Raw genomic sequence first — 68,639 nt, 5'->3', positions numbered from 1 at the left:
CAAAACTTTTTCCCCAAAAAAGGAACATTGTCTCTCTTCTCTGTCTGAACAAAGTATTAAAGGTTTTTCGTGAGAGAAAAATCGAAAATTAAAGGTTTTGCGAAAGTTACAGTTGTGTGAAAACAGTTTCAAAGTGTCCATTGATAGTTTCTATCTTAACAAAAAAAAAAAGTTAGATACCCACTTTTTATGGGCTTTAAAAGCATGTTAGAGGGAAGACACATAGTATTGAATAACCTGAGAGCCCTAACGATGTCAGTCTTCTCTCCCACTCAGTGTTTTTGAATTATAGGGGAGAGGAATTGCGTTCAAGCTTCGTGAGCCACCTGATTGATGCATTTGAAAGGAATGCGGTAAACTTCTTCGTAGACAGACACGAGCAAAGAGGCAAAGACATCAAAAATCTCGTTATACGGATCAGAGAATCGAGGATCGCGCTGGCAATCTTCTCTCCCAGGTTTGTAGTTTCTTTTCACGTCCTATGAGCCTTACAATTCAAGAATTGTCATCATTCATTCTCGTGTTAACGTTACATGTTTAAGGTATGCGGAGTCGCCGTGGTGTATGGATGAATTGGTGACAATGAAGAAACTTGCAGATCAAGGAAAGCTTCTTGTCATTCCAATCTTTTACAATGTGGAGCCAGAAGACATAAGAAATCAAACAGGTGAGTTTGGTGACAACTTCTGGACCCTCGCCAAGTGTTCGACTGGAGATCAGATCAAGAATTGGAAAGAAGCTTTCCAATGTATCTCTGAGAAGATGGGTTTGTCACTGAGAGCCAAAAGGTGCTTTTCCACTCACACTCACTACAGCTTCTTCTTCTTCTTTTATATTGTCTCTTCTTTTAACTTGCTTCGAAATATGAAGGATATTTGATGGACTAATTAAAGTGTACATTTTTCTTTAAATTTTTTTGTTGACAGCTCTGAAGCCGATTTTGTTAAGAAAATTGTTACGGAGGTTCACAAAGCTACAGAAGCAATTGGAAAGGAAGAAGAAAATCAGTTTAGAAAAGAAAAAGAGAAAGGTCGGGAAATGCAATTAATGCCAATACGATCACGAATTTGAGAAGAGCAAAACCAAAAAGTAGAATAGGGCTGGGCAAAATAACCGATAACCAAATAACCGACCGAAACCGAACTGAAAAAAACCAAACCGAACCGAACCGAAATTCTTCAAATACCCGAATGGTTAGTAAAAATCTATATCCAAACTAACTGAAACCGAACCGAACCGAACCGACAATTAAATGGTTAACCGAAATATCCGAAAACCTAGAAGATATCAAATATTATATACTTAATATTATGCAAAACTATAAAATAAACTTAAAATATAAATTATTTCTAGATTCAAAACAATTAAATATTTTAAATAATCAATATATGTAAATGTTATTATTTTGAATTTACAAAGTTAAATACTATTTTGTAAAATTGAATCCATATTTTTCCCTTTTTTGTATTTTTGTTATTGTATATTTGGTTAATTTTGGTTATATTCGGTTAGTTTTGGTTATATTTGGTTTATTTGGTTAATGTTAATATAATTTATGTTAGTTATGGTTATTTATTTAAATAACCAAACCGAAACCGAACCGAAAGAAACCGAACCGAAATTTCAAAAATATCCAAATGATTACTATATTACTATATCCAAAATAACCGAAACCGAATACAATCGAACCGAAACCGAATGGTTAACCGAATGCCCAGGCCTAAAGTAGAACATAAACGTTACTATCTGGATATATAGTTGTACTTTGTTTCCTAGATATATTGGCTCGATTGGTTAGGGACTTCTAAGTGTAAGTTTTTCGTTTGTAGATTTATTTTCTAGCTCTACAATTTTGGTTGTGAATTCTCTGAAAAAAAAAGTCATTTAGAAAAACTATTGAGAAAATAACGAGAGATGGAACACACGAAATATATATCTGTACAAAAAATATTATTGAGTATCATAGTTAATACAATGTACATTTCCTCTTATAGAAGTAGAAGCAGACTTTTGACAAAAAAAAAAAAAAAAAAAAAAAAAGAAGTAGAAGCAGACCTAGTTTTTTAAGTAACAAAAACATTTTTTTTTTGGGTAAGGAACAAAAAAGATAAATGTGCTACTCTAAAAGTACTCTATAGTACTACTCTATAATATTGACAAATACTCCCTCCTGTTTTGTTTAGTTGTCGTTATTGAGTAAAAATTTTGTTTTATAATAGTTGTTGTCTTAAATTTTTAATGCATACATATAATAAAATATGATAAAAATATAAATTTTATCTCAATTAATTTAATATATTAACTAATAAAAATTTTAAAATATATATTTAAAAAGAGTTTAATAAAAAATTTAGTTCTTTTATTAATTTGTGTGAAAAAAAAATTTAAACAACAAGTAATTTAATGGAATAAGTATATATGTAGATATAATGCTAAAAAGAATAAAATAGATACATTAATGGATAAATATAGAAAAAGAAAATAATGGTGAAAGCAAAAATGAATAGATTCTACACGTGTGTAATTGTATGTGATAAAAAAGTACCGAAAGAAGTATTATGAATGATTCTTTTGTTCGTATCTGCTTCCTTTTGTTAATTTAGTTTTTCATCTTTTTTTTTTTCACAAATGATATATATTGATTAAGGAAAATCATTACAGAGAGTTTGAAACAGCCAATTTGGCACAAAAACAGAATCAGAGTAATATTGTTTATCAGTACAGCCAAATTTAGCTAAGACATGTGCCACTTTATTACTTTCTCTCCTAGTGAATTCAAAGGAAATTTGATGGAATTTAGAAGACCAAGTTCTTATGTCATTGAGGAGATTTAATAGAGAAATGTTCAGGGTTTGTCCGTTAACCAATTTGATCAAGACTTCACAATCTCCTTCAAATATCACTGATTGATATCCCTTAATCCAGGCTTGCTGCATAGCAATGAGAAGACTTTTTGTTTCAGCTTCTAAATGTGATCCAGCATGACTTAATCTTGTTGCCCCCCATGCCTTTGCTTCCCCTTGAGGGTTCCTAAACATCCAGCCGCTTGTTGCCTGATGAGTATGTAAATCATAACTAGCATCGAAATTGCATTTAAGATACGGTTGCAGTGGAGGTGACCAACGATTGTTGTTTGTTACATCAGTGGTCTGTCTTATCGCCGAAGGTTTTAAGTGTGTGATCCATTCCTTTGTATCCGACCTTGATAGTAACACAGTTTTTGATGGGCTCTCACCGTAGTAATTAAAAACCTGGTTGTTCCTTGCTTTCCAGATCCGCCAGAGTAGAAGAAACGGCAGAATAGAGTCAAATATATTGACATTCTGTGAAGAGTGGGAAACAAGTTGATTGATGATGTCCTCTATAGATACTGGTAAATCATTGATGTTTAGAGCATTGGTGTTTGAGAATCTCCAGGCCAATTTTGCGAAAGGACATGAGAATAGTGCATGGTGGATAGTTTCCTCTGTTTGATGACATCATGAACACACCGGATCAATATTCATACCCCTTGTCCGCAGTCTTGTTTTTGTTGGTATAGCTTGTGAAATAATGCGCCAGAGAAAGTGTTTTATTTTGGGAAGAAGTTTGAGTTTCCAAATTTTGTTTTTTAGTTCTACCGAGCCATGTGGTATGTTGGGTATGACTCCTGGATCGAAAGGATAGTGTGTAATAAACCAGTAGCCGATTTTGACTGTATATTCTCCCGAACGCGTATAGTTCCAAATAAGTTTGTCAGGATGTTCTCCTTGAGAAAGATAAATGTTTTTGATTAGAACTTCCTCTGTCTGATCGACCAAAGATGATAATTGGTATGTGTCCCATGATCTAAACCCTCTATCATTGGAAATTACATTCTCTAGTAGCATATCTGGTTGTGGTGATCTTGTTTGAACTGTTCTTGGGGGATGAGTGTCAAGAAAGTTATCTACTCCTAGACGTATTGTTTTACCATCACCTACAATATACCGTGATCCCTTTTTTAGTAGCTCCAGACCAATTAGAATGGAAGAACAACCATATGACTGATTCTTTCTTTCTTTCGCATCCAGAATGGACTCGTCCCTATAGTATCGATGCTTCATAATTCGTGCAAAGAGAGAGTTAGGATATTGGATTAAACGCCATGCCTCCTTGGCCAAGAGAGCATCATTAAATTTTGCTAAATCCCTGAAACCCAAACCCCCTTCCTTCTTTGGTGTTTGTAATTTTTTCCAGGCAATCCAGGGAATACTTCGTTGATTTGAGTTCTTTTCCCACCAAAATTGCATTAGAAGAGATTCAATTTCTGCAGTTATTCCTACTGGCAACTTGAAACAACTCATAGCGTAGACCGACATAGAGAGAGCCACTGAGTTTAACATGATTTCCTTACCTGCAGGAGATAGTTTTTTTGCTGTCCATCCCGAAGTGCGTTGTTGAACTCTGTTTACTATATATTCAAACATTTCTTTCTTTTTGCGGCCAAATTTTTCCGGGAGACCTAGGTATTTGCCACCTCCACCATGATTGGGGATATCTAAGATTGACTTCAGTCTAGTTTGAGTGTTTGCAAAGACACGACTACCAAAAGTGATCATTGATTTGGAGGTGTTAATCTTTTGGCCCGAGTAGTATTCGTAAATGTCAAAAACATCTTTCAAAGCTTGGCTGTTTTTGTTATTTGCACGACAGAAGAATAAGCAGTCGTCTTCAAACTGTAAATGCGTGATACCTGCAGCACCATTTCATCATCTATATTAACATTTTTGAAGTACATTTTGTGTTATGCCCTTTAGGTATTACTTATTTAATTTTTTTTTACAACATTAACCCCTAAACAATTTCCAAAAATAACATTGCACAGAAACTCATTTCCTAAAACATTTAAATCGAACTAATTTTGTTACATTTATTCGCATAAAATCTAGACAACATCTATACATTTTGATTTTTCCAAAAACTACTCTACCCATTAAAATTTTATTCCCATAAAATATTTAGAGATAATATAATCTCTCAAATTTAAAGGATATAATCGATTTTTCATAACAAAAAATTTACCAGTCCCATAATTATTTTGACATTAATAAAGTTCCTAAAAATGACAACCCAAATTTCTAATTATTAGAAAACCAGTATTCCCAAATACATTTAATTCAGTATATATACATTTTTGAAGTACATTTTGGGTTCTACTCACCAAATTTTTATATACTGACTATAAATATGGTCATCGGTGAATTGGTGATCTATATCATTATTCTCAATGCTTTAGTTTTTTTGGGTATTTTTTTCAAAACGGATAGATATTTGCAAAACGAAGGTTTATGTGAATTTCTTTTCGTTTTCGTGTATTTTTTTGTTTGTCGTTTGTTGTTAATCCTCTTTTTTTTCCTTCTTTGGCTTGGTCTTCTTTAGAACCCAAGATAGATCTCTATATTTACATTAAAAAAAAAATTATATACAAAAAAAAAGAGGTCTTCTTTGGCTTGGTTTTTATATATGTATTTACATAAAAAAAATTTACTTCTGACATATCGCTATATTGTTCTACATAAAAAAAACACAATTATGCAGTGTACCATGAGTCAAAACCTAAATAATATTTTAACATCTATATTACAAATAAAAAAACCTTATCATTTTATTTAAAAAACATAAAGTTATATATAATAAATTAAAATCGTCTCAGTAAATCAAATAAATATTGATAACTTGGAAAAAACTAAAAATTAATAAAACAATAACAAAATAACAAACAAATACAATATAAATTTCAATTTTATAAATTATAGTCCTGCGGTATACCGCGGGTTAAATCCTAGTTAGATAATAAAAAAGGAGAAAACATCTCAAAACTCCCTATTGGAGTAAAACAAATCCCTTATCTCCTTTCTGAATTTATATACCCCTTACAAGTTTAATGAAATGTGATCTGACGATTTTTCCCTTTTTAATTTTTAGATTTAATTTTAAAAAAAAAAAAAAAAAAAAAAAAAAAAAAAAAAAACAACATTCGCGCATTCTCCGTCACCGTCAAAATTTCTCCGCCACCGTCAAGCTATTCATCACTGGCGAAACAGAACTTGTTGTTATTTTGTCTCATCTTCACCTCGTCGCAATATCACCTGCTCTAAACTTCAAGTTCTTTACCTCCAAACTTTGGTTTTAGATTTGCAAATTGAAGATTTGATTATGCACATTATTTTAGGTATTTGGTCATGGTTTATGGGTCGTTTAGGACTTTTAATTGCTAACAAATAGATTTTAGTAGTTGAATCGTACAATAGATTAGCACCCAAAACCATCCAATCTAAGATCTTGCGATAGGAGAACTAGGTAAAACTAGTATAACTAGTAAAACTGGTAGAATTGGTATAACTCTTATAATAAAGTTGAATATCCATAAAATGATTTTTAAAGAAAACCTAAGAATGTGTGTACTAGTAAACGTCAGAAAATAATGTTTAAATGTTTAAATGTTTACTAGCAATTATTTTTTTTTTAAATATAAATTTTGGGTTGTTATGAAAGTACCTAAACAAGTTGTTCCTTATATTTTAAGGTTACTTTGTAAATAATAACCAAATTAGGATGACAAAGTTATAGAATTGTAGGTTTTAAACATATGATTGCATAAAAAACTCATATGTTAATAGACTTCAATCAACGGTGAAACTGAAAAATATAATTTTAAGAGTGGGTAAAACTAATTAAATGAAAAAACCCCCAAAGTACAACTATTTGCAATTTTGGTAAAACTATTATACTTAGTATAACTATATGTAAACACTAAGTGTGAACACACACGTGGCAATACGATTAGATTTTTTTTTTTACTTTTTTTTTTCAGATGCGCAGGTTTTTTTTTCTCTACAACAAACAGTTAATTACAAATAAAATCCAACTAGTTTCATCTAGTTTTACCATTATTACTTAAAACCCAGAAATTCAATTCTGAATGAAATCCAGAACAAACAAATCATGATTCTCTTTGTAACCAAAATAAATGAATTTTATCTAGTTTTACTTGTTCAATCAAATTCAACTACTTATCGTTTATGGAGTCACTTACGGTTGGCTTGTACTTTTTCCCGACTTGGTTCCCGAGTTTGAACTTACCGTAACATTATTTCCTTCTCTTTCTTCTTATTGAGGTGGTTTCAGAGATCGTTCATCGTCGCCATTTCTCAAGTGCTGTTCATCACCGCAGTTGTTTCTACTTACATTGAGTTGTTCATCGCCACTGTATTTCAGAGTTTTTTCACGCCATTGTTGAGTTGTTCATCGCCACCGTTGTTTCTACATACCATTTGAGTTGTTGGCTCGTCGTTGATTAGTTCACCGCGAATGCTGTTGAAATCATTTCATCTCTACACTAATCAATGATTTAAATTATCTGATTTACCGAATCTAATTTCAAATACAAACATAAACCCAAAAGTCACAAACCATTTCCTCTCAGCACTAGTGAGCGGAGGATTCAAATTCTCAAGTGCTTTTCATCGTCGTCGATGAGTTGTTAATCGTCTTAGTTGAGTCGTTCATTGCCGACATTGTTTCTACTTACCATTGAGTCGTTCTATGATATGATCATGAGACCATCCAAGACGACCCTTGAGTCTTTTTCAACACTAACGAAGTCAAAGATCAACTTTTCCAGCCAAACTACTATTTGGTATACATTCTTACCTCATCTAGAGCATATCTCAGAGTGGAATCAGTCTAATCAGAGTTCGGATGAAGGAGATATTCATTTTACAAATCAGGTGAACGCATGGCTAGGCGACATCGACCTACGAGCAATCAAAGGAGGATTCCGATCAATCCAGACGTATTCAAGGTATGAACCAATCTGTTATGGAATCTTGATTCATCATGGAATCACTGAGAATTGGAATCACATCAAAAGCAGTTCATACTTGAAAGATATGGATATTTCAAGTCAGTGGATCTGTCCTAGTCCCAGTTTCGCGTCCGAGTCAAAGATTATGTTACACAGACCAACTCAGCCACAATTTCGACACGAAATCAGTTGTAGGATGTCAATGGATCTCTTGTGTTTCCAACAAACCCAGGAACACAATATTTGGCCAACAAACCACAAGGTTATGCCCCATTTGCCAAAGGAGGTCAATCTAGTTCTACACTTGAAGAGTTTTAGGTCCAATTGGTTTAGGACCTTCCAGAATTATGTATGGCACCCAGGAGTGATTTCTACTAAGCCCAAGGTGAAGAAATGATACAGCCTATGTTGTTTCTCATCAGCAAACTGGACCAAGGAGTCAAAACAAAGAGAAGATCAAGGAGACACTTAATGGGCTAATACAAGAGCTTATGGCCAAAGAGAGCATGAAAAATTATATGGGGATGATGTCTATCAATTTCAGCTCAGTTTGAGTCTTATTCAAGTCCAGGAAAGCCCAAAATAATCACTCTATTTTGTGGTCAAAGAGAAGTGACGAAAATTAAAGTTCAACTCACCTTGGGAAGGACACCTTGGGAAGACAAAATTCAAGAGTCGAATCTTCATTCAACCATCTATCTTTATTGTTTTTAGTTCCAAGAATAATATTTGGCTTTGTTACCAAGTTTTTTTATCCTATATAAACTCATGTAAGAGTAAAGAAATAATCAACAAACCAACTTTTTATAAAACCTTTTTTTTTCTTTGAGAGTGATCTCTTCTGTTCTTTATGAACAAAACTGATTGCTTGGTGTGATTCCAACAATCAAAACCGATTACTTGGTGCGATTCCAATAGTCAAAACTCGATCTCCTTGGTGCGAGGCTGAGAGATCCGATCTTTTTGGTGTGAGGCTGAAAGATCAAACCGGTATATCAAGAGTCTTTCTGAAACTCTTGTGCGACCATTCATTCCATCATCCTTATTCTGGAGGCTTCATCGTCTTTAGAGTCAAGGTGTATCTATCTACCAACTCGAAGGTGCCGATTCCTTGGGAGGTTCATATCATTCTGGAGTTTCTATCGCTGAGTCTTTCGCCGCCGGTTTTTCTTCCGGGATTGGTTAAAGAGATCGCTCGTCGTTGAGTTGTTCATCGCGGCCGTTGTTTCCACATACCATTGAGTTTTTCACTGCGAATGTTGTTAAATCCATTTCATCTCAACACTACTATAGGATCCTAATTCCATAATTTAACGACTAGTTTTACCGAGTTATATTAGTTTTATATATAAAATTTTACTAGTTTTATCTAGTTCTACTAATATTTCAAAATCACACTAGTTTTACCTAGTTATACTAGTATTACTATTCAGAAATTCAAATACGAACATAAATCAAGAATTGAAAAATTCACAATTTTGCTATAAAAAACAATAGAAAGGAGAGAGAAGGAGGATCTCTCAAGAGAGGAGTGAGAAAGGAGGAATATAGTTTTGATTTTAGTTTTAGGGGATTGCTCAATAAAAAAGGCTTTTCCAATTAAAAGAACACGATCAATTGAATCTCTTTTTGAAATATCTTAACATGGCTGTGGACTTACGAATTTTAATTAGATTAATATGGCTGTAGAAAAACTAGGGCGTATACTGCTTATAAATGATAATGTGTAATATCGGCGATAGTATATCGTAGACTCGAGATAGAAAATAATCAACTAAATTTCAGAATAATATGTATTATGTTTTGAATACGTGAAAATAAATCTTACAAATCTAGAACTTTTTAACCTTAATATAATATGACTAATTGTGGTATTTTTAAATTACGTTTCAAAGATATAATTAAATATGTTATTTGAAGTATATATTACTTCTTGGATTTTTATGGTTATTTCATTAAAAAAAAATTGTAGGATCGTTAATAAAAAAAATTATTGTGGTTTAAGGCCGTATGTTAGAAATCAAAAACATGTAATTTTAAAACTGAAGCGCTTGTTGTAAAAAAAAAAATTGTATGAATAAAATTTTACATTTATTTAAAAAAAAACTGATCATATAGAAACAGAAAAACATATCTTTATTTCATTTTGAGGAGAATGTAGTAATATACGAAGAAATCAAATTCTTTTGACTTTCTACAACTTTAAAGTTTTTTCAATATTTATTTGCATTGTTAGTTTATTATCATATCAAGAGGTAGGGGTCCCTCCTACGGGAAAAATATTATGGTTTCACACCTACGTAAAAAGTGGTTTCCACACCACACAAAAAAATATCTTCTTCTTACTTTTAAACGTTCTAAATGTTTTTAAACTATTAATTATCCTATATATGATCTTCATCTTTTTTTTTTTTTTTTTTGATCAACTGATGTTATATTAGAGCATGAAGTTTTGTTTGTTACGATTACAATTAGCGAAAGGGATCTAAATCTGATAACTTACATCCCCACATCACTTTCGACTTCCTTAGAACCACTCTACCTACTTAGAGGGGGTATGTACTGGCTTTGGCACTACTACTTGGTCGGATCAATCTCACTCTCGAAATTGGAAAGAATCAACGCTTTACAGAAAAAGGTATAGTTAAACTACAACCAAAAAAACTCAAGATCAAACAGGGAGAGAATTCCTTTCTTCCATAAAGACGTGATGCAGCCAAACCGGGTGATCCGTAGCAACATACGAGTTCAGCCTGCCATCCGTTGTAACACTTTTTGCGATTAGAAGAGTTCTTCTGTTTGAAATTAAGTTTTTCAGAAGAATTTTCCAGTCTTTGATAGGAACCAAAGCTGCTTTTACCTCTCCTGCTTGATATCTAAAGGAAGGCCACACAGCAGCCGATCTTCATCTTAATTTAGTTCCGTCACCTAACTATATATCTTAAAAGCAAAATTTTGACAGGAAGACATGAACCAGATAATTGGGGGCTTATGCACTTCGTACCAACACGAATCTCAAAAATGATCACAAAATGTTGTTTTCTTTGCCTTAAAAATGAATCCTTAATTAATTTAAATTAAATCTCTAATGGTCGTTTAGTTTGACTACAGTGCAATCATAGACATGAGCAAATGAGTATGTATGTGCATGTCTACCACTCAGATGAGTTTCTTTTTCTCGAAGAAAGTTTTCAAGTGCCATAATTGTAGACCAGCCACCGATAAACAAACCCCAAACGACAAGACACTTAACCACGCCATCTTCGAGTTTGTGGATCTATTTAGCTCTTGCATTTCTTCTTCCCTGGTACCATACCACCAAACCAAAACACAGTAACAAGTATATGAAGCTCATCATCTCTCTCTCTTAAGACCCAACAAAAAAACAAAGGCCAAAAATGTGTGTCCTTTCATTTGCCTAGTTTACCTTTCCCGAAGATAATACATCTCCTCATGGATGGAATTAACAGTGTCCATTAATTTCTTAACCTCATAATCCATCATCTACAGAAACAACATCAAATTAAAGATTGAACAACAACCAGGTCAACAAAGCAACCTTAAAAAACTACAAGCATTCTACAAGATCTTCTTTCATTACTAGACAGTTAGTTGTAGCTTTTGGATCATAAGCATGAAAAATGGCATAAATGCGCTCAAATTTCAATTTCAATAAGCCAGACCCACACTAAAAGAACCTTTAAAAACCAAAAGTATAAAGGCCACTTACTAAAACTTGGCTCTTCTTAGCCACATTGGTCCACTCCTTAGAGTGAACACCAGACTTCCAATCAAAATCAATGGTCAACGTCGTCTCCGGCTTGTGATCAACGGCTGTGATACACGTAATGTAATCCCCAGTCTCAGACGCTGTAAACGAAAACTGACCAGCCTCTACATGATCGGCTTCGTGCAATATCGTCCCTTTTGGCGGCAGCACCTACAATATAGAATAAAAAAAAATCGATGCTAAAAAATAATTAAGGTTGAGATTGATGTGAAATTTATATATACCTTGACGATGATCTTGTGAGAAGAAGGAAGAGGATGATCTTTGTTAGGGTTTACGATGGCGTATTTGCCAATGGACATGGCGTTTTCGTGAATTTCCTCTCCAGTACATTTGGTTCTCCCAGAATTTAACTCGAAATACATTGATAGTGCCCTGGGAGATAACAACGCAATGATCAAAAACAAAATCGAGCTTCGACGAAGATCCATGGCGGCACCACAGAGAGAGAGAAGAGAGAAAGAAAGAAAAAATATGTGCAGTATATGCAAGTTTTTGCCGTTTTCGGTAAGTGCAGATAGGGTCAAAGGTTCTTTGCATACGTGTGACTACTTTATTGGTTAAGACACGTGAAACAAGTCATGGAGACAAGACAATGTTCTCATTCTCGTATGGTCGTACATTAGGTTTCTTTCTTTTTGGACATGTCTCTTGAGCATTTAATGGGCTTTTTATATGGACTAACACTAATAGTATTGGGCTTCGTTTTATAGTGTTAAACTTTGACTTCTCCCCAAATTTTGAATAAACAGACAATTAAAATGAGATAAATGAAAATGATGATTAGCTTGGTGACTAAACTAGTTTGGTTCACACTCGATTAGTTATAATAATTAATAATTTATACTATTAACTGGAGAGCACATTTAAAGATTAAAAAAAATCAAAACATATTTCATTGAGTAACCATTCTAACCAAGAGAAGGTAATATTCTCTGTATTTTTCATATTATTTACTTTGTTACTCCTGCTGCATGATCAACAGTTGCCTATCCTCTATCTCTCTCTTACAAGCCAAAGAAGGAGAGAGAGTTCTTTCTGAGTTGTAGAAAGATTCGCCAGCGATTGACAGAGAGAGATTCGGCGTGGACTGTGACTGGATCGGAGGGAACGACGGCTAGACGACTAGGAGAGACTGGGAATCGATTCAGCAAACAAGGATTTCGATTTCTCTTTTTTTCTCTCTCTAATCACAGAACGTAAATTAAATTTTTTTTTGTTTTTCGGGGTCATCTTCTCTGGCGAGAGAGAAAGAGCAATGGACTCTCCGTTATCAAAAACCGATGCGTCGAAAGAGAAATTTGTGGGTTCACCACGGCCATATACAACGACGGCTGATTCAAATGCGATGAGAGGTTGTGGACTCGCTAATCTTACATGGGTTGGTGTTGATAAAGTGGAGCTTCGTCAAAAGCTAATGATGCGTGAGTATTTCCGTCTAACTATGCGTGACTGTATCAAACTAAAGGATTCAACCAGATTTATGTGTTCAGGCCTGTCCCTATTAATGGTTGTTTTCATTAACCCCAAATCTGGTGGTCATCATGGTCTTATGTTTAAAGAGAAGCTTCAACTGTTGATGAGCGACATTCAGGTTCTGCTCTCACTACTCCAGATCATGTGTTATTCTTGTATCAACTTAATAGCTAATGTGTTAGATCTAGTGCTTTGTTTTCAATTTGGAAGGATGAGTTAAGTTCAAAGATTGAGTATTTTTGGAAATTATTGAGTTGATTGTTGTGGAAGTGATTTGGAGTTGTTGATATTGGAACTTCGTGATGATTCTTTATGGCTGTTGTGATGATTCTTTACAGGTGTTTTACCTTACGGAAGTGAAGCCTCATGAGTTTGTAAGATACGGGTTGGCGTGTTTGGAGATAGTGGCAGCGAAAGGAGATGAATGTGCTAAATAATGCAAAGCAAGGTTGAAGATTATGGTGAGTACACACAACAATATATTTTTAATCTCATGATCTTTACGTTTTTTTAGCAATTAGAAATGTTGACAATGGAATTGGTTCGTTAGAAATGTTGACAAGGCCCTGTTTCAAATAAGGTTGTATGATTTTCGAGTAATGAGACAGAGGTCCATCGACGAGGCTTTCGATTGTGGCTGCGTCAAGCAGGCTGTCGATCCCACATTTGGTTTACCATTCTATTCTATTTTCTAAATTTACGGTTTAACATTCTATTCCATTTTCTGGTCTTGCAAACAATTATTCTATATCATGTTCCTTGGAATGCTATTACCCAATTTGGGTTATGAAGGTAGTATCCTGTAGGGTTTAGTGAACCTTCTTTTTATGTGTTAAATTCAAAATTGTTCTAATATATGTGTAATTCTTCAAACTTCCGAGTCATGCCATTTACATCTATAAAATTATTAATGTTTGTATCTATATACATAACTTTTAAATTTTAAAAATAAAAGTGCAAATTTATTTTTATTCGTATTGTCCTCTGCAATGCAATTTCAGACTTAAATATGGGTTTTATACTATATCGCAGATATTTCTGTTTCATACACACATAGCATCTTAATTACTAATAATACCTACAAAACTAAACTAGACCGACACGTCATCTGTACCCATTGCCACCACAACAGCGCGTGTATACCGTCCGGGCGTAGTTTGGTAAATTCATATTGCCCTTTGGTCAGTTACTTAATTTCCCCAATTAATCTGCTATATTCTTCATTTTAATAGTGATTTTGGCTATCTACCTAATTCACCCTAGATCCAATTGCCTGCATAACAAAAAAAAAAAAAAAAAAAAAAACAAAAATCAAAATTCCGATTAACCAAAAACCAAAAGTTCAAATCTTAAAAATACAGTATATAATCCCGAAATTATTTCCATATAACCTCCCAAATCTCAATAATAACTATATCTAACAACATACTGAATATAACAAAAAATTAATCTTCTTAAAATAAAGCTAACTATCTTCACTAATATCTACCTAATTAAAACCGCAATAAATATTTCTAAATTTAAGCCAATAAATTAATTAGGTTGTTCAATATGAAAAAATATAATACGTTATTTAAAGAAATCTAACTAATCCCCTATATAATAAAACGGAAGTACACAATATTTTTTTGTAGACTATATAATAGATGTATTTATGATTTTTTGGTTATAAACTTGTGACATAGGTGTAGGTCTACATAGGTGTATCATAATATACGGGTTAATCTGATTTTTGGTAAGTAAGGATAGTATGAATTTAGTTAATTATAGTAATATAAAAATCAATTATAGGTAACATTTAAAAGATAAGGAAATCTCTCTACCTAATTAAAAAATATATATATATTTAATTCTTCTTTCACATTTATTTTATTTTATTTTTAAATTATTTTAATTTTTATCTAATATATTTAGTTAACAAAATTTATGATTTTTTCTGCATATGATGTAATTTAATTTTTTTTAAACAGACATATATTGCTCAACTGATGAATAAAAAATATATACAAAATGCCCTACATCACCTAAGAAAACTAGGCAAAGATTCAAAGTCATGTTACTAAAAAGAGACCAAAATGATTCTGAATACAAATGAGCATAACTTTTAGGCATTGAAATTAAAAAATTTATGCATTTTATTATGGTTCTTTATTTTAAAGAATTTTAACTTTTTATAACTTTAAAAATTCAAATGTATAACTTTTTAAAAATTTTAAAGATTATCAATATTTCAATTATTAAAACATTTATCTTTTTATAAAATGTTTAAACTATGAATAATATTTGAACTTTATAAGAAGTTCAAATATTAGAAGTATTTCAATTTCTAAAATAATAAAATTATTCAAACATTTTAAATTTTAATAATATATACGAATTAAAATATCAGGGTTATATGGCAGGACATGTTTGAGTTGATATTAATAGAAAATTAAAATGTCATTAATTCGGTGCTACACGGGTAAAATATCATCTCATTATTTTGTGAACTTTTTAAAAACTTTAAAGATTATTAATATTTCAATTACTAAAACATTTAATTTTTATACTGTTTAAGATATTAATAATATTTAAACTTTAAAAGAAGTTCAAATATTATAAGTAGTTCAATTTCTAAAAAAAAGAAACTTTATTAAAACATTTTAAATTTTAAAAATATTTTTAGATTTTTATGAAGTTTGTTCTGCTGTGTACAACGAATTAAAATATCACACGATGGATTATATGGCTAGACATGTTTGAGTAGATATTAATAGAAACTTAAAATATCATTAATTCGGTGCTACATGGATAAAATATCATCTCATTATTTTGTTACCAATATGAATATTAGATTAATAGACGTATCTAATTAAATCGATTAATTAATATTGTAACAAAATAATTAATATGCGGTATAGTGTAGGTTAAGTCATATAATTAATAATCAAAATACTATATATAATTTTAAAAACTAAACAAATAAAAAAAAATAACAAACATAAATTAATATTTTTATCAAATAACTTAAATTGCAGTGTACCGCAGGTCAAAATCTAAATCTACTAGAATAGATCTTACAAAATAGATGTTATTTTCACAAGTTAATATTCAACATATGATTTCATGGCATAGTGTTTGAGCAAAAAAAAAAATTAAACAAATAAAACAATCTTATATATAACACTTTAAATAAATATTAGAAAATAAATAAAATAAATGTTAACCCGTGCTCTAGCACGGTCCAATTCTAGTTCATGGATTAAACCTGTAACTAATCTTATTATGATCGTCCAAAATTTTAGCATATTCCACAAATTTTGGGTTTAAACTTTATCCTGAAAAAATATTCTTTAAGATTTCATCATATATTCAAACCTAAAATAACAACCGACTCAGTTGTGCTAATAATTAAAAAAAAAACCTAGAGAGAGTCGTCGCGAGAGAGAGAGAAAGCCGCCGCCAGTTTTTCGATCTGCCTCTTCGGTTGCCCTTCCGGCGCCGGAGAGGGCTTCGCCCTTCTTAGTTTTTCTTCCTCTTTGTAGTTCCATTTCCGTCTTTCCGCTCCTTGTTTTATTCTCGCCGTCGTTTGGGTGATTCCGGTGATTCCTCGGCGCGTGAAGCGAAGATCCATCGGGTGGAGGTTGTTGGTGAAGGCCCTGGTGTAGACGGTGGAGGACAGGATCGATTCTGGGCCAGATCTGGTGGTTTTGGGGTGGCGACTTCATTTGCCGTTTTGTCACTGGCGGTTTGTGAGCATCGGAAAGCAGTGAGGGCTGAAGCTTTTCTTCGACGAGCTTCAGTGGTCGGGTCTGGGTTAGTCTATGCTCCATTACAGCCACGGCGGTGTCCGGCAGCAAGGAGTGGTGTTGTTTTTGTTTTTCAGTCCGACCAAGGTGATGTATGCCTCTTTGAACTTGCACTGTGAGGTGATGGTAATGCTAATTTGTGCTCCAATTTCTAATCTTTAGATGATTAGCATTCTGGTTTGTATAGTTAGTTCGGAGAACCATCTATTTCGTCGGTTATTAAAGCTTCATGACTCTTGGTCGGGTCAGTCGGATGTATTGTCCGTTTTAGGTTTAGAACCGGAACAGTGAAAGCTGGAGAAACCAAACTTTTCTGATAATGCGCCTTTTGGCTGTTGAAGTTATTGAGACAAGCTCTTCATGTCGATCACGAAGTTCTCATAGCTGGGATTTGATCTGATTTCAGTATTAGTTTAGGCCTTCTCTGTGTTAGTATTTGTTTTCGTGTCATTGAGTCAATTTAGGTGGTTTAAGAGATGATTTCACTCCTAGTCGTGGTGTGTTATCTATCTCACTGTGGTTAAAAAATGCAATGGTTCTCGATTAGGTAGCGTTGGATCCGCCTAGTATTCCAGAGTTGTACTTGATCAACCATTGCATTTGTTTTGTGATCCAAGTCTATTGGAGCGAATGTAATGTACCTATGATTTGGTTGTATCATTTTGGTTAATGGAAAGTTGATGTTGAGCCAAAAAATAAAAATAAATAAATAAATAACAACTGACTCTCTTAGCCTATCAATACATCAAGGGAAGTTTAGTCTAATAGTACATATAAGTTGTGTTATTACTCGTTTGGTGGAAGATAGGGTATGGTTTTTAATGGCGTAATTGCCCTTCGCCGGACGTAGGTGTAGAAAAGAAATAACTAAGGATGCCATTTTCATTAAATGCCACGTAAGGAAGAATATGTTAGTTTTGGAGGGAAAATTTCCCGCGTCTGCAAAACTCTATCGAGATAGTGACGGTAGACTTATAGTAGAGTAGTAGAGTTATGTGACAGAGAAAAGGAGAAATGGTAATCTTACGTAGTAGATTTTATCGTAGTGGTGGTAGACTAATTAGGTGATAGATTAACATGGGAGATTTACAAATTCGGGGACACTTACGTGATAGATATAAAGGTTATTATGGCAGACATGTGGATGGCGTAGATTTGAGCAATAGATTTAGCGTACCGTAATTGTAGACTTGTAGTGTATAGTAGATATGAACGATAGATTTACCATCAGTGTAATAGAGTTACCATAGTTATAATAGACTTACCAACATTTTAATAGGTTGACCTGATAATGGTAGACTTAGGCGATAGATTGTGTGTAGGTTATGGTAGAGTTATTAGCTGATGATAGATTTAAGGGAGGTGTAGTGGTGGTAGAGTTATTGTAGTTGTGGTAGAGTTAGTAAATTTATGAGTGTTTTATACATTGTGGTGGTAGATTTATGTATGACTAGAATAGTAAAAGATTGGTAGGTTAAAGGTTGATAGCATGGTAGATATTTTACAAAAAAAATGATAGACTTTCATTGTTTTTAGGTTTTATTAATAAAAGCTTAACTATCTTTGTTAGGGCGGATCCGGGGTGAAAAGACAAACCCGTCCTTGGAGTTAAATCGCAGGGAGGATTGAAAGAAGTTTCAACCCGATATGTTTCTACCAGTATGTAGTTGATCGAAAAAAGGGTTTTAGTGATTGAAAGCGAAGAGCGAGTTTAGATAATGGTAGAGATCGCTCTAGTATGTGGGGAGTGGAAATTGTGGAAGAAACGGTGGTTTTTTTTTGGTTGATGCGAAAAGAGGAAGTAGGGTTCTATGTGCGAAACGACATATGGCATACGATGATTTTCTTGGAATGGTGTATGAGGATTTTGGTTTGGAAAGAAAGAGTGTTGAATTGCAACTATCAGACAAACTTTCAAGGAAGAAGGCGCCAGAGTCGTTGCCGGAAGACACTCCACCAGTCTTTGTTTGTAATGGGCGATAGTTGGAAGGATTTATACGACAGTGCAAAGCAGAAGCTGTGCGACGGATGTGTGTTCAGATCGAAGGAAAAGGGGAAATAGAAGGAATACGTCAAATAGAAGTCAAGGGAGTGGGAATTGAAGATCTCAAGGAAGCAAATGAAGACAAATTCAGTGGAGTATTACAAGCTGAAGGCGGCAGGGAAAAAACGAGTTAGTGGTTGTGAGAGAGACGAAGTCGATGTTGCAGACTCAAAAGAGCATAAGCAATTGAATATACAAACAGAGGAGTACTACGCATTGAAGGCGGCTGGTAAAAGGAAAGCTACAGATTATAGGAGAGAGGAAGGAGAGTTAATTGGGTCTGAAAATGGTGATGAGGAAGACGAGCAATACAGGTTTGATTGTTGCGATGACAGTGATGGAGCAAGTTCAGGTGATGAAGAATGTGGTTTAGCATATAAGTTGCTAGCAGAGGGAGTTGGAGAGGGAAAAGATGATGGGGAGGACATGGAAGAAGAGGCAATTCAGGGAAGTAGTGAAGATAGGAATGGTAAAGTGGGGAAGCAAACACATGTGAAGATATAGGAACGGGTTCTTTTGATTTAGCGGTTGGGCAAAAATTCTATTCAAAAAAAGCATTGGAGCGTACATTGAAGATCTTAACAGTGATTCAAAAGTTTGATTTCATCGTTAAGGAATCAAGACCTAATTTGTATGTTGTGAATTGTTGGGTTCCCGGTTGTTAATGGAGGATGCGAGCTTCAACCATTGGTATGTGTCCCCCATTCCATGTACGAATTTATCACAATAGGCATACATGTTCGGTAACTGAACGTTCTGCAAGTGAAAGAAAAGCAACTCCAAAAGTACTGGGAGAACTTTACAAGGATTTCGTGGGGGGGGGGGGGTGTTGCAGCTGGTGTTGTGCCAGTTCATGTGGCAGAGGCGTTAAATCTTCGTTATGGACTTAAGGTAATTTATTTTGGAGAGGTCGTGACTTAGGGAGGCAAAACATAAATGTTCCTGACATCGATGTCTTGAATCTATATAGGTTGACTATTGGAAAGGGCATCGAAAACTTAAGCGCGCCAGGGAATTAGTCAGGGGGAGCTATGAAAATGGATATGCAGAATTACCAGGTTATTTATATAGGATTAGGAGATCTAATCCGGGGACTATGACTAGGTTAAAAGTGGATAAAAATGATAGGTTCAAATCTGTTTTCATTTCCTTTGGTGCAAGCATAGATGGGTTTAAGTTTATGCGTAAGGTCATAGTTGTTGATGGAACTTTTCTGAATGGGAAATATTTGGGAACGTTGTTATTAGCGACAAGCCAAGATGGGAATTATAACATTTTTCCATTAGCCTTTGCCATTGTGATACTGAGAACGATGAGTCATGGGAGTGGTTTTTTACACAACTTAGTTGTGTTATTCCTGATGATGATGGAATTGTCATTATATCGGACAGACATAAATCAATCGGGAAAGCAGTAGACAGAATATATCCGCTAGCAAACCGAGGGATTTGCACCTACCATCTGCACAAAAATATAATGCTTAGATTCAGAGGTAGTGAAACGTTTAGGTTGGTGAAGCAGGCTGTAACTGCGTATAGGCTAGCCGATTTCAATGTGTTAGTACGACAGATAGAAGAAATGAATCTAGAACTGTATGCCTATTTGCAGCGTGCTGATGTGAGTAAGTGGTCACGAGTTCACTTCCCTGGTGATAGATATAACATTACAACGACTAACATTGCAGAATCCCTGAATAAAGTCTTAAGACCAGCAAGACAGTTTCCCATTGTTCAACTGTTAGACGAGGTTCTGTTTTTTAAATCATAAGCTATAATGCAACAATAACTCCAGTCTGTTATACTAATGCAAATGTTTCTCTTAATGGTTCAAGGAACGGGTAAGACAGGCAAGTTTTTTACAAGTTCAAGAAATAGATTCTCATCACTACGAAGTTAGAAGTGGGTCTTCCGTAAATGTTGTCAATCTATCGCAGAGGAGGTGTTCTTGTAGAGTCTTCGACGTCGACAAAATACCTTGCATACACGCGATCGCAGCAGCGGAGAAAGCAAATGTTTCAAGGATTTCCAAGTGTCATCCTTACTTCCGCGTTGATTACCTACGGAGTGGTTATGCGAAGTCTATAATGCCGAAAGACACATCTTGCCAGCTGCCTTTAAGTGTGACAGAGAAATCAGTTATACCACCATATGTTCGGACTCAGTCAGAGAGGCCGAAGTTATGTAGAATTAAAGGGCCGTTTGAGGTTGCAATGGAACGAAAACGTCCAAGAAAGCCACATGCTTGTTCAAATTGTGGACATATAGGTCACAATCGAATGACATGTATTTCGTAATGTAATAAAGTAGTCTGTATGTAAACAAACCATCTCGACTTGTACTCAAATATGTAAATCGTGTCACAAAGTATTTATCTCTTTCAGTAATAGATATTTATCTGATACTGAACATTGGTGCTATGTAGTGTTGTGTATGCATTATTGCAAAGTAGGTGGTGGTTTGATTTTGACCATTTATATTAATTACTTTGGAAATTTGTGTGTGAGTGTTAACAATAAAACCAAATGCCACAACATCAGTCTCATCCAATTAAAGAGGTCGAGATTTGCTCCACTCACAATTTACTCAACTCACAGTTCACAATTTACTCAACTCACCTACATAAATTAAAGACCTTCACCTAAACGAGTAAAAACCCTCACCAACTACACTTAAAGTGTAGTAGATTTTTTACTAAATGGAGGTTTAAGTATAAAAGGAGGACAAGTGCGAAGTAAAAAATGTCCACAAGTCGTTTTGCATTACAACCACCTAAAAGCCATGATGCACATTCCAACGTCTCTTGTCACTGATATCATCAGGCGTGTAGGGAAAGACGATTTCAGGAATCTTGAACCATTCATTGCGGCAGGCCCTGCATACGCGGAGCTAGTCTTCTCGGAAGAAGTCTTGCGTGATGCTGATTTAGATGAATTTATCTTCAATGGGCAACTAGCGAATACCGAGTCAACGTATCCACCTTTCTTATTAAGGTGTCTTGCTGAAAACAACCCTACGGCGAAGTACATTGAATCTCTCCGTCGTTTGACCCAAGTTGGTCCATCACAAGAAGATTTGGATATGCTAGGTGAGTCAGCGTTACATTCCATTGACGGGCACTACGCTTACTCCATGTTACTCATCTGCTGCGGAGCTCTAGAAGATGGCCTACAGTTAACGACCGCGTTTTTAGACAAGGTTGAAAACATGGAAGTAGCTGCCATGATCGCCAACCAAGTGGAGCGCCAAATCAGGGACATGGGCATAACAGGATATCGTTTGTTCAGAGGCTATTACCATTTCAAGGAAGCCCCTGAGTGATGGTTCCTCCATACCACTGCCATCGACGTGTACGAGCATTGCTTCGCGTATACTTATGCAACACGGATCCATGAAATGTGTTAAAGGTTAGTGGTTTCTACAAACAAATTTGTGGTTGGTCTTTAATGTACCTTCACAACTCCTACTTATATCTTCCTATGTTTTCATGGCTTTTGTATTGTAGCAGATCTTATGTTTTCGGCTGTTTCCTTAATTTGTGGTTGCCTTTTATGTTTTTTTCGACCACATATGTTATCATATCCGCTGTCGTTTGTAACATAATGTTGTATACAATTGTACCTTTGTTTGTATCTTTATTTCGGATGTTGTATGAAAGGTTTGTTATATAACCGAAAGACACCTCTAATAAGTAACGAACTAGTGTTTACGATACCCATACAAACAGCCAATAGTTATAACACGTCCGAGGACAACATACTAGCGACTACCATATACAGAACATTGACAACGACATCATCAAAATAACCGCTTGCAGCCGAAAATCAGCATACCAAAAACGACAATGCCGAGTATGACCTTTTTAGTGCTGGCTTTGGCTTCAGACACCGCATGTTCAATCTTCGCTTAAACCTCCTTTTCCACCTTACTTCCTATATTATCAAAGACGAGTTTCTCGAAGGCCTCCCTCTCAGATCTGACCTCTTTTAGCTGGTCCTCCAGTTGACAATTCTTTTGAACCAATGAATCGATCTCGTTAAGCATTGCTTCATCAACCCACTTAAAAGTGTGATCATCGTTCTGCAGCTGGTTAAGATACCAAATTGTCATAGAGTTAATTTTGTATGCCTCATGTTTAGCAATAACTTACCCGATTTGAAGCAGCGTATCCACAGCAGAAGTATCGCCGATATGGATTGGAATCAGATTTGGAAATGACAGTCACAATTCCTTCCCCACACCAACATATCTTCGGCACTCTGACGACGCGACCTCTTATCCATCCTCTTCTTCTCAACAACCACCGTTTCATCGTTTTCATACCATTGCTTTTCATCAACACAACCCTCAATTATATCATGCAGCAGGTTGTCAAGCAACTTGTTTCCACCTACTCCATCGGTCCATCCCCATACACTGCATTCTCCCCTGCCAAATTGGATATATTTCCTCTTTCCGTCTTATAGATAAATGATGAACTTGCACCTGCAAAGCCAGTGAAAACGACTTTTAAATCAGGAAAATTATTAACTACCACAAACTTTTTTAATACATTCACGTTCCTACACACACCTTCTTATGTAATTGTTTCTCTCTCGCTAGAAACTCAGCTACTGAAATCCTTGGACGGCCACCACTCCAGCTAAGCAGGGGGACTTCCCCTTCATCATCACCAACTTCTCTTTTTTTACCATGTTTTTTCCCCAGGTTAACCAAACTATCCAAAGCCCATATCATTAACACATGCACACATCCATGGATTGCATAACCATTGTTCTCAAAAGAAACCACTTTTATAGACTGAATTAGCTCCCTAAACCCTATCCGCCCCCACAGAAATCGTTCAAATGCTTTTCCATCCACAACTCTTTTTGCATATTCCAAAGGAATCCTACTAGACCTCGAGATTCCCAAAATACCAACATGCAACACAAATAACAATCCAATCATCTTTCTCTTCTCTGGAACCCAAGTCCTGCAAACCTTCAGCGCTTCATCCAACTCATACCAGTTTGGCGCTCCATCGACCTTTAGCTCTTCCCAAAATGCTCTGTGATCAACCAATACGTTATCCCCCTCATCTATTGTTTCACAATTCAGGCCTGTAATGTCTTCATATTCATATAGGGAAAACCTAATTAGACTCCTTCTATCAATGCCCACATCTCATATCGCCGGTCTATAGCCAATTGTCGTGTTAATATGTGATGCACAAGCTTCGCCCACCAAACATAATCACTATCTGCTAGCTTCAAGATGACTCCTACTTGAGAATTATCACGAATGTCATTGTACACCTTCTCCCCAATGCACTCCTTCATAAAAACAAAACTGCTCAATATGCAGTTATGATGCATGCTCCTTCTCTGAAAGGGAGATTTTCCTTCCTTATATAGTCTTGGTGGGTTCCTCTTCTCCTCATTACTTGATCCCATTCCTGGAAAAGTCAAACTGTCATTCACCTATGGCCACACATATAAAACACAGTTTTGTATATACTCCTAATCCTTTTGTGACAAAAACTCTACCATCAACTACATTATATACTCATCAAGTCTACCAAACAATCCTATCCCCGCCATATTCAAATATTATATTAAATTTCTTCTACCCACCTTTCTTATATGGGACTCTTCTTATATTTCTACTTGACTCAAAAAATCAAACGCCCGGATTACTTCTTCCGTATCACAACTCATTATAACAGGTTACGGCCACATAACGGTTTCATCATTTACTTTGAGGTTACTTTTTTACATACTTACCATTCAACCCAACAATATCTTCTTCACACAACTAATAAACAATCTCAACCCGACAGATCAAAGACACTATTAACGTACCTTATCGAAATCACTGTTTCTTCTCCCCAACACAGATTCGCAACCGTAAAATTATATCCGCCCAGATCTGAATCCCTCGCCTCTAATTTCCCTCCAACTATACGCCTTCCTAGCCAGCTTAATTCTACCTGTTGGCGCTGTTGATTAGCAATTATCGCCTCCTCCCTGTTCTCGTCGCCGTCTCCGCCCCTCGATTACAGTCCTACAAATAACAAAGATCGTTACTTCACAAACTCTCCATTTCCAGAAACCACATTCACAACTACTTACCCAACCAGTAGACAACCGCCTCCAAAACTTGCTCAACTGCCGTCAATCACTTTCCCCCCATAAAATCGACACTCTCTATACACAAACAAGAGATCGACTTTTTAGTTTCTTTTTCTTTCTTGGATTTTCTTCCTTTTTTTTACCATTATTATTTTTTCTTCCTTCGGTTAATATTTCTTAATGGCATGTTTAGTAATTTTAATTAATACAAAATGCTCCAACGTCTTTTTTACTTAAAATGTGTGCTATTATAGTAACCCAAAACTCTAAACTGCTGTTTTGAGTCATTAAGTCACTTTTATCACCTGTTTTAGTACTTCTCTCATACATTAATCGAAATCAATACTCAACAAAACACTCAAAGCTTTCACTGCATATCGAAAAGATTTTAACTGCTTTCACCAAAATGGCCAGTCATTTGGTTTCACAATCCTTGCTAAAATCGTTAGTGCTGATGTAATGTTGAAGATGATTGTTGTTAAAAGGTAAACAATTCATATTGCATAGATATCAGATTCCTTTATCGGTTATTCACAATTGAAATCATTGATTATTGATGATTTTTCTTATTTTCAGGTTTTAGGCTACAACCTGAATGTCAAGAGCAAGCTGGACTATTGGTGTTACTCAAAACGTTTTCTAATTTTCACATTCATTGTTTAGAACAGTATAAGCATTTAAAATGGGTTTTGGAGCTTTGTGTTGTTTGCTGTTTTTTTTAATCTTTTATTCTTGGATTTTAATACTGTAACTATCCTTTCACATATTAATTTTGAATAGATTATATAACATATACGATTGACACCACCTTCTTCTAATTTTTATCTCCATTTGGGTGATTAGCTTTTAATCGTTTTACTGATACAATTGATTCTATAAAGTATTTGATCAAGTTCTCATCTTTTTGTTTCTTTCCTTCCTTGAAAAGTCGTAAATGTTAAGATGTCTGGAGTAAATAATCCTATATAAAGAAAACTTCACTATATTCAAACAAATACATGATTAAGACTGAACCTCAAAAATGAAAAGCTTAAAATTATATAGAGCTGCTATTGTTCTTACTATATAAACTTCTAGATGAAGGATATATAAATTAATCGCATTTTCATAAGAACATTAGAGAAACACATAACAACAAATCTATAAATATGGTAACTAAAATAACCTTATTGACGATGGTAATACTGATTGAAGGACCTTTTCTTCTTTCTAACGAGTTGTCAATAAGACCTTATTGGAAATGAAGCCTTGGGAATTATATAGAGCACAAATAGTGATCTTATTATACCCGGGATTGAAGTCGCAACAAGTGCAGATAAATTTACAATGGACTTCTTTAGTTTTGGCCATCAATGCTTGGGGTTAAATTAAATTAATCAAATTTATATTATTAATACAAAATTTCAATATCATAGATCTTCTCATCATTTTTAATAAAAAAGTAAATTTAATTAAAAATTACTAATTTTATATAATTTACATCTACATAAATTGTATCTACATTAAAACAGTATGATACATTCTATACTTGAATTTTGTTTTGCCCATAAGTGTGTCTAAACCATTAAAGAATATTATAATCCACGGATTAAGCATAGAAAATTTTCTATTTGTAAAAAAATTATTATATGTTAAGAAATATGAGTATTTCTAAAATATGTTTAGATTTTTAATTATTAAAAGCTTAGAAATATGAGTTTTGTTGTTTTATATATGGTTTGATAATTCACGAGTTTTACAGAAATCTAGCTTGTCACTAATTCGGTTTACATGTGATCCGAGTTCGCATCATGTCGATCTAAAGCGATTTATATTTCAAACATTCACAAATTTGATGAATGCAAACTAAAGATACGTGCGAGTCTAAATCTCTTACCTATTTTTTTATCTGTTGGACTAAAATATATAATCTTAAATCCTACTATATTAATTGGGAAGTACAAATATAAAACTTACCTTAAAATGTGGAAAAAATTACATTCAATTGCCATTAGAAAAACTTAATTAAGATTAAATAATTAATTAAATAAATAATTCTAATTCAAAAAACGAAAATAGGAGAAACATTAAATAAAATAAATTGTAGAAAATAAAATAAAAAATCTGTTAGAATCAAAACTAATTTGTACTTTAAAAAAACTAACAGATAAGATTTTTTTACATGTTAGTTATATCTTTTTACTTACTTCACAATTATAGCAAAGATTTCACAAAGGTTTAAATAATTTTATTCATTACATACAAATGTTTTATTGACATGTTTTCAATAAACATTTTTAAAATACAAAAATTATAATATAAGCAACAAATATTTAATCACAAACCATTATAAGTAACATAATAACAAAATAAATTATTATAAATTTTCATTAAAAAAAGTTCAATCCGTGGTTTTCTGCGGGATAGTACCTAGTGTGTATTAAAACCAAAGTTATAAGATAGCAGAACAGAACATGACATACATGGGACACGACGGGTTCTCTTACCCAAAATAGCCATACCACATTTTTCTTACTATTATTTCATATGTAGTGATCTTCTTACTTATAACAATTGCAAATCCGATCATTTCTTTTGTCTAAACAACATTACAAATAAGGGAAAATTGATTTAAAAGGACATTTTTGCTTCAATTTGTCCCACTATGCTTTTTTTTTTGGAGTTTGGTAGAATAGGTTTTAGAATACAGAAAAACTCAGTTATACCCTTAATACAGAAAAAACCAAAATTTCCTTATCAAACTTTTTCTATATTTCTTCTTTTGTATATTTCCTATATTTAATCAAAACAATACTTCCTTTTTTTAATAATCCATTTCCTTATACTTTTTTTACTGATTTTTGTATTACTTTTTTTTACTACTCACCTACCTAAAAAAAAAAAATCTCGACATTATCGATCAATACCCACCGGCGAGTATCTCTCTCTCTCAAACGATATCGACTCCGGTAGCTTAGCTTCTCCCACCGGCGAGGATCGACGCCTCCGGCAGCTTCTCCCACCGGCGACGACTCCGGTAGCTTCTCTCTCTCTCTCCCTCTCTCTCTCTCTCTCTCTCTCTCTTTCTCTCTCTCTTTCTCTCGACACAATTGAGGTTTTCCCCAAATCTATTTCAAAAATTTTCCCCAAAATTTTGATTGAACCCAATCGATTTCTCTCTCTCTCTCTCTCTCTCAATCGATGCATGCAATTATTTGTTTGGATTGTTGTGGTTGTGTTTTTTTTCCCCAAATGTGATTTTTTCCCCAAATGTGATAATGTATCGGTTGAAATTTGTTTCAATATAGTCAATATAGTTTCTATATGTGTTTGATTGTTGTGGGACAAATTTTTTTCCCCAAATTTGATAATGTATCGATTGAAATTTGTGTTTTTTCTTATAGTTAGTATAACTAATCAATTGAAATCATCTGTTTTTCTTTTGTTGTCTGTTGATTTTTCAATGTTACCACGTTCTTTTGAGTTAGTTGAGCTATAAATTTTGAGATGGTTGGATTTTTTCTTGTGGTATTGAATTGATTTATGGATAAAGTTTGGATTTTTATAGTTTGGATACATTTTATTGGTTTGAGCTCACTCGTTCAAAATCTAATCTTTTTTTTTCATCTGTCGCTTTGAATTCTGAGGTTGAAGTTTAATGACTCTTGTATATGTTTTATAGAGAGGAGACACACGGTTTGAAGGTCGTGAGCTTTTGAGGTTCACCCGAGAACAACTGCTTCAACTTAGAGAGGTAATTACTTACTTTTCATGCGTAGTTTTAGTCAAGTTGCTTTTTTGGTTTCTATGTTTTACTCAGATTATGTGGTATGCCCTGAATTAATTGTCTAATACTAGTTAGCATCCTTGAGGTCCAACATGATTCCTTACGTAGGTCAATGGTTATATACCCTTGAACTTAGTCATTCACCAATTATGTTGTGCAGGCGATCCAAGTCTCTTATGAAATCCTGAAGCTTAGTCAGGAGATTGCATCTGATCTTTTTGGCGAAGAGCAGAGCTGGAGCCATTGAGAAAGTAAGGTGAGTGGTTTCCTCTTCCCCGTGTTCCCTCTTGTTTCATTTTATTGTCTACATTTTATAGCTAATTGATTGAAATTTATGTCTTTTCTTATGTTAGTATAGCTAATCGATTGAAATTTGTGTTTTTTCTTACAATTAGTATTGCTAATCAATTGATTGTGTTTTTCCTTATAGTTAGTATAGCTAATCGATCATGTTTTTGTGTTTTTTGTTACAGTTAGTATAGCTAATCGATCATGTTCATCATACTAATGAATATCATTTTCTTAATTTTTTTTGTGTAGCTATGGAAACAGAATTTCCTAAACGCCTGTTTAGAGATGGATTTGAGCCACAAGTGAAGAAGATTAACAATTCCTGTCGAATTTCTATCTTGGGCAAAGTCAAACAAGCATTACCTAAAGAGTATGAGAAGGTGAAGAATGATCCAGTCTTTTCACATGTCTTTGCACTCTACGAGAATGTTTTAGGGTATTCAGGATGTTTGATACACAGCATGATGTCTAGGCAATTGGTTACAAAGAAAAAAAGAGAGATATGGTTTGTGTTTGGAGGGAAGCCACTCAGATTTTCAATGCAAGAGTTTCATGCTGTGACTGGGCTCAAATGCACTGCGGATTCTAGTTGTAATTTAGAGAATTGGAAAGATGATGGTGGGTTTTGGAGCAAATTGATGAAGAGAAAAGGTCTGACTATTAGCATTAAGAGCTTGGTTGATGTTCACTTACCTGTAATTCACAAATGGAATGAGGTAGATAGGATCCGATTGGTGTATCTTCTTGTGATAGCTGGGTTGGTTATGGCTAAGGATGAGAAAAAGTATATTCCACTCAAATACATCCAGATGGTAATGGATCTTGATAAGGTGAGGACTTATCCTTGGGGTCTTAAAGCTTTTAAAAGTCTTGCTAAGTCTATCATAGAAAAAAGAGAAAATTTGAAGAAGATCAATAGCTATGCATTAGATGGTTTCTCATATGCATTTCAAATATGGGTGATGGAGGCAATTCCAGACATTGGAAAATTGTTGGGAGAAAAGATTATCACTGAGTTTAGAGAAGCTCCTCGATGTTCTAACTGGAAAGACGCAGCCAAAGTATCATATGATGATATCATCCAACTAGAAAGTACATTTGGACCGAAGGTACTTTCTTTGCCAACCCAACTCTTATCACATGTTTTTTTTTGTTAATAGTTGATGTCATTGTTTAATCTTTAACTTCTACCTGTTTTTTTTTTCTTTTTTTTAGGACAGAGTTTACGCTCCTGTGAACATCAGTATTAAGCATTGGATATCTGTGTGCATTAATTTTGCCCTAAGAACTGTTGAAGTATTTGATTGTTCTGGTATGACCCACAGAAGTCATGTGGATCCATTTGCAATCCTCATCCCTCGACTTGTGAAGGAAGTTCAGACCAAAAGCTATGGTAAATATCTTCATTTGTCTCCATATTCTATTATTTTTGCTTCAGTGCCACAAAATCTTAATAAGTCATGTTGTGATTGCGGAGTGTATGCACTTAAATACATAGAGTGTCATATGCATAATCTGGATTTGAGTTTGATAAACGATGACAACATTAAAGAAGCTCGTACGAAGATTGCAGTTGACTTGTGGGAAGCAGCATCTGATCATGTGTTCATTGAGCGAATGAAGAAGTATGAGCCTCCACCTTCATCGCCTCATATTGTAGAATTATGATCCTTAGTTAAATTTTTAATTGTGCTACGATTATTATTGTAATTCACGTCTTCGTACGAGCATTATCATTTCTTTATTTATTTGGTTCTTATTGGCATTATCATTTATTTATTTATTATCACATCTTGTTCTTATTTATTTGGTTCTTATTAGCATTATCATCTTGTTTTTCAACACCATCGAGGCACACACAAATATTTCAAACACGTCTTCTATAACTTGGGGTGGCATGCTTCTAAAATTCACACAATCCAATAACATTGACCATAAACATATGAAAAAAACATAAGAAATCCAATAACGTGTATTTGAAACATAAGCAATTGAAGATTAAAAAACATAAGAAATCCAATAACATTATAAACCTCCATGTAAGCTAAAACCTATAAACCTCCATAAGACTACATTATAAATTCTGGAAGATTTGGGATGTCATGCTTCTAAACCTCCATGTAAGCTAACACTTAGCCAGCCTGAGATGAAAAAAAAAATATATTCATTGTTAAATTAAAGAAACTAAAACATGTATTTGAAATGATGTGTAAAAGTTGCTGAACAAACCTATTATTAGATTGTGTTTTCACATGTCGATCTATTGTGGCCTTCTTTACCACAACGGCCACACTTACGCCTCTTCGCTCCTTGTGACGATCTTATCTTGTCTTCCACTGATTCATATCTTCTTTTTCTTCTTCTACCAGCTCCTCTTCTTGTCTCAGGTGGTACAATTTTTACATCACCAACAGTTTCGGGAACACACCATTCATCTTTAGGAACACCTATAGGATTAATGTTTTCCTCGTACAATGATCTCCATGCAGCAGTAGTGAACACATCATCAGTGTATGGGTACAGACTTTTCCCAATACTAAAACATGCTTTTATGGCATGTCTACAAGGAAGCTTTCCTGTGTCGAACTTTCCACATGAACAAGTCCTCTTCTCCAAATCAACAATAAAATCTACTCCTTTACCTTTAATCTGTAATATGAATTGAGAAATAGGATAAGCTTTAAACTTTTCACCCTTCTCTATTCTTCTAGAAATCTTCTGCTCCACGTCAATGGTTAAAGGGTCGTTCTGCTGCTCACTTTGTGCCCTACGCTCATAAAACCAGCGGGTTAACATTTCTCAAATGCTATCTAACAAAGGAATGATTGGATACTCTCTCGGTGATCTCAAAGCTGAATTTATTGATTCAGCAGGGTTGTTGGTGTTTATGTCATATCTATATCCAAGAAAATGACATCTAGCCCATTTTTTCACATCAGCCTCCTGTAGATAACCTCCAATCGCCGGACTGATATTGCAAATTTCTGCAAAATGTTTATCAAACTCAGCAACTCTATAAGTTTTTGACGCTTTTGCAAGACGACCAGCCACACCTCTTCCTTTATAATTTGTAACCACATTACCTATCAAGTGGTGGATGCAAATACCATGTTTAGCCAACGGGTAGATTTTTCCAATCATTTTACCAATAGATATATGTCGATCTGACACAAAAGCTAAATCTTTGTCATCCGCAATAACAACCTTAAGCTGCATTAAAAACCACTCCCATGAAGCATCATTCTCAGAATCAGCAATCCCAAATGCAATTGGATACAAATTAGAGTTACCATCTACGGCTGTAGCAACTAGTAGAACTCCTTTGTACTTGTTCTTTAAAAACGTTCCATCAACTACAATGACCTTCCGAATTTTCTTGTAGAACCCCCTTATTGATTGACCAAATGAAATGAATAGATACTTGAATCTACCATCACAATCAATATCATAATTTGTATACGTACCAGGATTCGCCTCTTTTAGCATGTGCAAGTAGTTAGGTATCTTAGCAAAACTTTTCTCTGGGATTCCTCTTACTTCGTTAATTGCATACTCACGAGATTCCCAAGCTTGGGAATAAGTTAGCTCACATCCATTCTCAGTACGCATAATATTAATGATGTCATTGGGTTTAGGTCCCTCCTTGACACCTTCATAATTATGTTTGATGAGATTCCCGATTGTTCTTGCTGAAGGTGTTCTACCAAATTTCGTTTTCCTTGAAGGAGCACAAGTATGGCTACCCACATACTTGTTGATTTTCCAACATGTAGACCCTTCGAAGCACTCAGCACGAACACGCCATTTGCAAATATTATCAATACAGCGTATACACCAAAATCTTCTACCAGATTTAGTAACTCTGTAATCGAAGTTATACTTCATCGCAAAAATTTCTAAACTTGCATGTAAAGCTTCCTTGCTTTTGAAATATTGTCCCTTCTTTACCATAGAATCAACCATCATAGATCTAGCACCAAATTCAGCGTCCTTAGAAGTTATGAAGTTAGAATCATTCGGTTTTGCTTTACTCACAAATTTTGGCAGCTTTTCACGCAGAAGAACGTCAACGCCTCCCTCACTTAAATCGCTTGGTTCCTTATTCAGATCAATATTGCTTCTATCATTCACCGTGGCTTTAAACGTCACACACAACCGTATGTTATTCTTCATTCTCCAATAAGCAACAAAATTTTTCACTTGGCGATCATTCATCATAACAACCGGAGGAGAATCAACACTGAGATTAAAGGGTAAATAACTAAATTCCACATCAACCATATTTTGTTGTATTTCATAGTCTTCCAAAACCATCATCTTTAGCTCTTCAAGAGTTGAATTGGCTTGAAAAGTAAGAAGTCTCCCACGTTTTTCTTCATCAACAATAAATCTCCATTCATTTTGGCCGATACATCTCCATACACCACATGTTACATAGATTTGCAACATACTGCAAAATGAACTCTTGAATGAAATTTAGGTTGGAAAATGTTGAAAAACCTTGAACAAAATCGATTAAAAATGGGGTTTAATGTTTTCAGAACACCTTTTCTAAACATGTTAGAACGTAATCTTAAGAATATATTTGATTAGCATAATTTCGGGATTACGTAAATATTTTGTTTCCTTAAATTTCGGATTCAGTTTCCTTGTCTAACATAGTGTAGAATATAATTTCTAAATTATGAAGAACATAGAGGAAAGTGTAGAATTAGTGTTCTAATTTTCGCAGGACACATGATAAAATGTAGATTTCATATTCTGACTTCAGTAGAATATGTATAAAATGAAGAAAACAAATTCTAAAATTTGTAGAATATAGAGTTATGTGTAGAATATATATTCTAATTTCTGTAGAAGACATACAAAATCCGACTTTTAAAAGTTTTAGAAGATATATTTATTCTAAAGTTTTCAGAACAAGTAGAATGCAAAGAATTTGTAATCTACATTTTTTAGAACATGTACAGTATGTAGAATTTATAATCTAATATCTTCAGAATATATACAATTAGTAGAACATGTATTCTAAATGTTGCAGAATATTTTTTTTTCAATGTTAAAACATCAAATTTTCATCAAAAACACCTTATGGCAACCTCTTTCTTATTTGTAGAATTTGTTTTTAGGTGATTGAAATTTTAAAATTGCTTAAAAGTTAGTTTCATTTTTTTAAAGGGTAATTTGGCATAGTGGCAAATTAGCGTAGAAGGCATAATGGGACAAATTGAAACAAAAATGTCCTTTTAAATCAATTTTCCCTAAAAATAAATTAAATACTGAACTGGTCACAAATTCTGGTTTTAAATCTAATAACATCTCCAAAATGTCTACGAAAATAAACATGCACTTATGTATTGAAAACATAATAACAATTTTAGCTTTTGAAATCAATTTCGCACGTACATGCGGCGGGTCCGAATCTAGTTCAAATTTTAAAAGGTGAAGATGATTATGATGATGAGATCAATCTGTTCGGATCTTCATGTTTTTCTCATAGACAAATTCTTGATTTTGAAAAATAACCCTCAATAGTTTGAACAATCTTTCTTCTTCCTTCTTCCCAAAAGTAAGTGCTTTCTCACGGGAAAAGAAACATAAACTTTGTACGGTCGTATCTGTATTCTTTGTCCGCATTAGTTAATTTGCATCACTTTTTTTCCCATCGTTTCCCTTTTTGTGACCCTTTTTGGGATCTCTCAGAAATTTTTAGGTTATGATGAAGCGGCGATGAGTATCTTCGTCGTAGTCAAAGACAGAGATACATGGAAATTAGATCGGAGAGTGGTACTCTGATGCGGAGTGAGTATAAGCCTCCGAGTCATCATCAATCAGTTCCCAAAGCTCGATTTCAAGTTTGCTTTTTTAGAGTCTGTTCTTGCATTCTGGTTTGGACTTGCTTGATTCAGCTCTTTTGGCATTCCCAAATCTTCACTGGTTTATCCAATCAGATTTCTAGGTTCTCTCTCCCTGTCGACCCAGTTCGACTATCGCCTCCTCCACCAAGTTAGTATTTTTTGTGTTCTTCAATCGATTTGTGTATTTGGGTTTTGGTTTGGTGCTTGAGAGATTAAGGAAAGTTTGAATTTTTTTTTGTAGGGAACTACACAAGTAATGGAATTTTACTAGTATCCTGTAATGGTGGTTTGAATCAAATGCGTGCAGCGGTTCGTGTAACTTTCTCTTCATTACATTGCTCTCTCATTTGCCGAAATAGAAGTTTAGTTTCTTGATGCTTGTATTCTCTCTTTTTCAGATTTGTGATATGGTGACTGTTGCTAAGCTATTGAATTTGACTCTTGTTGTTCCTGAGCTTGATAAAAAATCTTTCTGGGCTGATCCAAGGTACATGTTCTTCGTTTGGTCTTTTGAGGGAATAGTATATGCAGTAAGATTTGTGTAGCTGAAGCGACCCTAGGTTTCTTCCTTTTGCAGTGATTTTGAGGACATCTTTGATATCAAGCATTTCATTGATTCATTAAGAGATGAAGTTAGGATCGTAAGGAGACTTCCGAAACGTTATAGTAAGAAGTATGGATACAAAATATTCGAAATGCCTCCTGTGAGTTGGTCCAGCGACTTATATTACTTGCAACAGGTTTATTTGCAAGTTTCTTTTGCTTCCATAAGATGAATCTGAAATGCCTATGATCTACATCTTGATTGTTCGGTTTTTTTTTTTTGTGTTAGGTACTGCCGCGGTTCAGTAAACGTAAAGTTATACACTTTGTTAGGAGTGATACACGATTGGCGAACAATGGTCTTTCTCTTGATCTTCAAAGGCTGAGATGCCGAGTTAATTTCCAAGGACTGAAGTTCACTCCGCGGATTGAGGCTTTGGGATCAAAGCTGGTTCGGATTCTTCAACAAAGAGGGTCTTTTGTGGCTTTGCATCTGAGATATGAGATGGACATGTTGGCTTTCTCTGGTTGCACTCATGGCTGCACTGCAGAAGAAGCTGAAGAACTCAAAAAGATGAGGTAAAACTGTTATTTAGCATATGATGCTTTCACCTTTTAATAAAATCTTGATTTCTGGTTCTCTTATGTGCGTTCTCTAGGTATGCATATCCATTGTGGAGAGAGAAAGAGATAGTCTCAGAAGAAAGGAGAGTGCAAGGGCTGTGTCCGTTGACACCCGAGGAGGTGGTTTTGGACTTAAAAGCATTGGGGTTTCAAAAGGATACACAAATATACATTGCTGCTGGTGAGATTTATGGTGGTGCAAAGAGATTAGCCCTTCTAAAGGAATCATTTCCACGAATTGTAAGTTTTATCACTCTAAACAATTTGCACTTTCGAAATTGATCAATTTTGGTGATGATGGTGACATGTTTGGTTTTTCAGGTAAAAAAGGAAATGCTATTAGATCCAACAGAATTGCAACAGTTTCAGAACCATTCATCTCAAATGGCAGCTCTAGATTTCGTAGTATCCGTAGCTAGCAACACTTTTATCCCTACCTACTATGGAAACATGGCAAAAGTTGTTGAAGGTCATCGAAGGTAATTCTCTATTGTCAAATATATCCAATTCAAGCTAAATCTAAGCAAAGATTCATGAAAACGAACATTCTTTTTGCAGATATTTCGGGTTTAAGAGAACAATCCTGCTAGACCGGAAGCGACTTGTGGACCTTTTGGACTTGCATAACAGCAAAACGCTTTCTTGGGATGAGTTTGCAGTAGCTGTGAAGGAAGCCCATCAAGGACAAAGGATGGGTGAACCAACACATAGGAAAGTTATCTCTGATAGACCAAAGGAAGAAGATTATTTCTATGCCAATCCTCAAGAATGTATCAACTTAAAATGATATAGATCACTAACCACTAGAGCAGGATATGATTAGTTCTCACCTCTTGAGTTTTCCTTTTCTTTCTTTTTTCTTAGACCTGTTTCGATTTTTGTAAAGTAAGAGATGTAACTAAACAGAAGGTTGGGTCATCTTTGTACCAGAATTGGTATGATATTCAAATCTGGAGTTAAATTGGTTTTCAAGAAGATAATTTGTATTTGCTAGCTAACCAAACCAAGAAACATATCTATCAATTGGCCTGAGATTTTAAGAATCTTACGGTTACTAGTTTGTGTACTCAGAGGCACTGAGATACTCGCCATGCTCCTCAAAGTATTCAATCATACGTTTGAGAAATTGATCACTGCTCACTGTTTCTGTATCGCAGACGATGCAACACTGTCTCCTAGAGCGAGTAACAGCCACATTCATTCGCCTTTGGTCCTTTAAAAATCCAACCTCTTTCTTCGAGTTTGATCGAACCATGGAAATGATGATAGCTTCTTTCTCTCGACCTTGGAAACCATCCACTGTAGAAACCTCCATGTCCTTTAGCTTCTCCTCTTTGCCCCTAAGAATCCTAAGCAGCATAACCTGAGCAGCGTAAGGTGTAATAATTCCAATATCAGAAGGTTGAACTCCACTCTCCATTAATCTCTTGGCATGTGCCATTGCAACCTCTGCTTCGCCTTCATTATAGGTGCTCTCTTCCTCATCTTTCTTCTCCTCCATGTCACACCCAGCGGTATCCACTAATAGTAGAGTCGCCTCTGTTGAAGAAGATTTTGCTACATTCTCCAGGTCAAAAAGCATGTGTGAGGCAACACTCGAATGTGCTGTTATCTTATTATCGTAAAGCTCTTCCGATGACCAATTCATAATAAGCTCATGCATACGATACTGGACAGTAAGCATGGACTTGATCTCATCTCCATAGAGATCTGCCAGCCGTTCAAAGAGTGTTATCCCTAATCCTTTCCTTTCAGCTTCAGCGCTTTGGATTGTCGGAGGGAGTTGGAGATGGTCTCCTGCAAGTATACACCTTGAACCCTTTAGCAGAGCAATCCAGCATGCTACCTCAAGAGCCTGTGCTCCTTCATCAATGATCACCAAGTCAAAAGTTGTATTATCGAGCTTTCGTGTTAATGCACCAGTCAAAGTTGTGAGAATGACATCAGCATTCTTGATCACATCTGATACAGCTAATTGCTGCCTTTTACGCTCTTCCTTACCAAGAGTTCGAAGCTCTTTCTGAATTTCTCTCCTTGTGTTCTTATCTTTCGCTTTCAACAACTTCCCGTTCAACGCCTTCATCTCCTTTCTGATGTCATTCGCTAGACCGCTGTTATCTCCCTTAAGAACCTGAGCATCTAGAGCACTATCCAGCACTTGAGGTAAAAGCCTTGCAGGATGTCCCACCCTCACCAGCTTAACTTTATGAGGAACAAGTCTCTCAGCAATGTTATCAACTGCAATATTCGAAGCTGCACAAGCAAGAATCTTTGAACCGCGTTTGACTTCCTGTAAGATTATCTCCACCACCGTCGTTGTCTTACCAGTACCAGGAGGACCATGAAGTAAAAACACATCCTTTGAAGATAAAGCCTTTGTAATCGCATCTTTCTGTGACTGATCAAGGTTCTTGTTAAAAGGCGTAAAAGACTTAACATCCTTCTTAGACACCGTTGGTTGTCTCTCACCAAACAAGACAGGCACTAAATCAGAAGCAGGTCCTCTTAACACACCTTTGCTAAGCTGAATCAACGTATCTTTCATCCTGCGATACGTCACCTCATTGGCAAGCTTCTCCAACCGAAGAGAAGTGTTTAACCCTTCTTCAGGAATCTCATCAAACACAACGGTGATCGAAGAATCTTTTAACCGATAGACCACTCCTTGAGCAAGAGGAGAAGAACCAAGATCAGACTTGCTCAGTTTCAACACAACAACATCATGGTTACCAAACTTGTGAGCAGGGAGAACATCTCCTTTGTTTGATTGAAACTCAATAAGTGATTTACCCATGAGACCTGTTTGAACATCAACGCATTTCAAATTGAGAATCGTTGTTCCTTTCTTCTGAGCGGTTTCTATATTCCTCGAAGCACCAGAGGTTAACGACATCGAGATCTCAGCTTCTTTCTCCATATCTATAAGTGGAGCCATTGTTGACACAAATACATCAAGAGACATCGCAGATCCTTGCTTCTTCGCCATTTTATCACGCGAATCACAGAAATTTTCCAGATCCTAAGTTACGAAACAGATGAATAAAAAAATTCAGAGAATCACAGAGACGAAACCAAATTAACACAAATCTATACAGAGCCGGAGAGAAAAATTGAGGCCGTAAATGAATGGTTTTTACCTACAAGAAGAGTGATGATTATGTCTTCTCCGTTGAGTTCTTCTCGGAAATTGAAGATGAAGAACAAAAACCCTAGAAATCACAGATGGGGGGAAGACGAAGTGAGTGAGAATGGTTGTGGAGAGCGTTCAACTCAAGATTCAAGAAGATGGGAAAGAGCACGCATGTCTTCTATAACAACAACACTCAAGCACTGCTTTTATAATGGGCTTAGAATTTATAACGTATGTTGGGCTTTAACGTTTCGTTTAAGGCCCATATAAAAATGTACGCAGCCAATAATCAGCTATTTTAAAAATAATAAAAGATAAATATTTAACCATTTGTCTATGCATGATTGCATTCTATGAACAAATATCACATCTTCCTAAATTACTTTTTAATAATATTTAACCAATCTTTTTTAGAAAAATTAATAAAATATTGTAATTTTTCTTGAATTAATTAATTGGAAAAAAATATCTTTGTTAAATTAATTACTTTTTATCACATTTTTAACGATACCCGTATTGTTAAAAATGTTTTTCTAACTTTTGGGATCGGACAAAAGTTTGTTTATTAATATGATTTAGAAGACTTTTGTTGCCAGCCAACAAATTTTTTTCTTACTCATTATTGAAAGCACTTCTTCTCTGTTGATATAAAAACAAATAGTATTTGTACGGATTAACATTTTCTTTTTACGTGACGATTTTGAGCTTGACCTTGACTCGTCCACAATGGGTAATGTTTGTATTAAAATATTAAGACGACTTTGTTACAATGGTAATGGTAAACGGCTTACGTATATTGATAGATTCAAAAATATCAAAGAATTTTCAGTATTTTTCTATCGTTATTTATGGAAAGTGGAAACTAGTCTAACTAATATAAATATAATATGCACAATTATATAAGCGACACATAACATTGATGGTTAAGATATATATCGATATCCTATACAGAGCAATGACTTGGTTAATTAACGTATACATGTAACTCAAATTGAGACATTTTAGCGATTGTGTCGTCGAATTAATATTAAAAACGTTATTCAGAAAATATACACTATATATAAATTCTGAAAGACGGTTGAACACAAAAATATATACAATACTGAAAGACATTTAACTTTGATATAATAGATTATAGACTAACCTATAAATCGATGTATATTTTTAAAATTGCTATCAATTGTATAAATAACAGAAAATAATAACTATACATAGAACTTGTAGGAAAGATCACAATGTATGCATGGGAAAGCTTTAAGATCGTCATTGGATCAGAATGGTAATTGATATAAATACACATGAATGGTAGTGTTTAATTAATTTGTGTAATCGATTGAAACCTCCATTAATCATGTCGTAGACAATTTAATACTAGTAAAATTTGGTAGAACTGCATTATTTATGTTTGTCAAATGTCAAGCAACTAGAGATATTGAAACCTCGATTAATTATATCGTGGATCATTTAATTCCACATGGTCGATCGGTAATTCTTTGCTACTCGCAATTTGTATTGACTATTGCATCACTCGAGCGACAATTTTTATAAGTGGCTCAATGTCTTGTGAAACAATCTCTTTTTTTTTTTTTAAAACTACACTTGTCATATACTATTGTCTTTATGTAACAACAAGAGACAAATATTATTTTTGCTCCACAAAACTATCGACTGGGTCGTATCTTCCAACAAACAATATAACTATCTTTTTTTTTTCTTTTTTTTTTGAACAACTAAACTATAACTATCATGTATAGTTGTATACAATTGATCATAATTAAGTCATAACACTTGAATTGCTTTCTTATTCAGTTGTATATATAAACTTCTTCGGTCTTTCTTTCAGACACAACAACAAAGAAAGATTTCAAAACAACAAATCTAGAAAGATTAAGATGAAGTTCGGTAAAGAATTGTCGTCACAAATGGTACCAGAGTGGCAACAAGCTTATATAAGCTACGATTATCTCAAAACCCTTCTCAAAGAAATCATCAAACTCAAACAGCAAACCAACCCTCCTCCTCCTCCACATCATGCGGTCTCCGGTGAAGGACTTAGTCGGAAAATGACTCTATACCGAGCATTTAGCGGTCTTGTCCAAACACCGGGAAAGAAAAGACAAAGCTCCGGCCAATCCAACTATGCTTCAGAAACTGACATCGAGGAAGGTACTCTTAAGCTTCTGACTCAAAGCTAAGTAGTAATGAGATAATTGGTCTACATACATCTTTTTCATGTATTATACTCCCTCCGTTTCATAATATAAGATGTTTTTAGAAAAGTTTTTTGTTTCATAATATATGATGTTTTTAAATTTCTATGTAACTTTTAGATTAGTTTAATATTTTATCTTATGCAGTCTTGTTTATGATTGGTTAAATTTTTTTAAAATAGTTATTTCTTAATCTGCATGCTTTATTCAAAACATCTTATATTTTGAAACGGATGGAGTATATTGTATTATTGTTTAACTTTTCGATGTGGGACTCCTAACAGGTAAGGCTCCGATACTTGTTAACAAAGCGAGTCATGGACTAGAGACAACGTTTCTAATGACGGCAGAGGAAGGAGGAGAGTATGAATTGGTTTTTTTCCGGCGACTTGACGATGAGTTCAATAGAATTGAGAAGTTCTATAAAGAGAAAGTGGAAGAAGTATTGAAGGATGCAATTATGCTTAATAAGCAAATGGATGCTCTTATTGCGTTTAGGGTTAAGGTTGAGAATCCTGTTGGTTGGGGATGGGAGGAACGGACGGTAGAGATGTCTCGTTTGGCCTCTGATGTTGCGACTTCGACTGCAGCCATCGCTGCTTCTACACCCGCCAGAACTCGAACCAGTAAGATACTCAAATGCTGTTAATTTTAGAGTAATTTTATCAGTTTTTTTTTCAACACGCAGGGTTGTTCAAAGAAAAAAAATCAAATTTTTTTCAACATGCAGTAAATTTTGCCAAATTGGGGTAAATAAAATAAAAATAATTGGGTTATTATGAAATAATAAAACTGGATTAAATCAACTTAAGAGTAAAGATAAAAAGTTAAAATATTAAACTATATATTTAGTTTGTAAGTTGTAACTATTTGTGCGTAATTATATCTAATATATATATATATATATATATTGCAACTTTACGTTTAGGAAAATCTGTAAAATTTTAATTGTGTTTGAAAATTTTTACAGAAAATAATGAGGAACTGAGGAATGCCAAGTGTATTTTGAAATGAATTCATACGCATTAATCAGAGATTAAGGACCACTTTAATATTTGTTTTTGTCAATGAATCTACTACTAATAATTAGAAATGTAGTTCGTATCAAACTCAACTAATTGGCTCTAAAACAAATCGAACTATTTTATATCATTAACTTTTTAGTTTTTACACTATTTCCATTTTCAACGCATTTTCAGTTAATAATTTCAACTTGTTAGTATTAATTCTTTTCGGCAGCTATATACTACTTTTTAAATTTTTTTTCAATAATTTTTTTTTTACTTAATTTTATATAAAAAGTTTTTTTTTTTGTCAAACATAAAAAGTATATATTTTAAATCAGTTAATCACCATTTTCTAATGTTTTCTGTAGTAATCTTGTTTGAACACTCTCAACGATAAAATATTTAAATCCAATTTAATTAGCTTTTGATCGTAAACCGAATCACCCAATTTGAAATTTGATAATTTAAATATATACCTCGCGTTTGGTTACAGTGAAGCCTCGAGCTCAAGCTCAAGCTCACATGGAGGCAATTCAAGAAGGAAGCTTCAACAGAGACGACGAAAATGAAGATCACGGCTCCGTGGACGTGAAAACAAGCAGCTTGAACAAGGTGAGAGGTGCGAGGCCAGCACCAATCGAGGTTCTAGATCACATCAAGATCAACAACACTAAAGCAACGCCTCGTTCCACCATCAAAGGCGTTCTCCATTCCTCAAGCCAAAACGAGATCATATTCAACAGACAGAATCTGAACGAAGTCGAAGAGAAGCTCAAATTCGCCTTCGTCGAGTTTTACCAGAAGCTTCGTCTCCTCAAAAGCTACAGTTTTCTGAATGTTTTGGCCTTCTCGAAGATATTAAAGAAGTATGATAAGGTAAAAGATTGGTTTAAGACTTTGAGATTTTGATTTTTGGGGTTTAAAGTATGACTGAAAGGTGCTCTGAAACAGATAACTTCAAGGAACGCTTCAACGTCTTACATGAAAATGGTTGATAATTCATATCTCGGAAGCTCTGATGAGGTGAGCAGCTTGACTAAGTTTAGTAACTCCATTTTGATTCCTCTGTTTTCGATTCTTGTATTGATCATCTTCTCTTATATTCGTAGCTTGTGAAACTCATACAACGTGTTGAAGCTACATTCATAAAGCATTTTGCAAATGGTAATAGGAGAAAAGGAATGAACTTCTTACGACCTCAAATGAAAAGAGAGAGACACCGAGTTACATTTTCCACTGGTACATTCATAAAGCTCTGTTTTTGTGTGTTTTCAATGTTTCTCTTGTCAGTTTTTTTTTTTTTTTTTTTTTTTTTTTTTTGGGCTTACGAGGAATTTGGTTTCAGGTTTCTCTGCTGGATGTGTGTTTTCTCTTATTGTGGCTCTTGTCACTATCATACGAACCCGGAAAGCCTCTTCCAATGAAGCCTATGAAGACTACATGAATACTTTGTTCCCTCTTTATAGGTAAAACTTACTTTGACTCTTCTCCTACAAATTTCATTTTCAGGTTAAAAATTTGTTGTTTATATGCATTTTTTACTTCTCTGTTGTGCCTACAGCTTGTTCGGGTTCATCGTGCTTCACATAACTATGTATGCTATTGATATATACTATTGGAAGCGTTATCGAGTAAATTATGCCTTTATATTTGGCTACAAGCAAGGAACTGAACTTGGTTACAGACAAGTTCTGTTTCTTGGATTCACCATTGGAACGTTTGCGTTGCTTTGTATTCTTGGAAATCTTGATATGCAAGTAAACTCCAAAACCAAAAATTACAAAGAATTAACGGAACTTCTTCCTCTTTTCCTTCTTGTTGTAAGTCCGTAAATCCAAATATTTAGTTCTTTTAATAGAATCTCAGCTATATGAAGATCCTAACTCTATATGATGTTTCTTTTAGGCTTTGTTTGTAGTTTTGATCTTGCCATTCCATTTTCTGTACCGCTCGAGTCGGTTCTTCTTCCTTACATGTCTGTTTCACTGCCTTGCTGCTCCTCTTTACAAGGTAAAATACATAAATCTAACGGCTTATCAATGTTGATAATCATATATGGTTACTAATGCTTTCTCAATGCAGGTAACGTTACCTGATTACTTTTTAGGAGATCAGTTAACTAGTCAAGTACAAGCTCTTCGAAGCATCAACTTCTACATATGCTACTACGGTTGGGGAGACTTCACAAAAAGAAAAAGCACCTGCGAAGACTCAAACATCTACAACTATTCCTTATACATTGTTGCAGTAATTCCATATCTTTCCCGCCTCCTTCAGGTACAAAAAAGTTTCTTCAAAAGACACAACATATCCAGAGCAATTCAATGATATTATATCTGCTGTTCAATTGGTGCAGTGCATGCGACGAATGGTTGAGGAAAGAAGCCTTGATCAAGGATACAACGGAGTCAAGTACTTGTTGACAATAATAGCTGTTTGTCTAAGAACAGCTTATAGTTTTGAAGAAAAAAACTGGAAGGATCCTATAGCGAAGAATATATTGAAGAATCCTACATTACATTTCAAACTCAGAGTGTTAGCTGGTGCTTCCTCAGTTCTCGCTGCTGTTTTTTGTACATACTGGGACTTTGTTCATGATTGGGGACTTCTGAACAAAACATCTAGAAACCGATGGCTTCGGGATAAACTTCTCATCCCACAGAAAAAAGTATACTTCATCGCAATGGTAAGTGCATATAAAACATCTTAGATTATATAATCTCCAAAGCATAGAGAAAAAAAAAAAAACTGAATTCTTGAAAACTAAACTGCAGATCTTGAACGTTGTGTTGAGATTCGCGTGGTTGCAAACGGTACTGAATTTCGAATTTAAGTTCATGCATAAGCAGACGACGCTTGCGGTTATGGCTTCTCTTGAGATTATTCGACGTGGGATGTGGAATTTCTTCAGGTCTACTTACTATACACATTGTTACTTTGGTTTCTTCTTCACCTTTTCTTTCTATGATGGTTTTTTTGAAAGTTTAATTTTTATTTAAAACAGGGTAGAAAATGAGCATTTGAATAATGTGGGGAAGTTCCGAGCGTTCAAGTCAGTTCCACTACCGTTCAACTACGATGAAGACGATGAAAAAGAGGACTAAATGCTTACAGAAGCCAAAACTTTCTTATACATAGTCAACATAAAATTGAAGTTTGTATCAAACTATACAAAACCAACGAAAAATGTGAACACTTTTGCTAACAAAACAATGCAGTTTATCATACCGATTTTAATTATGGTAAGTAGGCCTTTTGTGGTATATTTCAATATGCTCAACTCACTACTGTCCTCGGCTTTGGATAGACAAGGCCGCATTAAAAAAGACGTGCATGTGACAATTGGCAAGTCTTATCTCTTATGAAACGGTGGTCAACACAAATTTCAAGCTATATCTTTGAAAAGAAAAATCCCTTATATATTACATGAGTATCATAAGACAATTGAAAAAAAAAATTGTAAAATATTACTTCTTCATTATATTATAATTTGTTTTTCATAAACTGGGTCAAAACTTCGATGTTAAATATTACTTTCATTACAATACTACATCTAAAACTTTTTTAAAAATATCCTAAACCTAATTACACTTTTTAAAAGTACCTAATAATACTTTAAATATATTTAAAACAATGAAAAAATGGTCTTTTACATAATAACATCTTTTAAAAAGTAGCAAACCTAATATCACTTTCTAAAGGTACATAAACCTAATAACAATACCTAAACAACAAAAACTTTAAACCCCATTTTAAAAAATTATAAGCGTTTATCAACTGTTTTTCTTTAGATGATTTATAGAGTGCCTTAAATTTTGATTCAAGTCTTTCAAGATGACATTAACTATAGACAGCAAAAACGTTTAATACATTGCACATAGACATTTTCTCCCCCTATTACGGAACCAAAACATGTTTTAGTTCTGATAACCGATGTTTTCGAGTTCATTTGACATTGGTATATTTTTGATTCACATATTGACTTGATATAGTTATTTTCCACACTATATAGTATATAGTCTCATTTCATTTAATTTTCTAATAACTTTACAAGTAGTTTCCTAATTTAGCTAATTGACTCAAGTACACTAAAATATTTTCAATCAATGTAAGGTCAAATTCAAAAAATTTGACACATTCATTCTATAAGTATATCACATTCACACTGATGAAGGTTCACAAATTAACAAATACTATTCGAAAGAAAAGAAAAAAAACGGAGGAACAAAAAATGGTATTCGGAAAAGAATTTTCATCACAGATGGTATCAGAGTGGCAACAAGCTTACGTGGATTACAAGTATCTCAAAACCCTTGTCAAAGATATCAACCGTTTCAAACGCAAATCCAATCGTCACGGCGGTGGTGGTTGCCGTCAGATGAGCCCTTCTTCAACAGTGGTCGAGATTAACGATGGAACAACGACGCCGCCGATTCAGGTGAGTTCTACGGCGAGTCAACGGTACGAGACAACGTTTTTGATGACGGCGGAGAAAGGAGGAGAGTATGAGTTGGTGTTTTTCCGGCGACTAGACGACGAATTCAACAAAGTTGAGAAATTCTATAGAGAGAAAGTGGAGGAGGTGGTGAAAGAAGCCGCGGTGCTTAACAAACAGATGGATGATTTAATCGCGTTTCGGTGTAAGATGGAGGAGGAACGTACGGTAGAGATGGCTCGCTTGGCCTCGCATGTCGCGGTTTCTCGGGCGGAGCTCGCCAAAAACACATCTAGTAAGTGAAATATCAAATATTTAATGTTAATAAACCCAATAATTGATAATCTAATTAAAAACCCTTGTATCTAAATATATACATGAAATAATAATAAAAATATCATGAAGATCTCATGTAACTCTTACTATAAAATATATCTTTTTCTTTGTGGTTTTTCATATATTCATTTTTGTTTCAAATTTGACCCTCAGAAATTCTTATTCCCAGTCTAATAAATAATAGCAATGAAAATGAAATGAAATTGTTAATATATATATATATATATATATATATTTTGTTCAAGTTTGTCCACCTCTAAGAAAAAATTAGATTATACTCTCTTTCTAGTAAGGTTCACAAAAAAAAAAACTCTCTTTCTAGTTTGCGTTATATTCAAATGAACAGTAACAATACCAAACTCACCAAATTTGAAATTTGACCGTTTGTGAAAGTTCACATGGAGGCCATAGAGGAAGGAGGTTCCAGTCGAGCTGGTCGATACGATGAAAATGACATTAATAATACTGACGAAGAAGAAGATAACAATATATTCCTCACACCGGTCAATGACTTTAGCAAGATGAAAGCTTCAAAGCCCGCTCCGATCGAGGCTTTAGATAGCATTAAGATCAACAACACGAACGAAACGCCTCGGTCCACTACTAAAGGCGTTCTCAAGGTCTTGAACCAGACGGAGCTCAAATTCAGCAGAGATAACCAGAGCTGGCGCTCAACTTTTTAGGGCTATAAGCAAAAAAAAAAAAAAAAAAAACTAATTGCAGCTCATGGGGGTCAAACCTGAGAGGTAGTGCTAATATTAGTACAACTTAACCACTGGTCTAAGAAAAACTTTTATTGAAAACGGCCGAAAGTTTCTATTTATATGCACGGCCGCAAGCCAATGCTTGGCTTGCTTGGCCTCTTGGCCGGCTCTGGAGATAACCTAAGGAAAATCGAGGAGAAGCTAATATGCGCCTTTGTCGAGTTCCATAGGAAGCTTTGGTATCTCAAGAGCTATAGGTGCGTATCATTTTACACCTTCGATCTGAGATCAACGAGGTGATTTATATTTTTTAATTAAATCTGAGATTTGAATTATTAAAACATATATGCAGCTTCTTGAATGTGTTGGCGCTTTCGAAGATATTGACGAAATATGATAAGGTTAGATTCGTTAGAGAAGATATTTTGAGTTCATGATTTTTTTTGTTATGGAGTTAATTTGTTATATATCATATGTGAAAATGTGTTCTATAAAGATAACTTCAAGGGATGCTGCTAAGTCTTACATGACAATGGTTGATAAATCTTGCCTTGGAAGCTCTGATGAGGTAAGATTAGTTTTCTAAAAAAAATTTGTTAAAGAAATATATGTTAATTTTATAGATGAATTTGACTATGTGAGATATGAAATATTATAAACAACACTTCCTACCAAAAAAAAAAAAAAAAAACAATACTTGATGGATTTGATGAAGAACATTATCTTCTAAAATTCAATAGAAAGATCCATTGAACGTAACGAGGCAGTGATAATTGTTGAGTCAATCCCAAATTATAGAATAATAACTTATTAACCAGTTTAATTCTAGCTTCTCTGTTTATCCTTATATATTGATATATCTTCTATTGCTCTTCGGCTCTTCCTTTGTCATAGGTTATGAGACTAATGGAGAATATTGAAGCTACATTCATAAAGCATTTCACGAATGGTAACAGAACAAAAGGAATGAACATCTTGCGGCCAAAACCTAAAAGAGAGAGACACCGACTAACATTTTCCACAGGTACAATTCTTACTCTCTTATGTCATTTTCTCTCTTTCATGCTTTGCTTTCTCAATTTCTTTACATGTTCTTTATGAGAAATGATGTTTCAGGTTTCTTGGGTGGATGCATGTTTTCTCTTATAGTGGCTCTTGTTGCTATCATACGCACCCGAAACATTTTACAAGATGATGGTCAAAAACAATATATGAATAATACTGCGTGATGTAAATTAGGCTATGTTCGTAGTTCTAATCTTACCATTCAACATTTTCTAACTATCGAGTCGCTTCTTCTTCCTCACAAGCTTCTTTCACATCCTTGCTGCTCCTCTTTACAAGGTAAAAAATTGAAACTCAACCGAATTATCAATAAAAATTAAATATTTTAACAAATATATCACTATTGCTTTCTCCATGCAGGTGACATTACCCGATTTCTTCTTGGCAGATCAATTATGCAGCCAAGCGCAAACTCTTAGAAGTATTGAGTTTTACATATGTTACTACGGTTGGGGAGATTTTAAACAAAGAAAAAACACTTGTGTAGACTCACAAGTCTTCAATACCTTCCTATTCATTGTTGCTGCTTTCCCATTTTTTTCTCGCTTCCTTCAGGTGCACAAAATTGATCTCTACTAATTTTATTTTATTTTTCAAATAAATCTTTTCTGACATTCTTATAGTTGTGTAGTGTATGAGGCGGATGTTTGAAGAGAAACATAGAACAAGGGTATAATGGTTTCAAGTACATTTTGATAGTAGTAGCTGTATGCTTAGGGATGGCTTATGAAGTCGATGGCGAAAAAGACCGTCAAATTATTTGGAGATTGTTAGGTGGTATTACCTCGGCTATGGCAGTGGTTTTCTGTACATATTGGGACTTGGTTTACGATTGGGGACTTCTTAACCGAACATCCAAGAATCCATGGCTACGTGATAATCTTCTCGTCCCATACAAGGAAGTGTACTTCATCGCTATGGTGAGTTTTAGAACATTATTAGGACCACCCAGCTTGGTATTGTCGGTACCGTGCCCGGTCCTGATATTTCATAAATCTGATATGACTGACGTTGACGTTTAGGTTTAAGCCTAAATCAACCGCGGCTAACCTAATACATACATAGAAAATTTGTAGCATTAGCATGGCCCCCAAATTCCCTAGAGATTTTTAACTATGGCTATCCATTTCGGAATAGGGGTTACCAATCATATCCAGATATAACCCCAATGACATGATCCCCGTATGTAGTTATGTTGTAAAAATCCAATGGGAATGGAAACATATCAAATATGAAACCACGTAACCAGATTACATGAATTTGAGCATCATATGATGAGAGTTCCAGTGTGATACTGTATCTAATCTTTACCTGAATAATAGTAATTAATAATAAATACTCATATCCAACCTTTACATATAAATTACTTGATCGAATATATCAGAAATGCACGAGATCCTAGTTTTGTCTCTATACGGATTAGATCAGGGCTAGCCAGCGTGTAGACCTGTCCAGGACAAGACTAGACCACCATAATATCCTAGGCATTATTAAGTTTCAATTTTTTTTTAGAAATATATATATTTCAAGAGGAAGTAGGAACAACTGATTTTTCAAATGCAGGTGATAAACGTGGTGCTGAGTTTTGCGTGGATGCAAACGGTGTTACATTTCAAATTCGAGTCCATGCACACACAAACAGTGGTTGCTGTCGTGGCAAGTCTTGAGATCATTCGTCGTGGATTATGGAACTTCTTCAGGTTACTTACTAATACGCTTTAGATTACTTTTTTTTCCGAGACTTTTTAGTCGCGTTTTAATTATAAAATTAATCTTGGTTCTTAAAAAACAGGTTAGAGAACGAACATTTAAACAATGTTGGTAAGTACAGAGCTTTCAAGACCATTTCATTACCATTCAACTACGAAGTGGACCAGTAAATGTTTGTTGATTAGATTGTAGCCATCCTTGCTTGCCCTTAGGTGGTCATCTAATCTGCTGTAGTAGTTGATAATGATATTAATATTATCCCAAATGTATGTATGTATCTATACGAAAAGGACATTAGTCAATTTACGATCAAATCTACATGAGTGACAAGTCTCACAAACTAGTCAACAAAATTCGATCATTATACATTTGTACTACTCGTGTTAATATTTATGATTTATATATCTTTCTCCTTCTTTTGGACAATGTACACCAACACTATACACTGTACTTTTTCTTTTATCGTCGTGTCGTGTACTGAATAACTTTCTTCTCTTTTATGAAGAATTATTATCACTTGAAAAAAACGAGAAAAGGAGACGTGTAAAGTTGAGATTCACACCCGCAAACTTCCTAACAAGTAACAAAGGTACGAAAAATATCTTTAACATGATGAAAGTTATAGATAGATTCCACTTTTTAATCCTTGCATTAAAAAAAGTGTAATTAAATTATAGTATTGGACAAAGAATGTGGTAATAGATTAATATTAATATGGTATATGTAAAACATGTTACAGTTTTAAATAGTTACTGTTAGAATTTAGATCCTTTTTATACAATGAAGGTTGACATATGTATCAATTTACGAAAAAAACATATTCGATTTAAATTCCTTTCAAACTTGGTATATAAATTTTTATTAACATAAAAAAATTGAACTGTGTTCACTTGCCTTTGTATATTATTTTTAAAACAAAACTTGGCTTTGTATTCATCTATACACAAACAAATTCCGCAAATAAGTAATAAATTACAAAAAGTAGTATTAAAAAACTAAACGTTTCTTTCCGGTCACATACTAATTTTATCTTATGATTTGTATAGATACTATACCCAGGACTTTATTATCAAAACGAATAAAATAATACAGCATAAGGTTTCATGTCACATGTTCCGAATCAAAGTTGATGGATATGGTCGCATTGAATTTAAACTAAAAATCGCTTGGAAGTTGGAACTAGACTTATCAACAAGTGACTCATGGCAAATAGTAAATCATTGGAAGAGTTGTGATTTAGCATATAACCAATAATGTTATATTTGATTTAGCATTTATGATGCAACTAACCAATATGATCCGAAAACTCCGATTTTTCTTAGTAAATTCTAAACTGTATCATCTGTAAAGACACTGAAAGTCTGAAATACTCAATAGTGCCATTTTTTTCTTAGTTTTCAGTACAGTTATCGTTTTGGGTTATATTAACATATTATCAATTTCTAAATAATTTGATTCGGTAAGATTTTTGGGATTTACTGGACAATTTAATGCTTGAGAAAAAACTGCGTACGTCATGCACAGCGCAAATCAAGAACTAATTAATACAAGAGATAGTTACGTCAACCGATTTCAGAAATTTTCGTAAGAGCAGTTGATATCGGTCACTAAAACCCGCACCTGAGTCATAGCTCGACACGAGTCACGAGTCACGAGAGTCTTTCAATCCATCCCCGACAATTTTTTCTAGAAGCAGCCAAAATTGTTATGTCCCATCAACGTATTGAAGCCTACCACCAAAAACGCTTTGGGAATGCAAGGCAAAAGCAAGCTAACGATGAAAACAAAACACGTCTAAGTCCACCAACACAGAAAAGAGGCCTTACTAGTGGTGAGATAAAGAGTGCATACAAAATGTAAAGAGAACGGACTAAAAGAAAAAGAGAAGTCAATTCAATAAACAAAATGCATGAGTGAGTCCAACGTACACATGCAAAAAGATATAGGAAAACAACAAAGAAGAAGAAAACAAAAAAAGGTAGAGGAAGACGCGCAATGACTGGTTGGCCATTAAGTATACAGAAACTATGAGAATGTATCTAATTTTATTACTCGACTTTTATTAAAATTATGTTATTGACCGTTTGATTAACAATTAAGCAGTGTTTCTATCTCATTAGTTTCAGTTAATTTTTGGTTTTTTAAATATTTTTTTGGAGACTGGACTTTTTATACGTTGACTCATACATTCTATTCACTATTCAGTGGCTAAGTAAAGATCTTTTGAATTTAACGAAGTGGATCGTTTTTGTCAGATCGTAATCTTTGATTCTTCGTGGAATACTTAATAACTTAAACCATATTCTTTCCTATGGTAAACGAAAAGAGAATCATGTATTATTATTGACTGATGACTTTAAGTCCAAATAGTTTGACTCACGTTTGCAATTTCGATACCAAATAAGAGAATATGTAAAGGCTAAGACCAAAGTTATTACTATACTAAGAAATTAAGATAACTTTCCGTTTAGATCTAAGTTTGAAACCTTCGAGACTATCGTTGTCCATATATATAATATATTTGACCAACACATTAAAATAAAAACAATATTATAAATATACAGAGATTAGACTAAACTAATCACAGGATCATATACGATTAGTTTCTTAACTTGAGAAAAGTCAAGTGGCCACTGTACGTTTATTATTATTTTAAATATCATCTAATGATTTAGATTTAGATTTAGAGGGTACTAATACTATGGTAATATACTACAGTAGTATGGTATTGGTAAGACAAAATAAGTAAGCTATACAGTTACGATATAAAATTTATATTATTATTTTTGAAGTACATTTTGTGTTATGCCTTAGAAGTTTTGGTTATTTAATTTGTTTTATTTATAACATTAACTCCTAACTATTTTTCTAAAATAACAATTTCTGAAAACTTATTTAATGGAACTATTTAAATCGACATAATTTGATATATTTATTACCATAAATAGCTTGACAACATCTATACATTTCGATTTTTCCAAAAACAACTCTATACATTAAATTTTTAATCCCATAAAAATCTTCAAACCTATTTTAATAGATCTTTAGAAACTGTATGATCTCTTAAATTTAAATGACACAGCCGAGTTTGAGTAACAAATGATTACAATCGCAATAATTATTATAACGTTAATAAAGTTCATATAACGAGAACCTAACTTTAGAAACTCAATAATCGGGTATATTTAACTTTAGCATCAAGAAAAATATTTAATATAATATATACCGTGTTAAGAAACTGAATATTATTCTGCGATAATGTTATCAACTCAAATAGAAAAACACTAAAATCTCTCTTTTATTACTACGGATCGTAAACTCCTTGCTCATCAAGCATTTTCCATATATAAATATCAACTTCACAAACGAAACACAACACACAACCAAAACCACTAATATAACGGTTTTGAAATACGGGTTAAACCACTAATATGATGCTTTGTTGTTATATAGCGGGACATGTTATTAACATGACAGTTTGAATTAACATTAGTATAAATATAAAATATTATTAATTCGGTTTTGAAACACGAATTAAATCTTCCTTTAAATATTTGGTCAATACAACTAATATAAGAATATTAGACATATTAAATCAGTGTAATTTAACTAAAATTTTGTAAAACAATTAAATCATTGGTAAAATTATGACTTAATCCGACAATAGCTTATAATTTACATATTTATGTATTTATTTCCCTTATTATTTTTCTAATAATTGACAATACAAACAAATTATTATTTAATTAAACAAAACAAACTAAATATAAAAAAACAAAAAAAATTAAAATGTTATTATTTTTAAAAAAATTACACTGCAAGTTAAAATCTAGTTGGTGTAGAAAAACCCGGACCAAATGCACACGACTTAGTAATATTTTAGTTTGTTGAACTATCATTTTCTTACACATCTTTCTTTTTCCTTAGTTGTTATTTTTGGTTAAAAGTTATCGGTAATTATGACAGGAATTTTAAAATTTTCCATGTTTTTGGAAACTTGCAAAAATTGTTGGATACTGTCACAAGTTTCATGATTTATTCCAAGCATAAACAAAAATATTTTCAGTTATATCTATATAAAATACTATTACAAATGTTGTTCAGCTACATATATGTATGAACTAACTATTTTTGGAAACTTTCTTATTCTTTTCAAATTTTATAAAAATGTTTAGAGAAACTAACAAAAATTTTACGACTTCCCGTATAATTTTGGAAGCATTCATTCAATATCAATATCAGTATCAATATGACAATATATAATATTGATTTCTTTCTACATATAAATCACAAAATCTAATTATGATCACAAAATATAATTATGATCCTTAATCACTGCATTTATAGATCTCGGAAACTTGTACCGTATGATACACTATACCAAAATTTCATTCGATTCACATATTTTATTGCCATCTCCACCACCTCATGATCAAACTCATCTCGAATTTAGTGCACCCAAGGCCAACTCTTTTCTCTCTGGTAAATATATTGAACGATTTCGTATAATAAATAGATTTTTTTTTATAATTAATCGTAGATTTTTTTTAATTTTTGTTTGTGCAAATATATTAAAAATACTCACTCAAATTTCTCTATATTTTAAATTAGAATAATTCAGATATTTTTATTTTAGAATAATCTCAACAAATTAATATTATTATCAGATGTGCGTGTTTTATTGTTTCCATCTATTAAGGGCCGTGGTGGGGCGTACTCACGCGCTTTGGTTGCCCAATCATCTGAACACAATGGTTAATGTAATGTGTTTCAACTAATAACAACTAAGCTCGAAAATAACCCTTCTTTTTGTTTTTTCTTACACATTTTTTAAATATTATTTTAAAGAATAATCAATAGAAGAAATTGACCCCATTATTTTACTTATTCTATATATATATATAGACTGACCGGTCACAATATTTTCCACATCCAATATCAATTTTTCCTCTGTCTTCTTCTTCACTCAACTTCTTCAGACACACCCACACACATTAAAAAAACATTAACTTAACAAAGATTAGATTTCAGACAAAGATTTTGTCTGAGACAAATGAAGTTCGGGAAAGAGTTCTCGTCTCAGATGGTGCCGGAATGGCACGAAGCTTACATGGATTATGATTATCTCAAATCTCAGCTTAAAGAAATCATCAAATTCAAACGCAAAACCAATCCTCAGGGAGCTGGTGGTCATCATCATCATCACCACCACGACGGACTTCACCGGAAAATGACTCTTTACCGAGCATTCAGCGGTTTAATCTCTACATCACCGCCGGAGAAAAAGAAACACCACCACGGCGGCGGACACGGCGGTAGTGGTGGTCAGATCGGACATTTCTCAGATTCCGACGACGATCTCGAGGAAGGGATTAAGCCGGTGACTGCGCCGATTATGGTTCGCTCGGCGAGTCACGGTTACCAGACGACGTTTTTGATGGCGACGGAGGAAGGAGGAGAGTACGAGACCGTGTTTTTCCGGAGATTAGATGATGAGTTCAACAAAGTCGAGAGATTTTATAAAGATAAGGTTGAAGAAGTGATGAAAGAAGCTGTGATGCTTGAGAAGCAGATGGATGCTTTGATCGCGTTTAGGGTTAAAGTTGAGCATCCTGATGGTTGGCCTTGGGAGGAACGTACTGTGGAGATGACTCGTTTAGCTTCTGATGTTGCTAATTCTGCGGCTGCCGTCGCTGCTTCTACTCCCGCCGGTGCTAGATCCACCACCAGTAAGTATATAATAAACCTATCTCACTCACTACATAATTGAAACTGATCTGTTTCTTTCTTTGGATTTGTTACTCCGGTTTTATCGAACCGTAATTGGCTGATTGATTAATTTCGGTTTTTGTCAAACCGAAACCGTTACTCTTGTTTTTATTTTCAGCATCTCTTTAGACTCTCTCCGCTTTGGTTATTAATTCCGGTTTTTATCGAACAGTTTACCGTATTGAATGTAGTTGATCTGTTTCTTTTTTTTCTCTGGTTTTGGCATTCTTAGAACAATGTCCGGTTTGAATAAACCGTAATTATACCGAGTAGCGAAATTGAAATTTGAATTTAATTCTGGTTTGTGGTTGCAGTGAAGGTTGGAGCTCATCATCGTCAAGCTCACATGGAGGCGATACAGGAAGGAGGATCGAGTAAAGCTGGTAAATCCTCTGACGAAGAAGATGATGGAAACGATGATGATGATGGAGAGAAAGAAGAAGCTAACGGCGTGTCCGCTATAGTAGAAGATGATGAAATCAGTAAGCTGAAAACGGCAAGGCCACCTCCGATTGAGGTTTTGGATCGTGTTAAGATGAACCATACGAAAGAAACGCCACGCTCCACCATCAAAAGTGTTCTCCAGGTCGCGAATTTGACGGAGCTTAAATTTAGCAGAGAGAATCTGAGGAGAGTCGAAGCGAAGCTCAGACGCGCCTTCGTCGAGTTCTATCAGAAGCTTCGACTACTTAAAAGCTACAGGTGCGTTATACTCGTATGTATATGTTGTTGAATTGGATGATCAAATCTTAAAGAGTATTATGATTGATTGATTTTGAGATTCGAATTCGATGCAGCTTTTTGAATGAATTGGCGTTTTCGAAGATATTGAAGAAGTATGATAAGGTAAGATTTGGCTTCTAAGCCTTTGAGATTTTGATTTTGGTTTGTTTTTTTCAATTTTGGAGTATGATTGAAATGTGTTCGACGAAATTACTCTGAAACAGATAACTTCAAGACATGCTTCAAAGTCTTACATGAAAATGATTGATAACTCTTACCTTGGCAGCTCTGATGAGGTATATAACTCTCACAAGGCCTTTTTGGATTCAGTTGGTTGATACTAACGTATGTATCTTACTCAAAGTGATCTTTCTCTTTTTTTTTTTTTGTCACAGGTTACGAGACTCGTGGAGCGTGTTGAAGCTACGTTTATAAAGCATTTCGTGAATGCTAACAGGAGAAAAGGAATGAATATCTTGAGACCGAAAGCTAAAAGAGAAAGACATCGAATTACATTTTCCACAGGTGGGCTTTTCATTCATACATTTCTACATGAGATTTTGTTTGTCAATTTCTAATGTGGAATTTTTGGGTTTCAGGTTTCTTGGGTGGATGCCTGTTTTCTTTAGTTGTAGCTCTATTCGCGATCATACGAACCCGAAACATTTTGCAGGAAGAAGGCCAGAAACAGTACATGAACACTATGTTCCCTCTTTACAGGTAAAACTCTAATGTTTCTTCTCTTCTCATGACTATACATCGGAAATTCGTGGTGGCGCTTATAGTTTCGATTATTCTTACAGTTTGTTCGGGTTCATTGTTCTGCACATACTTATGTATGCTGGTAATATATACTACTGGAGGCGATATCGTGTGAATTACTCTTTCATATTTGGGTTTAAGCACGGAACTGAACTTGGTTATAGACAAGTTCTATTTGTGGGATTAAGCATTGGAGTGCTTGCGCTTCTTTGTATTCTTGCCAACCTTGACATGGAGGTTGACCCTGAAACCAAAGATTACCAAGCATTAACCGAACTTCTTCCTCTTTTCCTGCTCATTGTAAGTCTATAAATCCGGAACCAGCTTCTAAATGCGAAACTCAGCTATATTAAGCTAATAACGGAATAATTTTGTGATCTAGGTTATGTTTGTAGTTCTAGTCTTACCATTCAACATCTTCTACCGCTCGAGTCGCTTCTTCTTCCTCACTTGCCTCTTCCACTGCCTTGCTGCTCCTCTTTACAAGGTAGAACAAAAACTAACTTTTTCATTGATCATGAAAAAGAAATATTGATTAATGTATAACAATTATATGTTAACTTTGACGTCCCCTGCAGGTAACCTTACCTGATTTCTTGGTGGGCGATCAGTTAACAAGTCAGGTGCAAGCTCTTCGAAGCATCCAATTTTACATATGTCACTACGGTTGGGGAGACTACAAACATAGATTAAACACTTGCGCAGATTCAGGTGCCTACAATGCTTTCTTATTCATTGTTGCTGTCATCCCATACGGTGCTCGTCTCCTTCAGGTAAAAAAGTTTGTTCACTCGAAATCCAACCGTTCAAAACTCTCGTCATTTATAATTGTCTAAAAAAACCCCTATATGTTTGCAGTGCTTGAGGCGACTGTTTGAAGAGAAAAACCCAGAACAAGGATACAATGGTCTCAAGTACTTCTTGACTATAGTGGCCGTCTGCTTAAGGACAACTTACAGTGTCGTTGACGAGGATCATGAATTTGTCTGGAGAATATTAGCTGGGATCTTCTCAGCTATTGCTGCCATTTTCTGTACTTACTGGGACTTAGTCTATGACTGGGGTCTTCTGAATCGAACATCAAAAAACCCGTGGCTCAGGGATAAACTCCTTGTCCCTCAGAAGAAAGTATACTTTATCGCAATGGTGAGCACAAACTATAGAAAAACCTCATCATTTTGAATCGTAGAGAAACTCTGAATATAACACTTTTTTTGCAGATCTTGAACATCTTGCTCAGATTCGCGTGGCTGCAGACCGTTCTGGATTTCAATTTCTCCTTCATGCACAGACAAACGATGGTTGCTGTTGTTGCCAGTCTTGAGATTATCCGCCGTGGGATATGGAATTTCTTTAGGTGAGGAATACATAGGTTTCTGCAATTTTTCTTTCATCATGAATCCACGCTATTTACCGTCACACAACATATAATATAACTTTCTTGGTGGGTTGTTAATGAAAAAAATAACAGGTTAGAGAACGAGCATTTGAACAATGTAGGGAAGTATCGAGCATTCAAGACGGTTCCCTTACCATTTAACTACGACGAGGATGACGACAAAGACAACTAGTTTTTTTTTCGGTTTATAGATTTAGATAATTATGTTAAGACCGATTCATCCACATCGAGAGGAGGATTGGATTAGACTAAAGCTGGTTTAATGAGTTCAAGGAGCTGTTACACTCAGGATAAAGGATATTTGCTAGATTAACCATAGTAATTAGGGTCACTGATTTGCTAGAGGCAGGTGAATGGAAGGAACACTTGTAGGGTAGATAGACTCCATTAAGCATTGTACTCAGTATATCACATTTTGGGTTATCTTAATTATATAAAAAGTTATTAATGTATAGAGGAAATAACCCTACAACTAAGTGATTAATCTCCAACTATGCAAAAATAATTATTAATTAAATGCAAACACATAATTTTGTTTAGAACAATAACAAAAGACACAAAAATTAGTTTCATTGAGATGCATTCATGGACATCAAGAAAGCAATGACCTAAGTTAAAAACCAAATTCCTCCCAAGAACTAACCAAAGTAATAATCAGAAACGGATTGAAAACATTCTGATAACCCCTCATGTAACGTCCCCGAACCGTTCTATGACCACAAAGGCCATCGGACGGCGCCGAGACGCCACAATGTGGAACTGCACCAAGGTGATCCAGTCGAGGAACGGAAGCTGCAGACTTCCCGACCTGTCCTCCCTAGCACAATTCCACCCGCAATCGAGACTACTTAGGCTTTGCAACCCTTGCGGCCTGGTGCGTTGTGTTGACCCGGACAAGGCCGAGTATCATTTGCAAACTTGCCATGCTTTTTCCCGAAAACCGAATATATTACTTCAATAGTTTATTACATTGAAAATAAATCATTAAAGCAATATATAAAGATAGTCGGATAATTTATCATAAATCACTTATGAAAATATAGGGTTTTACAAAGAACACAGAAAAACCCTATCTGGTACCCTAATGTTTGCTCCAGCTCTAGACTGACTTAGGCTTTCCTGCAAGACAAAAAGATATCATGAGTAATCTAAGATTACTCAGTGAGCCTGGGTACCCCTTTCTCCTAAACAGGATTCTACTTTCCCCAACCCGACTACCCCGGCAAGCAAAGAAAACAAGCAAGCAAGCGAGTAATCAAAGCAAGTAATCAAAGCAAGTAATCAAAGCAACGCAACAGAAACAATAGCGGAAGCAAATTAAACCACACACAAGCGAGAGAGGTTAGATCAATACGACTCGACTCGGCGATCTAGACTCGCTATACACATCAAAAGACGACTAAAGAACACTTTAGACTCTTAACTCATACACGACTCGCAAGGACAATCTTGAATGAACAAGAAACACTTGAAATACTCTAGACTCCTTCACCTATCAACCACACAAAGACATCTAGAATACAACAAGGATCGCTTGAAATACCCTAGACTCTTTTCACCTAAGGGCCCCTCGAAATTCTGTCCCGTTCCACAACCTTTCTCATGCTGAAACCACAAAGGTAACCAGCATGAGCCCACAAATATGCTACATCGTCATGTAGCGGTCACACTAGTAGCTAGCTAGCCGTGACATTGTCCCGCGCGAGTGGTCGTCGAGAACTCACGCGTGACATCCGCATTTGGAACAGAAGATTGACACACTATTCTAGCTAAGACTCGAGAAACAAATTCAGGAGGCTAAGCTAAAATAAAACACACACCATAATTCAAGCAGTGATAAAGCAAGCAAACAAGCATGAAATCACGCAAGAATACGACATGCAATAATCAACAAGGAGCAAGAAATACAATTCAAGCAACTTAAGATTATTCTACATGCATGCAACCAAATTAAGCAACTTAAGCAAAATTAATGCAACAAGTTCTAATATGCATGTTACCGAATTGATTTAACCGTCTTAAATCCTTAAGTCCAAATTACGCATGCAAGGCCATTTGATTTAATCTCTTAAATCCTCTTAGTCCAATTAAGCATGCAAGTTCATTTGAGTTAACCAATTAAATCCTTTAAAATTCGTTTAAGCATTTAAGCTAACCTCCCATGAATTTATGCGATAATAATTCAAATGAACTTTACCAATTTAATCATGCATGCAATCCTCTTAACCAAATTTTAAGTGTTCCATCTTACTTAAAATGCATCCAAATTCATTTCCTCATGGTGATTCCTAGCTCAAATTCTATGTGCATTTAAACATGAATCTAGCATGAATCCTACCATATTTCGCATGCATCAACTTTAAACTGATTCTACCATGAATCCAGTCTACATGCAACACACAAATGGTGACCGCAAGGATCTAAAGATCCATGCAACACCGCACACAAAACCACAGAACTAACCTTTCACGCGTCGATGATTACTGGACTTCACCGCACCACTCGATCAGACAAACTCCTCCCTCTTCGCGTCAAACAGCTTCCCGCTTCTTCGACCGCTCTTGTCCGCAACCACCGAATCTCTCTCGGTTTTCTTCGATCATAAGTGCGTCTCGCTCTCGGTCTTTTTCGACACAACCGTCGTCTGTTCTCGATCTCTTTCTCGTCTTTCTCTCGATTGAAAACCGCATCTCTTCTCGATCATTTCGATCGCGAACAGCGTCTACTCTCGATTCTCCTCGATCGCTTCGACACAACACCGTCTTTTATCGGCTCCCTCTCGATGCAAGCGACTTCTCCTCTCGATCTTTCCTTGACGCAAGCGTCGATGATCTCTCTTTCTCTCTCGATCTCTCTCGACGATCTCTCTCGACTTTGAGAGAAAACAAAGCTTTTGTGTTTAAGTGTTTGAGAGAAAATGAGAAAATGTGAGAAATGAAGTCTCACATCCTCTATTTATAGGCTCGAGCTCTCCCTCTTTTCCTTTAGTGCGCCTTGACAAGTGGCAAGCTCCTTGTTTGCATGTGGAGCGTGATTCTCACTCCCCAATCGCTAATCGCCATTTAATCCACTAACTCCATTTTATTAGTGCATGATAATGCATGTAATCTGATTGGTCCATTTTTATGAGAGAAATTAATTTTTATTTCTCTCGGTAAAACCCGTCTCTCGTCTGAAGTTTCTCGTCAAAACCCGTCTCTCATCTGACGGTTCTCGGCATTCCTCGGTCTCCTCGGTCTCGCTCGGGCGCTCCTCTCGGCATTTCCCGGACAGCTCTCTCGGCTCCTCGGGCAATTTCTCTCGGCTCCTCGGGTTCTATCCGCTTAGTACGTCACGGTCGACTCGGGCAGTACGTCTCGGGCAACACGGCCAGTACGTCTCGGTCGACTCGGCCATCTCTCGGTCCGCCCTTATTTTCTCGAATTCCCTTCGGCGTTCGTCTGGTACGTCCGATACGGTAAATGGTACATGGTACATGGGACATGGTACCATCGGCCATCTCTCGATCTGTCCAGAATTTCTCGGACATTCCTTCCGTAATTTTTCTACCTTCCTTCCTTACCTTCGCTTTACGTCCTTTCCAGTCCTTTGGTCAGGGATTTTTATTTTGAATTTTACTTCTTGGTGAGAGTCATTACACCTCACTTTACTTTAGTCTCTTCTTCTTCTTTTTTCTTCGCCGCAGCCGCAGCCTCCTCCCCTTTCTCCAACTCCTTTAAGGACTGAGTTAACATCGCTTTCTGCATTGCCAGATACTGTCCATAGTAATCGACGAAAGCATACATACATGTATTCAGCTTCAATCTACCATCTAGACAACTCGTGCCGTCATTTTTCACTTCCCGAAATTGAACAGATTCTTCGAATGCATCCTTGCACCCACCTTTTTTCAAAAACCGACTAAGCGAACACTCATCACAATCTTCCTCATTCTCCTTGTTAGTTTCATTCAAATTATTATCATCAGAACTTACGGTTTTAGATTTGTTTGGATCTTGCGAATCAACAGATGAATCTCCTCCTTGATGAGCAGAAAGATCGGTACCGCTTTTTGCTTTGGTCTCGGAACTCTCAGCATTCGGATTCATGGAAGACATAGTTGTGGCCTGATTTTGAAAGATGAAGTTATGTTTGCGAGTCAAGAACACAATTGAATAGCTTTATAACCCTCTCTAAAACAAACCCTTAATGAGGTTAGTAATAAATTTATGAAAAATTTTCTTAGGAAATAATATCTTAAAAACTTAGGAAGATATCCAAAAAACAGTTATTCTTGGATAACAAATTTCCTTTTATGGTATTTGAAGATTTTCCTCTATACTTATTCCTGTAAAAAGTATTAAATCTTAACATGGTTTTTTGTTTTTATTTCTTATTTTTTTGGTCAATGTTATAAACTAAAGAGAGAATGGAAGAATTGTTGTATATTATTCCATAGAAGAAGATAGAATATATATAGGAATACAAGACTTTGGAGAATAAGTAGAACTTGAGAAACAAGTAAGTCTAGAACATGGACCTAAGATGGGCCTATTATGGTCATCCACCTAATGGGTTCATAACAGTCAAGAAGAATAGTTTAGTTTTTTTTTCGAATTTTAACATGTCACATTAAGGGTCAAAATTGGACATTAAAAAGTTTCTGGTGTAAAATGTAATAATGTTAGAAGTAAAGACGTTCAATTGAAATATGTTATATTTTCCAACTAAACAATGTCGTGGAGACAAGTTCTGAATTAAAGTAATGAAGTCGGTGACTGACTGACTGTCTATGTCTCCCTCAAGAGCAATCAATGGATCAGAATCCGTATAGGAGAAGATCGTCTCCGATCAGAACCACCACCGGCGGTTCAAAGTCCGTCAACTTCTCCGAACTAGTTCCGATGAAGTATCTCAGCTCCGGTACGATGAACCTCACGAGAACCTTCACTACTTGCTTGATACTTTGCTCTGTACTAGTAGCATTCTCAATGATCTTCAACCACCACCCATCTGATTCAAATCGGATAATGGGTTTCGCCGAAGCAAGAGTTCTCGACGGCGGAGGTTTCTCCAATGTTACCAAAATCGGTATGTGTGTTCATCCAAGTCAAAGTTTTGAACTTTATTAGTTTAGATCTCGTTCTTACACTCAAGCATTTGCCTTTATGTGTCCATAGCTCCTTTTCGATTTCAATTTTAGATTTTTGTTTTTTTATTTTAAGATGATTCTCTTAGACTGAGCAAGATTGTTTGGTTTTGCGTTTTAAGCTTACTGTGATTCATAGTTTAGAATCTGCAGTGAGTGGTGACAAAACCAGGTTATGTTTTATGGAGTGAATTCATAAGCTAGTTGGAGTTTTCATGGAAACTGCCATAAAAATTGAGTCTTTGTTGGTCCCAAGACTCTTTTGTTTGGTCTTTAGCTTAGAATGTTCGTTTCCTTTTTTCCCCGTTTTAGATTCTGTTTTGATTATGTTTTTTTTTTTTGTAGATTCAAATGATTCAGATAAGCTTCTCGGAGGACTACTAGCTTCTGGTTTTGATGAAGGTTCTTGTCTTAGTAGGTACCAATCAGTACTTTACCGTAAACCGTCCCCTTACAAACCTTCTCCATATCTCATCTCTAAGCTTAGAAACTATGAATTGCTTCACAAGCGATGTGGTCCGGGTACTGAATCTTACAAGGAGGCTCTAAAGAAACTTGATCAAGACCATATTGATGGCAATGGTGAATGCAAATATGTTGTGTGGGTTTCTTTTAGCGGGTTAGGGAACAGGATACTTTCTGTAGCTTCGGTTTTTCTCTATGCGCTTTTAACGGATAGAATCTTGCTTGTTGACCGAGGGAAAGACATGGATGAACTCTTTTGTGAGCCGTTTCCTGGTATGTCGTGGTTACTACCTTTAGATTTCCCTATGACGGATCAGTTTGATGGATTGAATCAGAAATCCTCACGTTGTTATGGAGGTATGGTGAAGAATCAGGCGATTGATACTGAGAAAACTTTGTCTTATCTTTATCTTCATCTTGTACATGATTATGGAGATCATGATAAGATGTTCTTCTGTGAAGGAGATCAAAGCTTAATTGGGAAAGTACCTTGGTTGATCGTCAAAACAGACAATTACTTTGTTCCATCTCTATGGCTAATACCGGGTTTCGATGATGAACTAAACAAGCTGTTCCCGGAGAAAGCGACTGTGTTTCATCACTTAGGTAGATATCTTTTTCATCCAACAAACCAAGTATGGGGCTTAGTCACTAGGTACTATGAAGCTTACTTAGCCCATGCGGATGAGAAGATTGGGATTCAAGTAAGAGTATTCGACGTAGGCGCGGGTCCATTTCAGCATGTGATGGATCAGATTTCATCTTGTACTCAAAAAGAGAGACTTCTGCCTGAAGTAGATTCACAAGTAGAAAGATCTCGCCAAGTTAGAACCCCCAAACACAAAGCTGTACTTGTCACATCTTTGAGCTCTGGCTACTCTGAGAATCTAAAGAGTATGTATTGGGAATATCCAACATCGACTGGAGAAATCATCGGTGTTCACCAGCCAAGCCAAGAAGGTTATCAGCAGACAGAAAAAAAGATGCATAACGGAAAAGCTCTTGCAGAAATGTACCTTTTGAGTTTGACAGATAATCTTGTGACAAGTGCTTGGTCTACATTTGGATATGTAGCTCAAGGTCTTGGAGGTTTAAAGCCTTGGATACTCTATAAACCCGAGAACCGTACAGCTCCTGATCCTGCGTGTGGTCGGGCTATGTCGATGGAGCCTTGTTTCCACGCGCCTCCTTTCTATGATTGTAAAGCAAAAACGGGTATCGACACGGGAAAACTAGTTCCTCATGTGAGACATTGTGAGGATATGAGCTGGGGACTGAAGCTAGTATGATTTTTTGCTCTACTCCTGTTTTGATCTTTTGATGTTGTTACGAATATTGCTATTTAGCTATTTAGGATTATTTCTATTTTTCTTATTTCCTTTTCTCTTAGGGTTTTACTTTACGTTTGATTATATATAGAGATGAAGTCTAGGTTGTAAGACTCATCCAAGCAATTGAGAGCTTTGGAGGTTTCTATCGGATTAGGCCTTGTTCTGTTTCTCTACTTTATAATAAAGGGGTTTTGATATTACTTCTGGTTTTGGGATTCTATCTCTAACAGATGTATTATTATGTGTAACACACCCTCCCTCTTCTTAAATTAGGACCAAACTCTAGAATACCCTTGCAATCAAAAATTTATTTATCAATACCCTTTTGTGGTCTAAATACCCTTTGACAAAGGGTTGACCAACATATCTCATTTTTACCCTTAACCCTAACCCATTTTTATTTAATAAATCAAAAAAATTTTAAAAGAAAAATATGTGGACCCCATCAATTTTTCTCCACCAATCGGGTTTCTTCTCTCTCCCCTCTCTCTCCTCTCTCTCTCGATTTCATCCTCGCTCCCCCCACTGTTGCTCCTCTCCTCCTTCCAATCGATACAAATCGAGTCCATAGAAATCGATTTGATTCCAAACGAAAGCAAAAGATTGGGATTGAAGCAAACAGCAAAGCAAAGCAAAAGATTCAGGTGATATTCTTACATTTATTTACCAATGCAATTAGGGTTCTTGTGTTGTTGAGGTTCATCCTAAAGCAATTAGGATATATACCTTGAATGCTCATTCAATTTATTCTCATTTGTATTAGTGTCGAAATGGGTCGCATACTAAGTGGATTCTAACACTTCATTCGAACTGAATCGTAAAAATATTCCGAAATAAATAGTGATTTTGTGGAGTCGATGTAGTACAACTGGTAGACTAGGTATAACTGATTTGGTACAACTGGTAATAGTTTGGTACAACTTAGACGGGTACAACTAGCACAAGTTTGGTACAACTTGGTAAGACTATTTACACGACAGAGGTTCCAACTAGTATTTGGTACAACTGGTAATAGTTTGGTACAACTTAGACGGGTACAACTAGCACAAGTTTGGTACAACTTGGTAATACTATTTACACGACAGAGGTTCCAATGTGAGTTTTTTATTTTATTTCAGGCACAATGAATAATAATCGTTGGATAATCATCGTTTTTGATTACGGGGGATATTATGCAACAAGGGAAAATGAACTAAGATGGATTTCAAGAGAAAAAGTTCATCAATCTCTTAGAATGGAGACATCTATTGAAGAGGTCAGTTATTCTGCATTGGTTCAGAAAATATGCAGAAAGGCAAAGGTTGATGAAACTATGACTGAGCTAAAATTGAGTTACGTTCCCGAATCAGTGCATCCTAAGAGACCGATACACATACGTGATGATGATGATCTGATGTGTTATTTGGAAATGAATCTAGATCAATTCCAAGTTTTGCATGTGGAAGTCGTGAATGATGTTGAAATAAATCAGGGGGATGAGCAAAGTCGAGGAACTGTACGTTGTTCACTTAATGTCAAGACGCATACGTGCTTGAGGTCAGATACAAGTACAATGAGGAGAAAAAGGAGAGGCACACCATTGGATGGAGCAGTGGGCATTGGGGTATTCGAGGACGATATATCCAGTTCCTATCATGTCTATGTGGATGGTCCGTGACGATGTACGTGCTAAGATTGTTCTTCCTAATTTTTATGTCACAAAAAGAGGAAGAAAACCAACAAAAAGGATTCCATCAACCAGAGAACATGGACGCAGGAAGAAGAAGAAAAATTCGAGTAGGAGCTGGTTTGATAGTGAGGGTTCTCGGACTTAGTTTCTTATTTGGAGAACTTAGTAAAACTTATTTTTCCCTCGGTACAACTATTGTCATTTGTGTGTGTTTGTTTTTTGTGGATTATCTTGATAGACATGTTTGCTTATCTTTAAGGGAAAACTTATTTCAGTTAAATTGTGATTATCTTCCTTAGGTTAGTTGCCAAAAATAATTATATTATTATTTATAATTAAAAATTGTAATTAAAATTTTATAATTAAAAATTGATAATTAAAAAAAACAAAATATCTATATTATTATTTATAAATTTTCAAATAAAAATAAATATGACAATTGTATAAATAATTAACAACAAAAATATTAAATATACATAACTAATTGAAAGAAAGAATTGTCATAACAATTTTCATCATATTCAAGGTTTATCATGAAACACCTTATACTTTAAGGGTTACTTTGTCGTTGTAAACCACATATAATTACAAAAGTTTAGAAAATTATGTTTTCAAACATATGATCGCATGAACATGTGTAAATGTATCTCAATTAACCATAAACCATGTGTGCAACTAA

The 68,639-nt window shown here is 35.0% G+C and overlaps 10 protein-coding genes and 4 pseudogenes across 21 annotated transcripts; 9 read left to right on the top strand and 5 right to left on the bottom strand.

Annotated features, from left to right (window-relative positions):
- The first annotated feature begins 252 nt into the window (after positions 1-252).
- Positions 253-1,071, top strand: LOC104783489 (disease resistance protein RBA1 pseudogene; annotated as a pseudogene).
- Positions 1,072-10,866: 9,795 nt separating this feature from the next.
- On the bottom strand, positions 10,867-12,229 carry LOC104779653 (transmembrane emp24 domain-containing protein p24delta8-like). Its single transcript, XM_010504039.3, has 4 exons — positions 11,843-12,229; positions 11,559-11,768; positions 11,256-11,332; positions 10,867-11,132 (listed from the first exon to the last, which is right to left on the bottom strand). Exons 1-4 carry the CDS (start codon positions 12,047-12,049, stop codon positions 10,988-10,990), a joined length of 639 nt encoding a protein of 212 aa, XP_010502341.1. The 5' UTR covers positions 12,050-12,229; the 3' UTR covers positions 10,867-10,987.
- A 243-nt stretch (positions 12,230-12,472) lies between these two features.
- LOC104779651 (diacylglycerol kinase 3) lies at positions 12,473-13,967 on the top strand. Of its 5 annotated transcripts, none has more exons than XM_087509793.1 (4): positions 12,588-13,042; positions 13,112-13,212; positions 13,433-13,555; positions 13,675-13,967. In XM_087509793.1, exons 1-3 carry the CDS (start codon positions 12,877-12,879, stop codon positions 13,529-13,531), a joined length of 366 nt encoding a protein of 121 aa, XP_087365919.1. In that variant the 5' UTR covers positions 12,588-12,876; the 3' UTR covers positions 13,532-13,555; positions 13,675-13,967. The 5 variants fall into 5 exon arrangements, with proteins under 5 accessions (XP_010502338.2, XP_087365919.1, XP_010502337.2 ...); XM_087509792.1 differs by having other exon boundaries at positions 12,628-13,042; positions 13,645-13,967; XM_010504036.3 differs by having other exon boundaries at positions 12,473-13,212.
- A 5,034-nt stretch (positions 13,968-19,001) lies between these two features.
- Positions 19,002-21,219, top strand: LOC104783488 (uncharacterized). Its single transcript, XM_010508637.2, has 5 exons — positions 19,002-19,395; positions 19,762-19,817; positions 19,897-20,162; positions 20,273-20,672; positions 20,758-21,219. The coding sequence occupies exons 1-5, from the start codon at positions 19,002-19,004 to the stop codon at positions 21,217-21,219; spliced, it is 1,578 nt and encodes a 525-aa protein (XP_010506939.2).
- A 1,771-nt stretch (positions 21,220-22,990) lies between these two features.
- On the bottom strand, positions 22,991-24,902 carry LOC104779650 (uncharacterized; annotated as a pseudogene). The gene is made up of 3 exons (XR_015596457.1): positions 24,766-24,902; positions 23,495-24,359; positions 22,991-23,407 (listed from the first exon to the last, which is right to left on the bottom strand). The product of XR_015596457.1 is annotated as an uncharacterized LOC104779650 (transcript).
- A 4,057-nt stretch (positions 24,903-28,959) lies between these two features.
- On the top strand, positions 28,960-30,896 carry LOC104701606 (uncharacterized). The gene is made up of 3 exons (XM_087509791.1): positions 28,960-29,057; positions 29,342-30,201; positions 30,308-30,896. The coding sequence occupies exons 2-3, from the start codon at positions 29,344-29,346 to the stop codon at positions 30,758-30,760; spliced, it is 1,311 nt and encodes a 436-aa protein (XP_087365917.1). The 5' UTR covers positions 28,960-29,057; positions 29,342-29,343; the 3' UTR covers positions 30,761-30,896.
- A 431-nt stretch (positions 30,897-31,327) lies between these two features.
- LOC104704775 (uncharacterized) lies at positions 31,328-33,607 on the bottom strand (annotated as a pseudogene).
- Positions 33,608-34,432: 825 nt separating this feature from the next.
- Positions 34,433-37,092, top strand: LOC104779648 (rhamnogalacturonan I rhamnosyltransferase 4). 2 transcript variants are annotated; one of them, XM_019244490.2, is made up of 9 exons: positions 34,433-34,661; positions 34,796-35,098; positions 35,192-35,259; positions 35,349-35,437; positions 35,528-35,690; positions 35,783-36,072; positions 36,153-36,357; positions 36,439-36,596; positions 36,676-37,092. In XM_019244490.2, the coding sequence occupies exons 2-9, from the start codon at positions 34,858-34,860 to the stop codon at positions 36,902-36,904; spliced, it is 1,443 nt and encodes a 480-aa protein (XP_019100035.1). In that variant the 5' UTR covers positions 34,433-34,661; positions 34,796-34,857; the 3' UTR covers positions 36,905-37,092. The 2 variants fall into 2 exon arrangements, with proteins under 2 accessions (XP_019100035.1, XP_087365916.1); XM_087509790.1 differs by lacking the exon at positions 34,433-34,661 and having other exon boundaries at positions 34,722-35,098; positions 35,511-35,690.
- Positions 36,472-39,442, bottom strand: LOC104779649 (uncharacterized). Of its 5 annotated transcripts, none has more exons than XR_766519.3 (4): positions 39,255-39,442; positions 37,167-39,136; positions 36,919-36,983; positions 36,472-36,839 (listed from the first exon to the last, which is right to left on the bottom strand). XR_766519.3 is itself a non-coding variant. In XM_010504032.3 (4 exons), exon 2 carries the CDS (start codon positions 39,101-39,103, stop codon positions 37,172-37,174), a length of 1,932 nt encoding a protein of 643 aa, XP_010502334.2. In that variant the 5' UTR covers positions 39,104-39,136; positions 39,255-39,426; the 3' UTR covers positions 36,472-36,839; positions 36,948-36,983; positions 37,167-37,171. The 5 variants fall into 5 exon arrangements, 3 of the variants coding, with proteins under 3 accessions (XP_010502334.2, XP_019100034.2, XP_010502333.2); XR_015596456.1 differs by having other exon boundaries at positions 39,259-39,397; XM_010504032.3 differs by having other exon boundaries at positions 36,948-36,983; positions 39,255-39,426.
- Positions 39,443-41,037: 1,595 nt separating this feature from the next.
- LOC104779647 (phosphate transporter PHO1 homolog 2-like) lies at positions 41,038-45,710 on the top strand. Its single transcript, XM_087509048.1, has 12 exons — positions 41,038-41,413; positions 41,742-42,083; positions 42,958-43,340; positions 43,416-43,487; positions 43,574-43,703; positions 43,810-43,930; positions 44,026-44,284; positions 44,370-44,474; positions 44,547-44,741; positions 44,821-45,150; positions 45,239-45,375; positions 45,469-45,710. The coding sequence occupies exons 1-12, from the start codon at positions 41,140-41,142 to the stop codon at positions 45,566-45,568; spliced, it is 2,448 nt and encodes an 815-aa protein (XP_087365174.1). The 5' UTR covers positions 41,038-41,139; the 3' UTR covers positions 45,569-45,710.
- Positions 45,711-46,669: 959 nt separating this feature from the next.
- Positions 46,670-51,084, top strand: LOC104783486 (phosphate transporter PHO1 homolog 6-like; annotated as a pseudogene). Its single transcript, XR_015596105.1, has 11 exons — positions 46,670-47,194; positions 47,623-47,898; positions 48,115-48,196; positions 48,292-48,340; positions 48,436-48,507; positions 48,834-48,963; positions 49,056-49,283; positions 49,365-49,559; positions 49,636-49,924; positions 50,568-50,704; positions 50,797-51,084. The product of XR_015596105.1 is annotated as a phosphate transporter PHO1 homolog 6-like (transcript).
- Positions 51,085-55,582: 4,498 nt separating this feature from the next.
- On the top strand, positions 55,583-59,819 carry LOC104779646 (phosphate transporter PHO1 homolog 5). Its single transcript, XM_010504029.3, has 12 exons — positions 55,583-56,443; positions 56,798-57,185; positions 57,281-57,329; positions 57,431-57,502; positions 57,602-57,731; positions 57,806-57,926; positions 58,010-58,268; positions 58,351-58,455; positions 58,547-58,741; positions 58,827-59,114; positions 59,189-59,325; positions 59,440-59,819. The coding sequence occupies exons 1-12, from the start codon at positions 55,768-55,770 to the stop codon at positions 59,537-59,539; spliced, it is 2,520 nt and encodes an 839-aa protein (XP_010502331.2). The 5' UTR covers positions 55,583-55,767; the 3' UTR covers positions 59,540-59,819.
- Positions 59,820-63,008: 3,189 nt separating this feature from the next.
- LOC104783485 (uncharacterized) lies at positions 63,009-63,464 on the bottom strand. The gene has a single exon (XM_010508635.2). It carries the CDS (start codon positions 63,462-63,464, stop codon positions 63,009-63,011), a length of 456 nt encoding a protein of 151 aa, XP_010506937.2.
- Positions 63,465-64,052: 588 nt separating this feature from the next.
- Positions 64,053-66,491, top strand: LOC104779645 (galactoside 2-alpha-L-fucosyltransferase). The gene is made up of 2 exons (XM_010504028.3): positions 64,053-64,437; positions 64,841-66,491. The coding sequence occupies exons 1-2, from the start codon at positions 64,161-64,163 to the stop codon at positions 66,247-66,249; spliced, it is 1,686 nt and encodes a 561-aa protein (XP_010502330.1). The 5' UTR covers positions 64,053-64,160; the 3' UTR covers positions 66,250-66,491.
- Positions 66,492-68,639: the final 2,148 nt, after the last annotated feature.

This window comes from Camelina sativa, chromosome 4 (assembly GCF_030686135.1).
Source record: "Camelina sativa cultivar CO46 ecotype springtype chromosome 4, ASM3068613v1".
Classification (NCBI taxonomy): domain Eukaryota; kingdom Viridiplantae; phylum Streptophyta; class Magnoliopsida; order Brassicales; family Brassicaceae; genus Camelina; species Camelina sativa.
This window is presented reverse-complemented; position numbering and strand designations above follow the sequence as displayed.

Excerpts from the sequence above, each read along its gene's own strand:
- LOC104779653 (XM_010504039.3), bottom strand. The coding sequence starts at position 12,049 with ATGGATCTTCGTCGAAGCTCGATTTTGTTTTTGATCATTGCGTTGTTA. Across the intron at positions 11,769-11,842 it reads CTCACAAGATCATCGTCAAG|GTGCTGCCGCCAAAAGGGAC; the intron begins GTATATATAAAT and ends TCTATATTGTAG. Across the intron at positions 11,133-11,255 it reads ATGTATTATCTTCGGGAAAG|GGAAGAAGAAATGCAAGAGC; the intron begins GTAAACTAGGCA and ends GTATGGTACCAG.
- LOC104779651 (XM_010504036.3), top strand. The coding sequence starts at position 12,877 with ATGGACTCTCCGTTATCAAAAACCGATGCGTCGAAAGAGAAATTTGTG. Across the intron at positions 13,213-13,432 it reads TGTTGATGAGCGACATTCAG|GTGTTTTACCTTACGGAAGT; the intron begins GTTCTGCTCTCA and ends GATTCTTTACAG.
- LOC104783488 (XM_010508637.2), top strand. The coding sequence starts at position 19,002 with ATGAAGACAAATTCAGTGGAGTATTACAAGCTGAAGGCGGCAGGGAAA. Across the intron at positions 20,163-20,272 it reads AATGGGAAATATTTGGGAAC|TTGTGTTATTCCTGATGATG; the intron begins GTTGTTATTAGC and ends TACACAACTTAG. Across the intron at positions 20,673-20,757 it reads TTGTTCAACTGTTAGACGAG|GAACGGGTAAGACAGGCAAG; the intron begins GTTCTGTTTTTT and ends TAATGGTTCAAG.
- LOC104701606 (XM_087509791.1), top strand. The coding sequence starts at position 29,344 with ATGGAAACAGAATTTCCTAAACGCCTGTTTAGAGATGGATTTGAGCCA. Across the intron at positions 30,202-30,307 it reads AAAGTACATTTGGACCGAAG|GACAGAGTTTACGCTCCTGT; the intron begins GTACTTTCTTTG and ends TCTTTTTTTTAG.
- LOC104779648 (XM_019244490.2), top strand. The coding sequence starts at position 34,858 with ATGGAAATTAGATCGGAGAGTGGTACTCTGATGCGGAGTGAGTATAAG. Across the intron at positions 35,099-35,191 it reads ACTATCGCCTCCTCCACCAA|GGAACTACACAAGTAATGGA; the intron begins GTTAGTATTTTT and ends TTTTTTTTGTAG. Across the intron at positions 36,597-36,675 it reads GTTGTTGAAGGTCATCGAAG|ATATTTCGGGTTTAAGAGAA; the intron begins GTAATTCTCTAT and ends TTCTTTTTGCAG.
- LOC104779649 (XM_010504031.2), bottom strand. The coding sequence starts at position 39,103 with ATGGCGAAGAAGCAAGGATCTGCGATGTCTCTTGATGTATTTGTGTCA.
- LOC104779647 (XM_087509048.1), top strand. The coding sequence starts at position 41,140 with ATGAAGTTCGGTAAAGAATTGTCGTCACAAATGGTACCAGAGTGGCAA. Across the intron at positions 43,931-44,025 it reads ACTTTGTTCCCTCTTTATAG|CTTGTTCGGGTTCATCGTGC; the intron begins GTAAAACTTACT and ends TTGTGCCTACAG. Across the intron at positions 44,475-44,546 it reads TTGCTGCTCCTCTTTACAAG|GTAACGTTACCTGATTACTT; the intron begins GTAAAATACATA and ends TTCTCAATGCAG.
- LOC104779646 (XM_010504029.3), top strand. The coding sequence starts at position 55,768 with ATGAAGTTCGGGAAAGAGTTCTCGTCTCAGATGGTGCCGGAATGGCAC. Across the intron at positions 57,927-58,009 it reads ACTATGTTCCCTCTTTACAG|TTTGTTCGGGTTCATTGTTC; the intron begins GTAAAACTCTAA and ends TTATTCTTACAG. Across the intron at positions 58,269-58,350 it reads TTCCTCTTTTCCTGCTCATT|GTTATGTTTGTAGTTCTAGT; the intron begins GTAAGTCTATAA and ends TTTGTGATCTAG.
- LOC104783485 (XM_010508635.2), bottom strand. The coding sequence starts at position 63,464 with ATGTCTTCCATGAATCCGAATGCTGAGAGTTCCGAGACCAAAGCAAAA.
- LOC104779645 (XM_010504028.3), top strand. The coding sequence starts at position 64,161 with ATGGATCAGAATCCGTATAGGAGAAGATCGTCTCCGATCAGAACCACC. Across the intron at positions 64,438-64,840 it reads CTCCAATGTTACCAAAATCG|ATTCAAATGATTCAGATAAG; the intron begins GTATGTGTGTTC and ends TTTTTTTTGTAG.